The following is a 72089-nucleotide window of genomic DNA, read 5'->3' on the forward strand; positions in this document are numbered from 1 at the left end:
CAACGTCAGACTTTCTCCATGTTGCTCGGAATGATGGATGGCATAGGGCCTACTCCATCGTGCGGCGGAGGCCACTGCTTCTTTGGGAGAAGTGGCATGGCTGGCTGCCTGGATGTGCTCTAATTTGAGGTAACAACTGAATCTTGTCAGATACTAGTTAAATCCGAGCTATGGGTGTGAAGCACTGATGTGCCAGTACATTTGATTGTGACCTGTTCTAATTTTGTACCTGAACTTTTTTTAGAAAGGGTTGTACGTCAACTTAATGTGCTAGCAGAACTTATTGTGTTGTGTGTCTGTTTTCTTTGCACAACATTCAAGATATTTCCCTGTCATTGATAAAGACGATGAACCGTTATGTACGAGTTCATTGGTTTCAACATAGCCCTACCCATAGCGATCCACTGCTTCCATCCTGATTATGCCGCCTGCGTGAAATTTTTGTATGCAAGTTCAGTGTGCTATGATGTTCTATATGATTGTGTCAACTATATAAGTTTTTACTGAGCATCAGCAATGCATATGGCTGAAAGATGTATTTACGAGCATCGCCCGATGGGTATCTCTCTCTCTCTCTCTCACACACATAGGCACAAGTGGGACCCGTTGAATTATTTCTTTCCTCGTGACAGCTTTTAATTAGGTTCCACTGTAATCTAAATTTTTTCTTAAGTTCTTAATTGAGCTCAGTGACTTCAAAAAGTTGTACAGAAGCCTTGTTTGGGCCTTTCCAGCGTCGCTGAATATGGGTTGAGTAGCCATGTTAGGTTCTACTGTACTACACAGTCCTTTTTTCAACATCAACAATGCAACTAGGCCGACAATTGTACACAATATCCGGGTCAACCTGTTATTCTCCGCCCCGCTGGGATGCAAACTTTCCTAGGAGGTATGCATTAGGCTTAACAAGAAAATGGACTTTAAGAAATAATAAATGGGATGTAATTATAATAACTGGGCAGGAACTATAAAAAATGCACCAAATGTGTAATTAGTTTAAAAAATATATTATTTTCAGAATTTGAAAATTTTAATTTCATTACTTATTGCGCGCGCAATATTTCGTTGGATTTTAACGTAATACAAATTTATTTTGATATTATATTTAATCTGGCTAGAAATTTCGGATAAAAATATTTCGGATCCCATAAAAATGTGGGATTTTTTTTTCAATTCTGTTTTGAGCGGTTGGTTGAAATTATTAATCATTGTCCTAGCTAGAAAATGGGCTGTACTTTTAACAAACTGTAAATGGGCTGTAGTAAATTTCATTAGAATAAAAAATGGGTTGTACATTCTTACAAATCGCAAATGGGCTATATGTTCTCTTCCACACACTTGTGGGCCTTCTAAGTTGACGTGTCCCCTAAAAAACTAAGTTGACGCGTATGCAAGGCTTTGTCAACAACACACGGTTCTGGGAGCTGTGGCCGTTGGATGTCCATCCAATGGATGTCGTGGTTCTTCTTCAATCTCGGATATTCTTGCTTCAGCCGCCCAAAAAATGATTCCTCCCCCTAACATCTGGGGCGCACCGTTTCGGAGGCTGACCTATGGGCCTACTAAGTTGACGCGTACCAAGGGCTTTGTCAACTTAGTCAATATAAATGATTCTAGCTACAGTGACCGTACGATGTCTATCCAACGGTCGTAGTGCTTCTTCAACCTCTCGTCTTCTTACTCCAGCCGCCCAAAGCAGCGCTGGTCGTGTCGCGTGCTCCTGACTCCCGTGGCCGGCTGTGATGCCGTGGAGGCCTCACCGGCCCCTACTACTCCCACCGTCGGCCAGGCCATCCCTCTAGTCATCCACACCCCCTGTTATTCCGCGGCGACGGCAGCCTCACACCGCAGCCGAACCAGGGAACCCTCGTACTCCTCTCCGCACGGGCTTCCACTGCCGCGTCTTTCCTGGCTCCGCGTCGTCTCCTTCCTAGGCCTCCCTGTCGTGCACCGCCCTTGTGCTCTCAGTGCGGCGAGGTCAACATGGTCAAGGAATGGCTTCCATCGGACATGGACTGTACGTGGAGAGGCGGACAGCTGGGTCCACGACGACAGCAAGGAAGTGCCTCCTTATTATGCGGAAAATAATGATTCCTCCACCTGACAGCAGGGACCCACCGGACGGGCCACCGTATTTCACGAAAAAAAATTCCCCCTAACTGCTGGGACCCACCGGACGGGCCACCGTATTGCACGAAAAAACATTCCCCCCGCTGTCAGCTCGGACCCACCGGAAGTGCCTCCTTATTACGCACAAAAAAATGAATACTCCCCCTACTGGTTGGGACCCACCTTGGTGAGAGGCTGACTTGTGGGCCTACTAAGTTGACGGGGACGGAGTGCTTTGTCAACTTAGTCAATATGAACGATTCTAGCTCCAGTGATCGTACAATGTCCATCCAACGGCCGTAGTGCTCCTTCAACCTCTGGTCTTGTTGTTCCAGCCGCCCAAAGCAGCGCCAGTCATGTCGCATGCTCCTGCCTCCCGTGGCCAGTTGTGCTGCCGCGGAGGCCTCAACGCCCCCTACTATTCCCACCGCTGGCCAGGCCATCCCTCTACTCACCCACACCCCCTGTTATTCTGCAGCGATGGCAGCCTCACACCACAGCGAACCAGTGAGCCCTCGTACTCCTCTACGGGTGGGCATCCACTGCCGCGTCTTCCCCAGCTCCGCGTCGTCCCCTTCCTAGGCCTCGCCGTCGTCCACCGCCCTGGTGCTCTCGGCGCGGCATGGTCAACATGGTCAAGGAACGGCTTCCATCGGACGTGGAATGTACGTGGAGAGGCTGACAGCTGGGTCCACGGCCGCAGCAAGGAAGTGCCTCCTTATTATGCTTAAAATAATTATTCCTCCACCTGACAGCGGGGACCCACTGGACGGGCCATCGTATTTCGCAAAAAAAAATGTTTCCCCCTGACTGGTGGGACCCGCCAGCTACACCTTCGCACGCAAGGAAGTGCGTCTGGGCAAAAAAAAGATTCGCCCCCCTGACTGCTGGGACCCACCAGCTACATCTTCGCACGCAAGGAAGTGCCTGACAGTCGGGACCCACCTGGTCGAAGCGTACGTAGCATTGTCATTCTGGTCGCAAACATGTACGTACATACTGGTCGATGTAGAGGCGCACACGTGTCGTAGAGGAGGCACGCACGTAGCATGTACACGTGCGTACAGCGGCCAGGGTGCAAGAAAGTAAATATGGCCACTTACGTACATATAGGTGGGGTCTCGAACGCCTACTCGCGTGTACGTACGGCCAGGGCTCGTGTACATGGATGGGTCGGAACTGAGAAACACCGTCATCGTCGTGTTCATGGGGAGCCAACCGGCTGGGTCGGAACGGAATGCGTCGTCGTGTTCATCGGGAGGGCTTGGACGGAACAACCGATGTAAACGAGGTCTGGCGTACCGCAGAACGGAGGAAACAGCCTTTTGTTCGACCGACCACGTTCAAAACGGGATCCTGTTCATTGGGAGGGGTCGGGCGTACCGCAAAATGGAGGAAAAGGACCTCCTATGGTCAAAACGGGGGTCCTGTTGATCGGGAGGGGTGTGGCGTACTGCAAAACGGAGGAAACGGACTTGGTTGGAGCGCTACGGTCGAAACGTGGGTCCTGTTCATATCCACTGTCGACCCTGTCCAGCCTCCACGGGCTACTGTTCATCCACTATCGACCTCCTCCAGTCTCCACCTGCAACTGTCCATCCACGGGCTCATGTTCATCCAGCCTCCACCGCGCGCTACTCCACCGGCTACTGTTCAACTAGCCCTCTCCACGGGCTCCTGTTCAACCACCCCTCCATGGGCTACTGTTCATCCTGCCCTCCACGGGGTGGTGCTGTTCATCCTGCCCTCCATGGGGTCCTGTTCATCCAGCCCCAACCGGCTCAATCGATCGAGGTCCTGTTCATCCAGAGGCAACACCACGGGGTCCTGTTCATCCAGCCCCACCGGGAACTGTTCATTAAAACCCCCCAGCAACGCTCATTGTTCATCCAGAGGCAGCATCGATCAGCTTTAGTTAGCAGCAGTAGTGAAGGAATCGCTCGATCGGGTTCAGTTAACAGCCATCGATCGATCGCTCGGGTTCAGTTAACAGCCATCGATCGATCGGTCGAGTTCAGTAATGCGTAGCCTGCAGTGCAATCGCTCAGGTTCAGTTAGAGCACAATGCCTCGCTCGGGTTTAGTTACAGCCCAACGCCTCGCATCCACGCGCGTGCATGTATGAGAGAAACGCGCATCGCTCGGCCCCGACCACCCACCATAACCGGGAACACCCCGATATTTTCCTCGCCCTCGCTTCTACCACAGTTTTCTCCGTCATGGACGGCTCAAAGAATGTCATGCAGCTGCGTCTTTGGGCCGCCCAGGATGAAAAGCCCATTTTCTGTCATGATTTTTTGTCATAGAAGTCGGACCCCACCACATCTATGATGATACCGGGTTTTGTCACAATTATCGTCACAGAAGTGTCATAGGTATGACAGAAAATTTTTTCGTTCGGCACAAAATCTCACGGATTTGTCTTTTTTTATAGTGGATAACCAGCAAGAGAGGCCCGCTCGGGGCCGCGACAAGAAGCAGGAAGACGACGGTCATGACTGACGACGAGTCCGGCGAGCATGAGTTCCGGAAAGCTACGAAAGCCATGTGCATCGACGGTGGTGCCTCGCTGCACACCTCTCACCGCCAGCTCAAGCAGTGGGCGCATGAGATCACAGCAGCAAAACCAACATTCGATGCTCAAAAGCCACTAAAGTGGTCCAGCACGCCTATCATTTTTGACACTGAGTGCCACCCTGATCGCACAACTGCGGTCGGGTGTTTGCCGTTGTTGGTTTCGCCAACAATACACAACCTCAAGGTGACAAAAATGCTAGTTGACGGCGGGGCCGGTCTGAACTTGATCTTGCCTATTGTGATCAAAGGGCTGCAGATTCCTGATGGAGACCTCGAAGAGATGGGCACATTTCAAGGGGTCAACCCGGGAAGGAGTCAGCCGAAGGGTAAGGTCACACTACCCGTGACATTTGGAGGCGAGTTGAACTATAGGACAGAGAGGATTGTTTTCGATGTAGCCGAGATCCCCTTGCCCTACAACGGGATCCTCAGCCGCCCGGCACTAGCCAAGTTCATGGCGGCGTCACATTACGCCTACAACACGCTGAAGATGCCTAGGCCAATGACCATCATCACCGTCCCCTCTGACAAGAAGAATGCGCTGATCTGCGCTAACCAACTCTACCGAGAGGCACTTGCAGCGACCGCCACCAAGGCACTTGTTCCTGCCGCCGAAGCCCCGGGAGGTAAGAAGACCGACAAGACCTCTCGCACCCACTCTGGCAAGCGCACCTCTCCGGAGTATTGTGCTCCCGTCGAGGACGTGCCAGAGAGCTCCACCGGCAAGAGCAAGAAAGCGAGAGCTGCACCGCCAGAGACCAAGAAGGTGTCCGTCAAGGAGGATGGCACGGGAGGGGCTTTCACCATAAGCTCCTCCCTTGACAGAAAATAGGAAGGCGTGCTCGTCACCTTCCTGCGGGCGAATGTCGATGTGTTTGCATGGCAAGCATCCGACATCCCCGGCGTTCCCAGGGAGGTGATTGAGCACCATCTTGCTGTCTGTCCTCATGCATGACCCGTCAAGCAGAAGGTCAGGAAGCAAGCTTTGGAACAGCAGGAGTTCATCACGGAGGAGATCAGGAAGTTAGAAGCGGGAGGCTTGGTGAGGGGAGTGCTTCATCCGATGTGGTTGGCCAATCCGGTGGTGGTGCGCAAGGCAAATGGGAAGTGGAAGCTGTGTATTGATTACACAGATATCAATGAGGCTTGTCCAAAGGACCCTTTCCCATTGCCACGCACTAACCAAATTGTTGACTCCACGGCCGGGTGCGACTTGTTATCATTCCTTGACGCCTACTCAGGATACCACCAGATCTTCATGACGAGGGAAGATGAAGAGAAGACAACATTCATCACCCCATGTGGTACATATTGTTTTTTAACCCGAATTCCTTTCGGGTTGAAGAGTGCTGGCTCAACGTTTACAAGAGCAGTCCAAATTGGTTTTGAGCCCCAGCTACATAGAAATATGGAAGCTTATATGGATGACATAGTGGTCAAAACCAAGGACAAGGGGACACTCGTACAATATTTAGAAGAGACATTTGCAAATTTGCGCAAGATCAACCTCAAGCTGAACCCTGAGAAGTGTGTCTTCGGTGTTTCATCCGGGAAACTTCTCGGGTTCTTTGTGTCACAACGCGGGATCGAGGCGAATCCAGAAAAGATCAAGGCCATTGAGCAAATTGAGTCGCCTAGGCGGATCAAGGATGTGCGCCGGCTCACTGGATGTGTTGCCGCCATGAGAAGGTTCATCTCCAAGTCTGCCGAGTGTGCCCTTCCCTTTTTCAAAATCTTGAACAAGGCGGGCCCAATGGAATGGACCCCAGAGGCCGAAACAGCACTGCAGGATTTGAAGAAATACCTCTCCTCTACACCGATACTAGTTGCGCCTAGGCCACACAAGTCGTTCCTGCTGTATCTAGCGGCAACGGACCAAGTGGCCAGCGCCGCGCTAGTGGCGCAGAGGGAGGTCGACGAAGAGGCAGTGGCAACGGCAGGAATGGCGGATGACTAGCCAGATCTCCCCACGGCAGGGCCTGGTGCCGGAAAGGCAAGGCCCCCGGCAGAGTCTGATGCCGGCGGGACAGGGCCTGTGCAACCAAATGAAGTGGTACAGAAGAATAAGATGACGTAGCACTCGGTTTACTTTGTTAGCTCCCTCTTGCAGGGGGCTAGATCAAGGTACTCCGGCGTGCAGAAATTGATCTTCGGCCTCCTTATGGCCTCAAGGAAGCTGCGTCATTACTTCCAGGCACACGCAATCAATATCGTCACCTGCCTCCCGTTGCAACGGATATTGCATAACCCAGATGCAACCGGGAGGATTGTGGAATGGGCCTTGGAACTGCCGAGCTTTGGTTTGAAGTTTGAAAGTACTTCGATAATCCAGAGTAGAGTCTTGGCAGAGTTCATTGCAGAATGGACCTCAACGCCCGACAAAGAGATCCAGGAGACCACTCTTCCCGGCAAGGAAACAAGTCGCAACTGGATTATGTACTTTGACGGGGCTTTCTCGCTGCAAGGTGCCGGTGCTGGTGTGCTGCTCGTTGCACCCACCGGAGAGCACCTCAAGTATGTAGTCTAGATGCACTTTCCCAGGGAGATGTCAACGAACAACACTACTGAATACGAGGGGTTGCTTGCCGGTCTCAGGATCGCGGCAGACCACGGAATCAAGAAACTCATCGTCAGGGGTGATTCACAGCTTGTTGTCAAGCAAGTTAACAAAGACTACCAAAGCCCGTTGATGGAGGCCTACGTAGATGAGGTGAGGAAGCTGGAGGAGCGTTTTGAAGGTATACAAGCGGAGCATGTTCCCGAGTGGAGAACGGCATCGCCGACTACCTGTCGAAACATGCTTCCCTCTAACTACCTATGGAACCAGGTACTTTTGTGCTTCAGTTAACTCAACCATCCATTGAACCATCGACAGAGAAGAACAAGCGGAGGAAATCAGGTCCCGGCAAATTCTTTCCCACCAAGCTCCCAGGAGCCGCCGGCAAGGGTGTTGCCGTGGACACTGAGCCTGCCATGGGGCAACAGACTCCGACAGGGCGTCAAGCCCTGGCCGTAGAGACAACCGCTCCCATGGCAGAGGAAAAGCCTTTGGTCCTTGCCGTCGAGCCCCAGGCTCCGGCATGGGCACAACATACCATCCGATTCCTCCAAATAGGGGAACTCCCTGAGGAGCAGGAAGAAGCGGAGAAAGTAGCTCGTCGGTCCTCTATGTATCAGTTCGTCGATGATGTTCTGTATAAAAAAAGCCCAAACGGTGTGAAATTGAGGTGCATTCCTCGGGAGGAAGGACTGGAGCTGTTGTCAGAGATACATGGAGGCACATGTGGCTCCCACATAGGGTCGAGGGCCCTTGCCGGCAAGGCATTCCGGCAAGGTTTCTTCTGGCCCACAACCCTCCAGGATGCAACAACACTAGTAACCAAGTGAGAAGCGTGCCAGTTCCATTTAAAGAAGCTTCATCAACCAGCTCAAGCTCTCCAAACAATCCCTCTTTCCTGGCCATTCTTGGTCTAGGGGCTCGACATAGTAGGCCCCTTCCCCCGTGCTGTCGAGGGCTTTGAGTACTTGTACGTTGCAATCGACAAGTTCACAAAGTGGCCGGAGGTGGAGGCAGTGAGAAAGGTGACAGCACAATCAGCCGTCAAGTTTTTCAAGGGGCTAGTATGCCGTTTTGGTGTGCCAAATAGAGTCATCACTGACAAGGGCACGCAGTTCACGAGCCACGTCTTCATGCAGTACATCTAGGACCTCGGCAGCAAGGTCTGTTTTGCTCCTGTTGCACATCCACGAAGCAAAGGCCAGGCTGAGAGGGCAAGTGCTGAAGTATTGCGAGGCCTCCATTCAAGGACTTTTGATAGGCTACACAGGTGCAGACAACGCTGGATTGATGAATTGCCAGTGGTTCTTTGGTCAATCAGAACGACACCAAATCAAGCCACCGGCCAGGCACCTTTCTCCCTCATTTACGGGGCAGAAGCAGTTCTCCCCACAGAACTCACATACGGGTCACCTCGATTGCTCGCTTATGATGATCTTGAGAAAGAGCAATTGCGGCAAGATGACGCAACACTCCTTGAGGAAGATCGTCTTCGGGCAGCTGTGAGAGCAGCGCGCTACCAGCAAGCCTTGCACGCTATCATAGCCGCAAGGTTCATTCCCGAAGCTTTGAGGAAGGCGAACTTGTTCTTTGGTGCGTTCAATCGTCCAAGAATTCCAACCAGTTGACGCCAAAGTGGAAAGGCCCTTATCGGGTAATACGAGTCACCAGGCCCGGTGCAGTCCGCCTGGAGACCAAAGATGCTATTCCAGTGAGCAACTCCTGGAACATCAAACATCTTCGCAAGTTTTACCCATAAGGTGCGGTTGTCGGGCTCCCCGGCAGACCACCTTTTGTACAAGCCTTGATGGCGAGGCATGTAATCCTTTGTACAAAGCCAGGCGCAGACCCTGAGCATAAATAAATGAAGCGCTCGCGCCCTAAGTTTTAGCATGCATGCTAGGTTGAGTCTCTGGCTCGGTTAGGGTTGATAGTGCTTAGCGGTGACTAACCCCTAGCATAGAGGTCGAGTGTGCATCCATCTGTTCCTTCCCGTCCTTTTTAGGTTCGCAGGGTGCATGGACATTTCTGCTGAGCTATTTGGAGGAAAGACAACAGGCCGGCTGCCCGACCCCAGCAAGCCAAGGTTGCCGGGGGCTGCTGATCCAAAGGTCCGACCGCGGCAAGCCAAGACTGCCGGGGGGATACAACATCAGATAAGTTTTTCATTCCCCACTCCCTACTCCCGTATGAAACTTGAACATACAAGACTTCACTCACTCTTATACCATCATGCTCCCTCTTTCCCATGTCCAAAAAATCTTACTTTGTGCCGGGACTTGGTCATAGCGCAGTGGGAAGAGAGCGGGCGAAGGGCCCAATCCTGCTTTACCCCTACCTCCGCCATGGCCGTGAGTGTAATCGAGCAATAGAGCAGGAGGACGGCAAGGACTGTTGCTGAGTTACAATGTTTATCTTAAGATAACAAGGACGCGTTCCTCGGTGTGGCCCCCGCCCACGCACAAAAGAAACTCGGCAAACACCCTTCTTTTCATTCATACATTGTTAACAAGTACAATTCATACTGAATGAGTACACGAGCGAGGGGATTACAAGGTCTACATTCTACTAAGGCCCATAGGCTTACAAACTAAAAAAGATAAGTGCCATGTGATCCCCGTTCTTTCCCTTTTCCTCCTAGGTGCGGCAGGTGAAGGCAAAAAGGGAGCGACAGGGAACGCGCCAATGGAGAGCTTGACGAGGAAGGCCCTCGGCAGGGTGCATGGCCAAGGGAGGGGCGAGGAGGTCAGTTGGAAGCGGAGTCGGCATCCCCCTGCTCGACGCCCTCGTTGTCGTTGTCGCTGTCCTCCTCGGCACTCCCGCTTGAGGAGGAGTCTTCGTCATCGGAGGAGCTCTCCAGGCAGCACTTTAGACGAGTTCCAAAGTCTCACTACAAGATATATGTCAACTTGTGACCACCACTATTGGTCACTGAAAGGTCATGGTTTTTCATTTGCGACCTTTTTGTGACCAAAAACAGAAGGTCAAAAGCTGGCGGTCGTAAACTGACTATAGTGACCTTTCTTCTGGAATGGTCGTAGACGTTTATGACCAAAATATGTCCACTGTGGCGTTTTGGTCACTAGCAACCTCCGTACGCCACGTAGGCATCCAGTGTGGCAAGCTAATGTGGCACAAGATTCAGCCTGGTCCATTTCGGTTTTCTACATGGGCCTAGCCCAACAATTCGGCCTTTTTACTATATATTTTCTCTCTTAATTTTCTCTAGCTACATGGGGCTGGCCGAACAATTTGGCCTTTTTATTTTCTAGGCATGGCCTTTTGCGGTCCATTTCATTTTTATTTTCGAGGGTTTTTTGTGGTCCAGTTTTTAGATGGGTCCCAATTGTCAGATTTTTCCTGGCAGTGGAGCCACATCGCTTTTTATCAAAGAACTCATCAGCTTACCATTTCTCACATTTCTCACAGTACACAAATGACAAATATTTCAAATGAAACAGAACTAGGTACAAAGTATATTTCTCACATTTCTTACAGTTTTACAACTTCACTGGGTTCTACTCTAGAATGTGCTGACTACTACAGAATACAATATAACTAGGTACAAAGTACAACCAAAACACAAGGCAGATTATCCAGATAACCACCATGCTTCATCGTCTTCTCTTCCAAACAAGTGGAATGAGCCCTCTCTTCTCCTAGGCGTGCTCCTCCTACAACAGCAACAATAGCAGGTCAAGAACAACAATAGAGTCATATGAGCTGCTGCTGCTCCTGTTAAACAGAATAACAACAAATCGAGTTAATAACAAGCTTGAAGCACTGTGGGAAACAAAAGCATAAAAACAAACTAATGTCTCAGGTATAATCATAGGATAAATCTGTGTTGAAGCACTATGTTTAGATGTATTATAATTAATTTCAAATGTGTAATGTAAGGTGTTGTGGATCAGTGTATAAGAACAGCAGTTTGTAAATAACAAGAACAACTTGGTATTACACACAGAGCACTATACAGATTTTAGCTTTTCTATCCAAGTACAAATAGCAAAACATACTAAATTAATTGAGACACTCATAAATACTTGCCAAGAGACTAAGATGAAACGTGCATATATATATACTACTATAAATTAATTGAGACGCTCATGCCAACATGTTCGGATCGAAATGCACTAACAAGTAGAAACGTCAAGAGATCTATGCTTGGAATCACAACCAACCAATACTTCATTAACAGGTCACACTGAGGATGAAAAGAAAAAGAAACAAAAACACAACAGATATATCTTCACATCCTCAAGCAGCACCAACAATGCCTGATTCCGGGACAAAACTATTAACTAGGGAACAACTCCAACAATAAAAAACATGGAAGCAAAACTAGAGGAGTGAAATCTCTGTATATGAGGTCGGGCAAAGTAAAACTCAACATACAGACATAGAGTACATGCAGACCATAGCAAAAACTTAAGCAAGCAAAAACCCATCTTTCCACATTTGTGTATCTCAGCAGAAAAAATGTGTAACTCACTTCTGAATGGGCTGCACCAGCTACGGTTTCTCTAGTTCAACACAACATACCACGCTCATGCTAACATATATTCAGGTGGAAATTCAGTGTGACAGGAAATAACATGCTTGCAGTAACAAGTACTACTAATGTCTAGAACTACAACATGCTTGGAATCACAACCAACAAAATGCAAGTCAATACTTCATTAACCAAGCAAGATTATTTCAGTTGATTATATTTGACAGAGCTAGCACATAGATGTTTGATACAGAAATTAGTAATATGGGAATCAGTAAGGTCCTCTCTTAGTGCTATGGGGATTAAGAGCATGCACACGGAAAGCTAATTGGCAAAAAAACTTGCTGGTCTTATGCATCTCAGTTATATATGCACGACTCACAGCTCATGACATGATACTAAGAGAGAACATCATAGAGACTCAAGCAGATCCTAATATAAAGCTATTCAGACCATAACTTTCACATCATAGGGACACAATAGTGTATTACAACACTGTCCAGATATAAAAACTGAGTAACCAGCAAGCAATTAGATTGAGAACAAATCAGTTGGGGTTCTCCTACACAAGTGCATACATTACTCAACATCTACTACACAAGTGCATACAGTACTCAACATTCACTCAAAGTATTTTGTGCAGGATCGCACCATTCCATTTTCACTCAAAGTACAATAGTACATCACATTTTTGGATGATCACCAAAGGCAAAACTACTCCTGACTATGATCATCAACATCTACTACTCCTAACTACTACCTGTGCAATCCTACTCTGTCGCAAAACTTCCTCACCCTCCATTCACCCTGTTCAAGCAGTACTGTAGTAAAACTACTCCTAATGCTACAGCAGTTAACAGCAAGTGAAATTACTGTGATGTGCAAAATTTACAGTAAATACTCCACTAAATATTACTGAAACTTAACAGAAGTTAACTAAGATTTTTCAATTTCAGAATATACAAGTCAGAAAATAAGCTTGCAAGCAAGTTTATGTAAGTAATGCACACTGGAGTACAATACTTCTATGGATTTCTGCAAATAATTCATGATTTTCTAACTAATCCAAGATGTCAATTTAATTAACTGGAAAAGTAAGTTAAATCTTGTTGAATCTTGTGCATTTGGATGCAAAGTATTTTACTGCATCCCAGTTCCAATCCAGTTCTAGAATTAGGAAAACCTGCCAACTGAACCGCACAAAGCCTCCTATTGCACAAATCAAGAGCAGTCATCGAACGGGACTCATCACATCGACGAGTACAAAAGAACAAGAACCGGGCGAGGGATGGGGGAACAGGGAACGGACGGCACCTACCTCAATGGAACGAAACCTCTCCTCCTGCCCCTCCTCCTTGAGTAGAGCAGGGCCGAAGCTAGGTGCAGCCCTCATCCATCTCGAGCAGGGAAAGGTCGGCGCCCTCCTACCATCATTGCCATCTCCAAGACATGATGACCTGCATCAAAGGGGCGGATAGGAGGAGAAGGTGAGGAGGAGCGGGTGGATCTGGGCGAGGAAGGAGCGAAAGGGCCTACTTGGACAACAACGGCGACGGTGGCTGGGGGCCCGCGGCCGCGGGCACGTCGGGGGGCGCGGCCGGGCCAGAGATCACGGCGGTGCGGAGGGCCGGGTAGGCGAGGACGCGGCGGAGCAGGGGGCTTGATGAGCGACCAGACCCCCGGTACGAACAACACGAAGACCCTAGCGAGCTGTAGAAGCTCGCCTGCGAGTACCCCGTCCCTGTCGGCGCGGGGGTGGCCATGGATGGGCGCGAGATCCCTCTTCTCTTTTGATGGGAGGAGGAGAGGGAGGGGGCGATGGGTGGCGGCGGCGAGGTCAGACGGGACGGTGGGTGGCGGCGGCGATGTGTGGGTGGGAGGGCGCGGTCGATGTGTGGGACGTGCGCGCCGGATCTTGTCCAAGGGGAGGATGGAGCGGAGGGGAGGGCATCGGAGGAGGACGGATCTAGATCAGGGAGAGGGGCGGCACGTGAGGGGTTTGGATCGGGGAGAGGGAGACGGCAGCGCTTGACCTATGGTTTCTCGGGAAGGAGGGGGTCGAGGGAGGAAGGGAGAGACGTTGGATCAGTAGGAGGCGGACGGCTCAGATCGAATACAGTGGGGTGATCCGTCTGCTGCGTCCTGATTGGTTCGAAAATGAGCTATTAAAAATTACTCTACTTAGTGTTAAAAACAAGGGAGGTTTGTGAGGCAGCTACCAAAAATATTTTGCAAAATGGCATCACTAAAATTTTCACTTAAGTTAGACCACCTTTCATCGATGATCATCAATTTGATTGCATTTCCGATCTTTCTAGGTATTTTGAGAAACAGCCAATTCGACAAGAAACGAGTCAAATTTGAACTACAGGTATCTTATAGTTTGCTATTTATTTTCTAAAAAAATCATTTTTAGATACAAAAGTAGCTATTTCATCATATAAAAACCAATAGTTTTGCATTATTAACCACCTAACTAAGAAGGGTCATGCGGGCAAATTTGATCATATTTTGAAATCGGCATAGGAAATTCACAAAAAAATGAAAAACCTTCGCATTGTGTGATTATACATCTACAAGGATGCATCTTGGAATGGCAAACAATGTTGCCTAAGGAAGTTTTCATTTTCTTTGGATGAAAAAACCATTTTCCATTTTTCGAGTGCCCCAAAGGAGGTTTTTTGTGAAGGACCTCCTAAATAATTGTTGCAAAATTGGACCAAATCATTTTTCTAAAATACTAGGCCATATTTAATGGACAATTAACCAAATGGTTGGGTATAAAAAGTTTTTGATCCACCTCTTGTGAAAAAGACAAATTCCCACCGATTCAGCTGGAAGTGGGTCAAATTTGAACTGTAGCTACCTCGTAGTTTGCTCTTTATTATTTCCAAAAATCATTTCTAGGTACATAATTATCTATTTAATCAGAGAAATACTAAAAAATTCCAATATTCAACCACTAGCTAGGAACAGTCATTCCCGCCATTTTGACCGCATTTTGAAATGGGCATAAAAAATTCCCAAAAAATCAAAAAATTGGGAAACCTTCGCATTGTGTCATTATATGTGGCCAAGTTCCCAGGAAAAATAACAAACTTGTAATACGGCAATTATTTTTAAAAGGTGTTCTCAGAAACGAGCCATCACGTGTGGAGATCAATGGCTTTCAAGCCAAATGATCAAACTTATGGCCACATTCATGGCATAGTTTGTTCAAATTATCTCGTATTGTGCACAAGGGTGCATATTGGAATGGCAAACAATGTTGCCTAAGGAAGTTTTCATTTTCTTTGGACGAAAAAACTATTTTCCATTTTTCGAGTGCCCAAAAGGAGGTTTTTTGTGAAGGACCTCCCAAATAATTGTTGCAAAATTGGACCAAATCATTTTTCTAAAATACTAGGCCATATTTAATGCACAATTGACCAAATGGTTGGGTGTCAAAAGTTTTGATCCACCTCTCGTGAAAAAGACAAATTCCCGCTGATTCAGCAGGAAGCGGGTCAAATTTGAACTGTAGCTGCCTCGTAGTTTGCTCTTTATTTTTTTTTTCAGAAAATCATTTATAGGTACATAAGTATATATTTAACCAGAGAAACTCCAAAAAAATTCCAAGATTCAACCAATAGCTAGGAACGGTCAAACCCGCCGTTTTGACCACATTTCGAAATGGGCATAAAAAATTCAAAAGAAATCAAAAATTTGGGAAACCTTCGCATTGTGTCATTATATGTGACCAAGTTTCCAGAAAAAATAACAAACTTGTAATACGACAATTATTTTAAAAAAGTGTTATCAGAAATGACCTATCATGCGTGAAGATTCAAGGCTTTCAAGCCAAATGATCAAACTTATGGCCACATTCATGGCTTAGTTTGTACAAATGATCTCATATTGTGCACAAGGGTGCATATTGGAATGGCAAAAATGTTGCCTATGGAAGTTTTCATTTTCTTTGGACGAAAAAACCATTTTCCATTTTTTGAGTGCCCAAAAGGAGGTTTTTTTGTGAAGGACCTCCCAAATAATTGTTGCAAAATTGGACCAAATCATTTTTCTAAAATACTAGGCCATATTTAATGCACAATTGACCAAATGGTTGGGTGTCAAAAGTTTTGATCCACCTCTCGTGAAAAAGACAAATTCCTGCCGATTCAGCAGGAAGCGGGTCAAATTTGAACTGTAGCTGCCTCGTAGTTTGCTCTTTATTTTTTTTCCAAAAATAATTTATAAGTACATAAGTATCTATTTAATTATAAATACATGGTTTGGTGGCGATACGTCGAGGTTTGGATGTGGCCCAGGGCCCCAACTCCAAAGCGCGTAAACTCGCATGCCCGTCGCGTGGTCACCGCATGACCTTGACGTTGACATGCGTTCTGGTAGGCTTAGGCATGTCTAGTGGGTTGGGCACTCCCCAGGTAGGTACTTGGAAGAAAATTACAACAGAGGAATCTCACGAGGAGACTGACCTATGCTCAAAGATGAATTAGCAGCCAAGTGTTTGATTAGCGGTACGGGAAATGCACATGGCCAATGGGCATGGGTTTTTGCTGAGGATGACCATCTACTAAGCAGAATGTCTTCACAAATTTTTAGCTCAAAAGGACGATCCTAGGTGGTACTTGCTTTGCAAAGTACCACGCTAGACAAAAATATGAATGTTGAAGCTGGACTCAAAATAATGAATGGATTGAGCTGAAATTTGGTGGAGGATGGTTATTTGGGCATAGGAAAGCATTGTAGAAAATTGATACCATTTGCACATGCCAAAGTAGTGCTTCCTTCACAATGCTCTTCTATGGACAGAAACTTCGGAAAACTAGTGAGAGAGATTGGATGAATGAAATGAGCTCAAAATTGGTGTAGGTAAGTTAAATAGGTATGGTCATGCGTTGGTAAATTTTTAGATCATTTGGGTAAGCTTAGCTAGTACTTACTCCCTCCGTTCCAAATTACTTGTCTTAGATTTGTCTAGATACGGAGGTATCTAGCACTAAAATGAGTCTAGATACATCTGTATCTAGACAAATCCAAGACAAGTAATTCAGAACGGAGGGAGTACTTCACAAAGCTTCTCTCGAGGTAGAAACTTTGGAAATTTCCTGAGAATGATTTACTAGGAAAACTGAGCTAAATATTATCATGTGGCAATGATTCGGGTATGGAATAGTGCCCAAAAAGTTTGAGGGTAATAGGAGGGGTCTAGATAACACTTGCTTTGCAATGTGCCAATTTGGCCATAAAATATAAATTGAACCTGGGCTCACATAGATGATTTGACTGAGCTGCAATTTGGAGGAGTGTGATAATTTGGGCATATGAAGGAACTGTATAAATTTCATGTCATTTCAATATATAAAAAAGGTACTTCCTTCACAATGCTTCTAGGTGGACAAAAACTTTGGAAATTTGCCGAGGAAGATTTGCTAGGTAAATGGAGCTGAATTTTTTTCATGCGGTAATGATTTGGATAGGAAAGAGTGCCCAAAAATTTCGAGGGCAATCAAGAATATATAAATAGCACTTCCTTCATAAAGTGTTGTTGTGAACAAAATAGGAAAATGAATATTGTTGAATTAATTTTGAACTAGGCAAGGAAGGATTTTTACATATTTGATGAAGGTATGACCCAAAGAATTTATGAGATTTTTTTTGGGAATTTTGGGAATGACAGAAATATAGGTTGCTTCACAACCTAGGGTAAAAATTGACACATGGCATGACACATAGGCAAAACTAATGAGGTGGCGCCAAGTCATACCAATCCACCACAATTTACAAGGTTATGACCATCTATATTGGTCATGATCAGCTAGAAATAGGGCAGCGGACTAGTGTTGTGTGCTTTATGGCCATTTTGTGTAAGGAAATCACGACCTTTCTGACCAAAATGGTCGCAATGGTTTAGGGTTTGGAGCCCCCCGAACAGCTTTTGACCAATTGGTCTCAAATGGTCATAGATCTATGACCAATTCTTCCAGGGTCACTGATAGAAGGTCACTAGTTGACATATTTCTTGTAGTGTCTCCAAAGACATTGACGGAGAGCAGGTCATTCTCCATTAATTTAAAATAGAGAATGAGCCCCTCTGTCATGCTGTGAACGCAAGCGAAGGTCTTCCATCCGCGACGAAGATACATGATGTGAGGGGCGAGAAAGTCGACATCAACCCGCCTGCCGCCATTACTGCAGCCCCTCATATGCAACCTCAGAGTCTGTGGTGGGTCGAGCTCCATATTCTGAGAAAATGGAGCAGGGAGACGACGGTGCACTGGCCGGTGCAGCCTGATGAAGAACTCCATTGGGGGAGGGACCGCCGGGGGAGGCGAGGCCGGTGCGCCGCCCCGTCCCCCTCTTCCCCGAGCGCCACGGCGACCTCGGCCTCGCCCCTCCCCCTTCCTCTCGTGGCCGGCTCCGCCGCCACGAGCTCTTGGGAAGGAGGGGTGCGCTGTCGAGCGGAGACCCTCATCACCACCGTCGAAGCACCGGCGCGCCCTCTCGCCATAACAGAAGAAAGAAAGGAGCCAAGGTGGATGGAGGCGGGTGATGAAAGATTGAGGGGTGCCATCCCCCTCCCCTTCTTATAAAGGGGCAGGTCAGGGCTCAGCCGCCCCACTCAACCAATCCGGCCATCAGGAGCGCAGGGAATCAAGACCGACCCGCTGCTCCAATCAGCGGCGGCTCAGTTTCCCGCCTCATCATTTAAGGCCCGCACCCGCCGCCTACCATCTTCAAGGCATGGGGGGCACGTGGAGAACAAATAGAAATCAAGGGGACAAGTGAGGCGACCGTTTTACACCCCGTGATCGTAGGGCACGGGCACTTCGAAGGCCACGACCCGAGTCCACTCAGTAAATGAGCCGTGCCCCTGCGTTTTCCTCTTTTATGGGGAAGGCGCAAGCCGCCTCTTTACCACGATGTGACACATGAGGGCATGAACCACACCACGCGTGACCCCATGTCACACACGACCCTCCACGTCACACATTCAACGCAGGTCGTGGGGAAGCGCAGCGGGCGAAGGAGTTAATATGGTAAAATTTCGCCCCGCCTGCCCGCGCACCGTTCTGAGCCTAGCCCAACAAAGCGTTGCGCTTATGTGTGACCTAGGCCCGGGGGCCCCTGTTGGTGTACAAAAGTAGGGGCCCTTTTTGTACCCCTCTACTTGTGCATGGGCAGTCAGAGCCACGCCCGCGGCCACACTAAGTAGGGCAGAGGAAGGCACGAGACGGGCAAAGCAACGCCAAGACCAGAGACACAAAGAGCAAGAGGGCGAGGTGGACTCCCCCGGCATGAGCCTTGCCGGGGCGGCCTCCGTAGCCCCGGCAAGGGCCTTGCCGGGGCAACTTGCCCAACGCCAGTAGGGCGCGCCACCCTTGAGCGCAAGGGTTCCAACACTGTCAACCACATTGGAACCAAGGCTCGGGAGGCACCTCCATGGTGGCATGCAGATCTTTGTCAAGATCATAAACACACAAGATCAGATGAGGACCAGAAGACGACAATCCTCGGCAAGATCATTGCTGAGGAAATCTACGAGACCCCTGGCAAGATCCTTGCTGAGGATGACCACGATGCCATGACAAGACCCTTGCCGGGGCCCCGGCTAGACCCTTGCTGAGGACACCTGCGGGGCTGCAGTCAGGCCCGCGTCTGCTAAGACTCCACCGCCGTTCCCATATAGCTGCCAGCCCAATCGGCTGGGCTGGCACCTGCACGGCGACATGCGGCCTCCAGGCTAACTCAGCAAACACCTATGTGGTGGCATGCAGATCTTCGTGAAGACCCTACCACCACGCCATCTCACTAGTCTACTAGCCTACGTGGCGCTGCATGCCTCGTTGGTCTGGACGCGTGTCGGAGCGAGATGGAGCGATGACGGACGGGGTGGGCCTCGTTGCCGTCCCCAATAAGGCAACGAGACACCTAAGAAGCGCATTTAATGCGCCTTGTCCCGTAATGACAGGCGATAAGCTTGTACACTGTATACCTTTCCACCTCCTGTGTGCCACTATGGCGGCCCCTTTTGACTATAAAAGGAGGCCCGAGGCGTACTGGAGAAGGATTCGGATCTTTTGGACTACGCACACACGGTAGCTAGTTCGATAGCTCAAGAACACTCAAATATACACCAAAGCAGGACTAGGGTATTAGGCATCCTCGCGGCCTGAACCTGGGTAAACGACCTTTGTGCTGCCTCCTAGACCCGCTCTTTGCACAACCCCACGCCCGCGAACCGTAGAAGGGATCCCAGTGATTCCATAGGTGTCGTTTCCACCGACAGTGAGTCTTCTCTTCTTTTGTAGGGAGCCGTACACTCATCGGAGTAGTGTTCGGGTCTTCCACAATTGTAGCAATTACGCTCACGACTAGAAGACCTTTTGTCATTGTAGGACCTGGACTTGGAACTTGTTTCTTTGCTTCTACTCTTGTAGAACTTATTGACGTTCTTCACCATTAGGCTCACTTCCTCAATGAAGGCTTATTTCTCACTTGATGATGTAGGAGCATCACATGAGGCTTTGTAAGCGCCACTAGACTTGTTGTGAAGCTCTTCTTTATCCTTGAGTGACATCTCATGAGCAACAATTCTACCAATGACTTCCGTTGGCTTGAGATTTTTTTAATTGGGCATCATTTGGATCAATTTGCACACGGTATCATATTTTCCATCCAAGGCTCTTAGGATCTTCCTGATGATGAATCTATCGGTCATCACTTCACTTACTAAGCCGACAATCTCATTTGTGACGAGAGCAAGCCTAGAGTACATTTCAGTGACACCTTCACCATCCGTCAATGTGAACTTGTCAAGTTGACTTTGAAGCACATCCAATTTGGATTCCTTGACGGAGTCTGTACCTTCGTGCATATCAATCAAAGTATCCCAAATTTCCTTTGCATTCTCAAGACGACTGATTTTGTTGAATTCTTCAGGGCACAATCCATTGAATAGGATATCGCAAGCTTGAGCATTGTATTGCAACATCTTCAATTCTTCCGTGGTAGCTTCACGATTTGGTTCTCTCCCATCGAGGAATTCACCTTGCAAGCCAATACACACAATAGCCCAAACGGCGGGGTTATGTCCAAGAATATGCATTTTCATCTTATGCTTCCAACTATCAAAATTAGTACCATCAAAGTAAGGACCTCTACGGTGGTAATTTCCCTCGCTAAACGCCATACTCTCCTAGCTTATGAAACCAAGGTTATGATCACCAAAGCTATGGAAATCAAGGAAAATGGAGACCAAAGCTTTGATACCACTTGCAGGATCGAAAGTATGTCTAGAGGGGGGGGGGTGATTAGACTACTTGACCAAATAAAAATCTAACCTTTTCCCAATTTTAAGTCTTGGCAGATTTTAGCAACTTAGCACTACTCAAGCAATCAACCTACACATGAAATTTTAAGAGTATAGAAGCAGAATGTAAATCATTGCATATGAAGGTAAAGGGGAGGAGTTTGGAGGGAGCAAACACAATGTATAAATGGATATTTTTGGCATGGTTCCGATAGGTGGTGCTATCGTACATCCATGTTGGAGACTTCAACCCACGAAGGGTAATGGTTGCGCGAGTCCATGAAGGGCTCCATCCATGAAGGGTCCATGAAGAAGCAACCTTGTCTATCCCACCATGCCCATCGCCAACGAAGGACTTGCCTAACTTGGGTAGATCTTCATGAATTAGGTGATCTCCTTGCCCTTACAAACTCCTTGGTTCAACTCCACAATCTTGATGGAGGCTCCTAAGTGACAACTAACCAATCTAGGAGACACCACTCTCCAAAAGGTACTATATGGTGTGTTGATGATGAACTCCTTGCTCTTGTGCTTCAAATGATAGTCTCCCCAACACTCAACTCTCTCACACAGATTTGGATATGTTGAAAAGATCATTTGAGTGGAAATCAACTTGGGGAAGGCTAGAGATCAAGATTATTGTGGTTGGATTGGAATGTCTTGGTCTCAACACATGAGTAGGTGGTTCTCTCTCAAAAAATGAGTAGTTGAAGTGTAGGCACGTCCTGATAGCTCTCTCCACGAGTGCAGGATGGGTGGAGGGGTATATATAGCTTCCACACAAAATCTAACCGTTACACACAATTTACCAAACTCGATGGGCCCAAATAGTGAAACTCGGTCAGACCGATTCAGTTCAAAATGTGAACGTTAGGCTTTTCGATGGGACCGACATGATCAACTCGGTGGGACCGATATGCTAGGGTTAGGGCATAACTTGATCTCGGTGAGACTGATCACATGAACTCGGTGGGACCGATTTCAGTAATAGGCAAACAGAGAGTTGGTCAGGCAAACTCGGTGGGACCGATCGCTCATTTTGGTGAGACCAAAATTTTACGAAAAGGAAATAGAGAGTTTGCATTGCGAACTCGGTGGGACCTATCGCTCATTTCGGTTAGACCGAAATGTTATGAAGGGAAACAAAGAGTTTGCGATCCCATGATCGAGATCCCTATCAGTGAGACCGAACTGATTAGGGTTTCTGGTTATGGCTATGTCTAATGAACTCGGTGGCGCCGGATTGATCAAATCAGTGGGGCCGAGTTTGACTTTAGGTTTAGGACATATGTGGAAATCAGGAAGTGTTTGAGGGCTTTTGGAGCATATCACTAAGCATTTTGAGCAAGCAAGACATTAAGCAACACCTCATCCCCTTTTAATAGTATTGGCTTTTCCTATGGACTCAATGTGATCTTGGATTATTAAAATGAAAATGTGGAGTCTTGAGCTTTTGCGAATATGTGTCCTTAGCATTTGAGGGTCCACATCTCTAGTCCATGCCATGCCAATCATTGAACTTTCTTAAATGATCATCTTGAAAGAGTATTAGTTCAATGAGCTATATGTTGTTAAGAATTACCAAAACCACCCAGGGATTAGTTGCACTTTCAGGGAGGAGTGGCGGGATTTGGCGTGCCGCTGGCGGACGACAACCCGCTTGAGGAGCTGTTGGGGTGCACCTTCAGTGTAGTGCGTAAAGATGCTTGGGTGAGATTGCTCCTGCTAAAGGGACTTGGTGCAACACAAACATAGAAATGATAACGTACCCTCTAGGTGCTGGTTTCTTCCTCCTCATAGGAAGGGGATCATCCTCTGACTCGTCGGAGAGCAAGATTTTCTCTGATGACTTGTCGGCGGCCCCGCTGTCGGTGTCAAAACTGGCGGATCTCGGGTAGGGGGTCCCGGACTGTGCTTCTAGGCCGGATGGTAACAGGAGGCAAGGAACATGATGTTTTACCCAGGTTCGGGCCCTCTTAATGGAGGTAAAACCCTACGTCCTACTTGATTAATATTGATGATATGGGTAGTACAAGAGTAGATCTACCACGAGATCAAGGAGGCTAAACCCTAAAAGCTAGCCTATGGTATGATTGTTGTATGATGAAGTTGTCCTACGGACTAAAACCCTCTGGTTTATATAGACACCAGAGAGGGTTAGGGTTACACAAAGTCGGTTACAATGGTAGGAGATCTTGAATATCCGCATCGCCAAGTTTGCCTTCCACGCCAAGGAAAGTCCCATCCGGACACGGGACGAAGTCTTCAATCTTGTATCTTCATAGTCCTGGAGTCCGGCTGAAGGTATAGTCTGGCTACCCGAACACCCCCTAATCCAGGACTCCCTCAGTAGCCCCTGAACCAGGCTTCAATGACGACGAGTCCGGCACGTAGATTGTCTTCGGCATTGCAAGGCGGGTTCCTCCTCCAAATTCTTCACAAAAGTTTGTAAACACAAAGAGTAGTGTCCGGCTCTGCAAAATAAGTTTCCACATATTGCCACAGAGAGAATAATATTAACACAAATCTAATCTGCTGACGTATTCCGCAGCGTGACATCACACTACGGCCAAGCCTTTATTCGAATCGTTTTCACTTTTCCACCTCAGCGTGTTTTGCGAGGCGGTTTCCTTGGCACGTCTTGTCAAAGCAGAGATCGTGTCCTCCATTTACGGGATTCTCATCAATACGGACGTGGGTAACCCAACCATGGCATTTATCATGGCGCTTGGGAGGCAAGCATGTTTTACTAGGCTGGTGGGGACGCATAGTCGCATCCGCTCATATAAGGGGATAAGGATCCACCTTTTTACCTACGCCTTCTTCCTCCTTTGCCTATCCATCTTCTGCGCACCCGAGCTCCAGTGCCCAAGCCCGCACTTCCTATCTCAACCTTCTCCAACAATGTCCGGAGCGGGAGGCAAGTGGATGGTCTCCTCCATCACGGAGGGCCATGTCAAAAGGCTAAGGAAGGCCGGATACCTGTCCAAAGACATCGCGCACCGGCTTCCTAAGGAGGGGCAGCTTCTTCCCACCCCAAGGCCCCATGAGAGGGTAGTATTTCTTCCCCACTTCCTCCGCGGACTGGGTTTTCCTCTCCACCCATTTGTCCGCGGGCTCATGTTCTACTATGGCCTAGTTTTCCATGATCTGGCCCCGAACTTCATCCTCAATATCTTGGCGTTTACCGTCGTGTGCGAGGCTTTCCTCTGCATCCGCCCCCATTTCGGCCTCTGGCTCAAGACCTTCAACGTCAAGCCAAAGGTGGTGCGCGGCAACCAGGCGGAGTGCGGAGGTGCCATGGCGGGCAAAATAGCCAACGTCCTATGGCTCGAGGGCTCCTTTGTGGAGACCTTGAAGGGGTGGCAGTCAGGGTGGTTTTACGTCACCGAGCCACGCGATCCGAAGTGAATCGCAGCCCCTGAATTCCGATCCGGACCCCCAACGCGGCTCACATCCTGGAAGGAGACGGGCTTGTTGTGGGGCAACGAAGAAGTGGTGACCGAACTGCAAAAATGCATCCAGTCCCTGGTGAACAAGCAGCTCAAGCTTGTCAACATAGTCCAGGTCATGCTCGTCCGCCGGATCCTTCCGTGTCAAGAACGGGACTTCAATTTGTGGGAGTTCAACCCGGCGCAGCACCGAACTCTGAGCAGGCTCTTTGACACGACGTATGAAGATGTCTGGAAGGGGCTAACCAAAGGCGCCCAGGCTCCCACATCCGCCTCCGAAGACCGCGGATTCAGCTCGCAGCGTCCTGCTGGCGAGGTAAAATATTTTCATCTTTTACAGGATGTTAAGTTTTCTCCATAGTTTGACTCTATGTGGGATCTAAAGTCCCTCACCTTTGACAAGATTGGCAGGCGAAGTCCAGACTGATTAACTGTCCGGCTCCCTTGCCCGAAGACCCAGCCCCTGCTCTCCTAGCGAAGCTGCTGGTTCCAGCACCTTATGTGGTGCCGGAGAAGAAGGCCAAGAAGAAGAAGGCCACGGGGACTCGAAAGAGTTCCCGGCATATGGTGGTGTTGGACTCGTCGTCCGACGAGTCCGAGACGCACTCCTCCCGTGAAAACGAGGAGGAGGAAGAAGAAACCTCTCCCCCTCTAGCGGGGGGAGGAAAGAAGAGGAAGGCCACCCCAGTAGGGGAGGTCGAGGGGTCCAAGAAGAGGAAAACCCCTCTGCCGGACTATGCCCCCGACACCGACGAGGACGAAGAGGAGTGACCGGACAGGGCCAAGCGTTCGGCGAAATCTTAAGTGTTCGGATACTAGAGTAACTCATGATATTCCTTTCGTTGCACAGCTTTCCCTAATGTCGAATATAATCATGCAGCACGCCCAAGGACGGGCTCGACGAGTCATCGAGCGGCTCCCTGGATTCATCGAACGTGAATTCAGTTCCGCCCGCTGCCTCCCCCTGTGCTGCGGATGACGCCGAAGTGGTGTCGCGACAAGCTCCGGGACAAGAGGAGGTGGTCCAGGAGGAGCCGCGAGGCGACCTCCCGGACTCCAGGAGTAAACGGGACAAGACCCCCCAGGGCTCCAAGTCCGGCTTTAAGCCAGACACCCCGCCGGAATCATCAACGGCTCCGGACCGCGGCAGGCAAACTCCTGCCAAGAGGAGCAAGCCTATTGAGCCGGCGTCCTCCGTCCAACCGGAGGCGCCGGACAATCTGCTGGAGGCGCTTAAGGGCGCCTCCATCGACGAGGAGCACCATACCATCATGAGTACGGTGGTCCAGAAGGTTCGGTCCGCCAAAAGCGGACTTACTGAAGCTTGTGCTAGCCTTCTAACAGGCTTTGAGGTAAGTAGAAATATGTAAAAATATTACCGCATAGACAGTAGCCCCTGATGCTCTGTTTGGCGTTCGGAAAGAAAATCCGAATAGAGGATCTATTAAATATCGCATGAGTCTAACTAATAAGGAGTCAATATACGTATGCTGGCTTCGCTGCTGGCCACCGCCGCACTAACTGCGGAGGTGGATGCCTTGAATCAGGGCCTCGAGCGGACTGAGCAAGAGCTCGGCCTTGCCAAACGGCAGCTCGAGGAGAAAGAAGGTAAGAGATACCTTATAGAAAAAATGCCTATAAGAAGACGCAATTGCAAAAAATGACAGGAGTATACTGCTTATTGTAGGGGCCACAACTGAGGTGGCGACCCTCAAGCAGGCGTTGTCCGAGGCCAAGAAGAGAGCGGCCACGGAGCGCACCGAGCAGGAGAAATTTGAGGTGCAGGTCGGCGAGGTGCAGCAAGAGCTTCAGGCTCTCATGAAAAAACATGAGAGTTTGGAGCTCGACTCGAAGACGCGAGTGTCCGAGCTTGCTGCGGCCCTAAAAACTGCCAAATCTGCCAAGGCCGAAGCCCAGAAGGCCCTCCAGGAATTGGATGCGGTGAAAAAGATAGAGGCGGGTAAGGCATTCTCTATGCAAAGCAGACATATAAAAGTAAACTACTTGTTACTTACCCGAATCCGGAGCTCTCCAGGGGCATTCGCAGATCTTCCCCGCAGCGTATCCGATGCCGCCACATTCTACCGAGCCGAGGAAGGCAGCTCGACGGAGAAGGTGTTCTGGTCTCAGTACGCTGAGGCCGGTCACCCTGTGCCCTTGAGCGACCAGCTGAAGCAGCTGGTCGAGCTCCACAAGGCGGACGAACAGGCCCTAAAGGGCTTCATAGTTCGGCTGTGGCCTGGAGAGGCCCTGCCTGGGAGCTACTTCGGACTGGTGCGGCGGCTGGTGGAGGCTTGTCCAAGGCTCGAGGTCATCAAGCGCTCCGTCTGCATCGAAGGTGCCCATAGGGCCCTTGCCCGTGCAAAGGTGCACTGGGGTAAGCTGGACGGTGAGAAGCTTGTGAGGGACGGGCCGCCGCCGGGGAAGGAGCATTGCAAGCCCGAGAACTATTACAAGGATGTTCTGGCCGGTGCCCGCCTTATGGCGGATGAATGCACCAAGGATGTAATTTTTTAATGAACTCGCTCATGTTATCCTGTGCGCTGAAAACTTGTTCATATGCGCTAAGCAATGCTTGAATTTAAAATATTACTTTTTGTGCGGCCGTTTATCAAAAAATTGAGAGATGGCCAGTCGTCGGCTTCTGCCCCCATGCCACTAGTGCTGGGGTGTTCGGGATAAACCTGAGCGCTCTTTTTCCCATGATTGGGTCCATCGAGGGAGGCGCTCAGCACAACGAACAAGGCAATCGGACTATAATGCTTGAACACTCTCACTTAGCCATAGAACTCTATAACTTTAAATTTCGGCGAAGCCCCTAGTATTCGGAAGACCGAGTTCGGGGCGCTATCCACGCCTTGGCCGGACAAAGCCGGTTCCTCGCTCAAAGCGGCATAAGTCTTTAAGGACTCGAAAAACCTCTCGAACAGCGACCGGTCTCTCGCCTCATCATGACAGTCAGTTTTAGCTTTCTCTACTGAGGTGCTCAGCCCAGCTCAACTGGGGCACAATCTTAGTAGTTCTCCTAGTGCTACCTTAGCCGATATAGCGGAACGTAAGGCACCAAAACATAGGAGCCGGGCAAACCCAACTATTGACCCAAATCATGATTCGGAGCCGATGCATATAGTGCTATAAGTTCGGGGTGCCGCACTTGTGAAAGTGTACGGACTTCTCACGCCATATTGATGGGTACTGAAGCCCCTGGCGTATTTTTGCCGTACCACAGTGTACGGATGCAACATGTTATTGATAAACATATATATAAAAAGAGGATAATGCAAAAAATAGACAAAAAGCTATGCATTGTTTATAGAAAGGCTGCTATGAAAGCGGAACGATACAAATAGTGCGATAAGCAAAAGAAATTGGACTATTTAACATGTCCTGGCCAGGGGCAGGCTGCAGAATTGTATTAAAAACAGGTATACTGCTCGCAATAGAGACCACCTGGGAGTTCCATAATGTGGCGTGGCTTGTCTGCTTTCCTGGATCTTGCATCGTTTGTGCGGCAGTTGAATTGCCAAACGGGTCATCCGAAGTATGGAGTCCTGAGAGTAAGAGAAAAAAAGAGAAAAAAAAGGAATCCGGCAGCCCCTGGTGCGGTTTAAGCCGTATTTCGGGCGTGCTGTGATAGTGCCCCTTCCCATGTGCCCATGGTATTTCAAGAGCGTAGTTATGTACGCGAAGCACTGGTTTCGCTATGTCGCGAGGGCTAGGGTTGGGGCCGCATTGCTACGCTAGCTCAGAACGTGCCAGGCGGTCTTGTTGTAGGGTACTCCGGGCGTGCTTGACAGTGTCCGGCTTTTTGAAGGCCGAACTAGAGAACTGCCTACAGAGGCTGCCGTGTACTTCTGCTGCGAGTGCTGCCATGTGCTCCTCTGTTCGGAGGGAGCATTCAGTGTTCCCATTGACCGTGATTACTCCTCTAGGGCCTGGCATCTTGAGCTTGAGGTGTGCATAGTGCGGTACCGCGTTGAATTTTGCGAATGCGGTTCGCCCGAGCAGTGCGTGATAGCCACTGCGGAACGGGACTATGTCGAAGATTAACTCCTCGCTTCGGAAGTTATCCGGAGATCCGAAGACCACTTCCAGTGTGACTGAGCCTGTACAGTTGGCTTCTACACCTGGTATGACGCCTTTAAAGGTCGTTTTGGTGGGCTTGATCCTCGAGGGATATATGCCCATTTTTCGCACTATATCCTGGTAAAGCAGGTTCAGGCTGCTGCCGCCGTCCATGAGGACTCTTGTGAGATGAAATCCGTCAATGATTGGGTCTAGAACCAATGCGGCGAAGCCGCCGTGGCGGATGCTAGTGGGGTGGTCCCTTCGATCAAAGGTGATCAGGCAGGAGGACCATGGGTTGAACTTTGGGGCGACTGGCTCTATCGGATATACGTCCCGTAATGCACGCTTCCGCTCCCTCTTGGGGATGTGGGTTGCGTATATCATGTTCACCGTCCGCAATTGCGGGGGAAATCCCTTCTGTACACTGTTGTTCGGCGGCCTGGGCTCCTCCTCGTCGTCGGTATGCAGCCCCTTGTCTTTGTTTTTGGCTCTTAACTTGCCTGCTTGCTTAAACACCCAACAGTCCCTGTTGGTGTGATTGGCTGGCTTTTCGGGGGTGCCATGTATCTGGCACAAGCGGTCGAGTATTTGGTCCAAACTAGACGGGCCCTGAGTATTTCTTTTGAATGGCTTTTTCCGTTGACCGGATTTGTAGCCTCGGAATCCGGCATTAACTGCCGTATCCTCGTTGCTGTCGCTGTTAACGCGGCGCTTTTGTTTGTTCCGACGCGACCTATCGCTTTTGTCCTTGGTATTCAAATTACTAGGGTTCTTGGTTAAATTGTTGCTGCGAGCTAGCCAGCTGTCTTCTCCCGCGCAAAAGCGGGTCATGAGTGTCGTGAGGGCTGCCATAGATTTTGGCTTTTCCTGTCCCAGGTGCCGGGCAAGCCACTCGTCACAGATATTATGCTTGAAGGCCGCTAAGGCCTCTGCATCCGAACAGTCGACTATCTGGTTTTTCTTTGTTAGGAACCGTGTCCAGAATTGCCTGGACGATTCCTCTGGTTGCTGAATTATGTGGCTTAGGTCATCGGCGTCCGGTGGTCGCACATAAGTGCCTTGGAAGTTGTCAAGGAATGCGGCTTCCAGGTCCTCCCAAGAACAGATTGAGTCTGCTGGCAAGCTGTTAAGCCAATGCCGGGCTGGTCCCTTAAGTTTGAGTGGGAGGTATTTGATGGCGTGTAGATCATCACCGCGGGCCATGTGGATATGAAGGAGATAATCCTCGATCCATACCGCAGGATCTGTTGTGCTATCGTACGATTCGATGTTTACGGGTTTGAAGCCCTCAGGGATTTTATGATCCATTACTTCATCTGTAAAGCATAGTGGGTGTGTGGCGCCTCTGTATTGGGCTATATCACGACGCAGCTCGAAGGAGCTTTGTCTGTTGAGTTCGGCCCAGCCGAATTTATTGCATCCGGAGTGACGATCACCGTCACGTGTCATGGGGCGCCTGCGCAATCCGTAGATCGATCTTGTTTGCCTTGCCTTTTCCTCCAGTATGTCGTGCAGGTCGGGTGCATTTTCCCGTGCCTTAGTATGCTTGACGCGGCGTCGGGGCATGGCTTGAGCGGAGGGCCAAGAGGCCTCTCTGTCGCGGCCACGAGGTGGCCGGTCGGCCATGTCATGCGCTGTTGATGTAGGTGCTTCGTCCTCTAGTCGGGGTAGCAGCCTGCGCTTTGGGTAACTCTTGGAGGGGCGTTCGAGTTCATACTCTTCGGCCGCAAGGACTTCAGTCCATCTGTCAGCTAGCAAATCCTGATCAACTCTAAGCTGTTGCTACTTTTTCTTGAGGCTGCTTGCCGTGGCCATAAGCCTGCGTTTAAAACGCTCTTGTTCGGCGAGATCCTCTGGCACGACGAACTCGTCGTCGTCGAGGCTTGCCTCATCTTCGGAGGGAGGCGTATAATTATCGTCCCAACCTCTTGGTCCGCCGCCCTCTCGTGAGGGCTGGCTTCTCTGTCCTCCTGTGCTGAATCTTGCTGGAGGGGGTGTTCTTCGGCGCTATCCGGAGTAGTATTATCTCCCGTACCGGAATCACCGTTCTTGCTTTGGCGGGATTTAGAGCGGCGTCGCTGACGCCGGCGCTTGGGCTGTTTCTTAGAGGTATCGTCCCCCGCTGTTCCATCGCCATCTCCATCCTTTGGAGTATCCACTATATATATGTCATATGACGAGGTGGCCTTCCAGCGCCCTACAGGTGCTGGTTCTTGTTCATCTCCTGCGTCATCGTCCATGCCGTCGATGTCTTCGGAGTCGAAGTCAAGCATGTCAGTTAAGTCGTCGACAGTGGCTACCAAGTGGGTGGTGGGTGGGTTTTGAATTTCTTCATCATCCGTATCCCAACCTTGCTGACCGTAGTCCGGCCAGGGCTCTCCTGATAAAGTGAGAGACTTTAGAGAATTCAGGATGTCACCGAAGGGCGAGTGCTGAAAGATGTTCGCCGCGGTGAACTCCATTATCGGCGCCCAATCGGATTCGATCGGCAGGGGAGCGGGGGGCTCGGAGTTCGGAGAGGAATCCGGCTCCTCGGAGTCACGGGCCATGCGGAGTGCGGGGCTGGAGTTCGGCTCGATCGCCTTTGAGATTGCAGCCCCTGAGGCAGCGTCCAACCGCTGATCCTCGATCGGCGCAGTAGGCTCTGAATCAATGGTCAGAAACGATGCGTGTGCGGCCTCCAAGGCGCTGTTCGGCGGCAGAGCTATATCATGCCCATCGAGACAGTGTGGCGCGCTTGGCTGTGGCTCGAATCCGTCAAAGATCAAGTCCCCGCGGATGTCAGCCATGTAGTTTAGGCTTCCAAACCTGACCTGATGGCCAGGGGCATAGCTTTCGATCTGCTCAAGGTGGCCAAGCGAATTGGCCCGCAGTGCGAAGCCGCCGAAGACGAAGATCTGTCCGGGAATAAAAGTCTCACCCTAGACTGCATTGCTATTGATGATCGAAGGAGCCATCGGGCCTGAAAGCGACGACACAGAGGAACTCTCAATGAAAGCACCAATGTCGGTGTCAAAACCGGCGGATCTCAGGTAGGGGGTCCCGGACTGTGCGTCTAGGCCGAATGGTAACAGGAGGCAAGGAACACGATGTTTTACCCAGGTTCAGGCCCTCTTGATGGAGGTAAAACCCTACGTCCTGCTTGATTAATATTGATGATATGGGTAGTACAAGAGTTTTTCTACCACGAGATCAAGGAGGCTAAACCCTAAAAGCTAGCCTATGGTATGATTGTTGTATGATGAAGTTGTCTTACGGACTAAAACCCTCTGGTTTATATAGACACCGGAGAGGGTTAGGGTTACACAAAGTCGGTTACAATGGTAGGAGATCTTGAATATCCACATCGCCAAGCTTGCCTTCCACGCCAAGGAAAGTTCCATCCGGACACGGGACGAAGTCTTCAATCTTGTATCTTCATAGTCCTGGAGTCCGGCTACCCGAACACCCGCTAATCCAGGACTCCCTCACCCGCACTACAAAAAAAACACTTCAGTGATGATATGTGTTTGTCACAGTAGGTCACGTTTTCTGTCATGCATGTACGTCCATGACGATTTTATGACAAAATCAAGATAGTCATACCTGTGCTGTCGTAGAAGTGTTCCATGACATTACCGAAATTATCATCATGGAAGTGTCCACTTCCATGACGATACATCGTGCGTCATGGAAGTGCTTTCGTCAAGGGTGACCGACACGTGGCATCCACCGTAATGGGTCGTCGTTAAGCTATTGGGTCCGGTTTTGAATCCGATAACCCGTTAACAGCCCGGACCAATGAGGATTTTCCACGTGTAAAATTGTCATTGGCCGGAGGAAACACGTGTTGGCTCATCGTTGGGACAGATGTCATTCATTCATTGGACAGGAGGCGCCTATGATAGGTCGACATGTGGCACAGCCCAACAGAGGTCCATTCCGGTGAAAAGGCCATCCCGTTTGACTTGGTCAAAAGGTAACGGGCCGGCCCACGGAAAGCCAGTTCCTATATAGCCCATTTACGGCCCGCTAACTCACGGCCCGTTACGGCCTATTGGAATTAAGCCCAATAGCTTCATCTAGGCCATCCAGTATGATTCCAGCTCATTGTAACTTCCGGCCCATGTATGGCCCATGATGTCTTTCGGCCCATACGAGGCCATTTGTAACTCTTGGCCCATTAACGACCCATAGTGAATCTGGACCGCAATGAACAGTGTATTGCTTCATACCCACTAATGGCTCATTATTCCATTGCGCCATTTCCAACCCGTGTTATCTTTCGGCCTTCTTAGGGCCCATTTATGCTCGGGCTTATTTCCTGCATTCGGTTACTTACAGCCCATTACTGGCCTTTCCTGCTTGTGGGCCAAATTCAGCCCGTGGTTAAAATCGGCCCATTTGCGTCTCGTTAATCCATTGGCTATTTTCATAGTGTCATTAAATACGGCCGATTAATGATGGCCCGTTGTTGTCGGCCGATGAACGGACGATTCCAAATCTAGCCCGTTTACGGCCCATAATGCGGTATGTTATTGGCCCATGTTTGGCCGATCGATCATACGAATCGTAGAATGCCCATTGATGCTACAGCCCGTAGAAGGCCCATTGTTTCTAAGGCCCTTACAAGTCCCATTATTTCTACGGCCCGTAGGAACCCCATGGTAACTATAGTAAATATGTAGCCCATGGTTATTGTGGCCTAGTTTGAAAAAATGTTATTGCGGCCTGATACGTCTCCAACGTATCTATAATTTTTGATTGTTCCATGCTATTATATTATCTGTTTTGGATGTTTAATGGGCTTTAATATACTTTTTTATATTATTTTGGGATTAACCTATTAACCGAAGGCCCACTATAAATTGCTGTTTTTTTGCCTATTTCAGTGCTTCGCAGAAAAGGAATATCAAACGGAATGAAACCTTCACGAGGATCTTTCTTGGAACAAATGCAATCCAGGAGACTTGGAGTGGAAGTCAGAGACGCAACGAGGTGGCCACGAGGTAGGAGGGCGCACCCAGGGGGTAGGTGCGCCCCCACCCTCATGGGCCCCTTGTAGCTCCACCGACCTACTTCTTTCGCCTATACATACACTCTTATACCCTGAAAACATCTAGGGGAGCCACGAAACCACTTTTCCACCACCGCAACCTTCTGTACACGTGAGATCCCATCTTGGGGCCTTTTCTGGTGATCTGCCGGAGGGGGATTCGATCACTGAGGGCTTCTACATCAACACCATAGCCTCTCCGATGATGTGTGAGTAGTTTGCCACAGACCTTCGGGTCCATAGTTATTAGCTAGATGGCTGCTTCTCTCTCTTTGGTTCTCAATACAAAGTTCTCCTCGATGTTCTTGGAGATCTATTCGATGTAATACGGTGTGTTTGTCGAGATCCGATGAATTGGGTTTATGATCAAGATTATATATGAACAATATTTGATTCTTCTCTGAATTCTTATATGCATGATTTAATTTCTTTGCAAGTCTCTTTGAATTATCGGTTCAGTTTGGCTACTAGATTGATCTTTCTTGCAATGGGAGAAGTGCTTAGCTTTCGGTTCAATCTTGTGGTGCTCTATCCTAGTGACAGGAAGGGAAAGGACACATATTGTATTGTTGCCATCAAGGATAAAAAGATGGGGTTTATATCATATTGCTTGAGTTTATCCCTCTACATCATGTCATCTTGCCTAATGCGTTACTCTGTTCTTATGAACTTAATACTATAGATGCATGCTGGATAGCGGTCGATGTGTGGAGTAATAGTAGTAGATGCATAATCGTTTCGGTCTACTTGACACGGACATGATTCCTATGTTCACGATCATGCCTAGATATTCTCATAACTATGCGCTTTTCTATCAATTGCTCGGTAATAATTTGTTCACCCACCGTAATATATGCTATCTTGAGAGAAGCCACTAGTGAAACCTATGGCTCCCGGGTCTACTTTACATCATATAATTTTCCGATCTATAATTCTAGTTTACTATTTATTTTGCAATCTTTACTTTTCAATCTATACAACAAAAATATCAAAAATATTTATCTTATTATCTTTATCAGTTCTCACTTTTGCAAGTGGCTGTGAAGCGATTGACGACCCCTTTATCGCGTTGCTTGCAAGGCTCTTGATCGTTTTTTCAGGTACTAGGCGATTTGCGTGTAGTTTCCTACTGGATTGATACCTTGGTTCTCAAAAATTGAGGGAAATACTTATGCTACTTTGTTGCATCACCCTTTCCTCTTCAAGGGAAAACCAACTCATGATCAAGAGGTAGCAAGAAGGATTTCTGGCGCCGTTGCCGGGGAGATCTACGCTCAAGTCAAGAAATAGCAAGTACCCATCACAAACTCTTATCCCTCGCATTACATTCTTTGCCATTTGCCTCTCGTTTTCCTCTCCCCCACTTCACCCTTGCCGTTTTATTCGCCCTTTTTCATTCGCTTCTTTTTGCTTGCCTTTTGTGTGTTCGCTCTTTGTGCGATTTGTTGCCATCATGTCTGAAACTGGGGAGGTTATCATTAATAAGGATGATAGTAATAACGGGGGGAAATTTGATGCTTTTGATGATCCTCATGAAGAACCTACTATTCTACTAACTAAAAAGTTTCGGATTGGTAGTGGTAATATTATTGGAAAAGGAGTTATTCAGGATTTCTTTACTTGTGCCGGTGCCCTGCCCACTATGGGTGGGTCTATTCTTCATAAAACTAGTAGTCTTGCGGATACTATATCTTTGCTCGTAGTTGAACTTGAAAGACAGTTTATTCATATGCATCCTTGCATACAAAGGATTTTTCTAGAATTTTCCAATATTGAGCATTCCTCTGTTCAGTGAGCAGCTACTATCTTTTAGCACATGAGTTCAGATTTATAATGAAAGAGGCCAATGAAATTTTTGTGCATTATAGGGTGGACGCTGGCCGTCCTCCCATAGAACCTATCCTTTTTAATCAAGAAGACATAATGCGTTTACGATCTTTAGATCATGTTGCTTATAATGAAAACCTTAGAAAGAAGGTTACTACTGATGTTCTAGTTGATAGAATCTCTGAACCTAATGATAATTTTGCTATTCAGAATAATGCGTTAGGATTTCCTCTTGAACATAGTATCATGAATTTTTGCCAAAAGAATGCTTATAATGATGAATTGCTTGTGCAATATGAGGGGCCAAAGGAGGAACCAATACCTCCTGAGCTTGATCTTGGGGACTTTTGTCCCATTAAATGTAGCCCTTTTGATTACTTTTGCCTGCCGGAAAGAAAGCTTGCTGCTGAACATACAGAGTATGAGATGAGTTTTCGTGATTTGCCTTATCATTACGGTAATACCTAGATCTATTCTTGTTTTTATGCCTAGATAGGGGCGTTAATCGATAGCGCTTGTTGAGAGGCAACCCAATTTTATTTTTGTTCCTTGATTTTTTTCATGTTTAGTAATAAATAATTCATCTAGCCTATCTTTAGATGTGGTTTTATGTTTTAATTAGTGTTTGTTCCAAGTAGAACCTTTGGGAAGACTTGGGTGAAGTATTTATGATCTTGCTGTAAAAAACAGAAACTTTTGCACTCACGAGATTAGCTGCCATTGTTTTACTGGAGAGTTCTTTTAGGTTGATTCTTTTTGCATATGATTAATAGACAAATTCTTCACGTCCAAAAATTTATTTTAGAATTTGTGGAGTTCCAGAAGTATATGTTTGATACAGATTACTACAGACTGTTCTGTTCTTGACAGATTCTGTTTTTCGTGTGTTGTTTGCTTATTTTGATGAATCTATGACTAGTATCGGGGGGTATGAACCATAGATAAGTTGGAATACAGTAGGTTTAACACCAATACAAATAAATAATGAGTTCATTACAGTACCTTAAAGTAGTGGTTTGCTTTCTTACACTAACGGAGCTCATGAGATTTTCTGTTTTAGTTTTGTGTTGTGAAGTTTTCACGTTTTGGGTAAAGATTTGATGGATTTTGGAATAAGGAGTGGCAAGAGCCTAAGCTTGGGGATGCGCAAGGCACCCCAAGATAAAATTCAAGGACAACCAAAATCCTAAGCTTGGGGATTCTCCGGAAGGCATCCGCTCTTTCGTCTTCGTATATCGGTAACTTTACTTGAGGCTATATTTTTATTCACCACATGGTATGTGTTTTTCTGGGAGCGTCTTGTATGATTTGAGTCTTTGCTTTTTAGTTACCACAATCATCCTTGCTATGCACACCTTTTGGAGAGACACACATGAATAGGAATTTATTAGAATACTCTATGTGCTTCACTTATATCTTTTGAGCTAGATAATTTTGCCCTAGTGCTTCAGTTATATCTTTTTAGAGCACGGTGGTGGTTTTATTTTATAGAAATTATTAATCTCTCATGCTTCACTTATATTATTTTGAGAGTCTTTTAGAACAGCATGGTAATTTGATTTGGCTATAAAATTAGTCCTAATATGATAGGCATCCAAGATGGGTATAATAAAAACATCCATACACTAGTAGAAAACGGACCATTAGTACCGGTTTGTAAGGGCCTTTAGTGCCGGTTATGGAACCGGCACTAAGGTTTCGGCACTAAAGGCCCCCCCCTTTAGTACCGGTTCGGCACGAACCGGCGCTAAAGTGCCACCACGTGGCGTGAGCTCGCGCCCTGGTACGGGGGACCTTTAGTACCGGTTGGTGTTACCAACCGGTACTAAAGGTTTTTTTTGAATTTTTTGGAAACTTTTTATTTTTTTTATTTTTTCTGAATTATTTGATGATTTAGTCTCTAATCACCTCTCTTAACTGCTCAAGTGTGGATCACTCATTCGAAATCATCTAACTTCCCGACCGGTCACCCATCCCTCTCACTACTCCAGCCCGAGCACGCTTAACTTTCAGGTTCTATTCTCCTTCGTTTCCGAGTCTGCACTTGTTGTTTTCCTGACAATAGTAAGATGTCAATCCTATTAACCTTCAGGAATTTTGCTTGAGCATGAAGTGACACATTTCACTGTTTGAGTTTGAAACTATTGTTTTAAAAACAATAATTATTTAGTAACACTAATATTTCTTGAATAATTAGTTTGACCATCGTTTGACCATAGTTTGACCACAGTTTGACCAGATTTGACCAAAATTGAAATAAATAAAATAATTATTTAGTAACACTAATATTCTAGAATAATTAGTTTGACCATTGTTTGACCATAGTTTGCCCACTGTTTGAATATTTTTCAATTTTTTCCACTCTAGATCTTAAAAGCCCCGTAACTTTTTTCTATTAGGTTTTTGAGGATTTTGCAAATGTTTAACGGGGTTCCTCCAGTTAAATTTGGATGTAACTTTTTGAGTAGATGATTTTTCATATAAAAAACTTTTTCATCCGAGTTAGTATGCAAAAGTTATGCCCATTTTTACAAATTTGAGAGAGATTTTGCAAATAAAGTCAAAATTCACATTTGCAAATTTTCCCAACAACTAGACCACATATCACATGAGAAACTTATTTTCTTTTATTTTTTTGACATTTCCATTATTTTCTTTTATTTTTTTAAAAACTGAAAAGGCGATCCACGGGGGGGGGGGGGGGTAGAGTTTGAAAATGGGACCTTTAGTACCGGTTCGTGGCACGAACCGGTACTCTAGGTTAGACCCCTTTAGTACCGGTTCGTGGCACGAACCGGTACTAAAGGTTAGACCTTTAGTACCGGTTCGTGCCATGAACCGGTACTAAAGGTGATCGTGGGGCCCCGGCCTGACGCCAGCCTGCCACCACCCCTTTAGTGCCGGTTCGTGCCATGAACCGGTACTAAAGGTTCAACACGAACTGGCATTAATGCAAATCCGTTCGAACCGGCACTAATGGTACCATTAGTACCGGCTCAAATACAAACCGGCACTAATGTGCTTCATGTTTGACCCTTTTTCTACTAGTGATATATAGTGCATTGAATACTATGAGAAGTTTGATACTTGATGATTGTTTTGAGATACGAAGATGGTAATATTAGAGTCGTGCTAGTTGAGTAATTTTGGAATTGAGAAATACTTGTGTTGAGGTTTGCAAGTCCCATAGCATGCATGTATGGTAAACTTTGTGTGACAAATTTGAAGCATGAGGTGTTCTTTGATTGCTTTCCTTATGAGTGGTGGTCGGGGACGAGCAATTGTCTTTTCCTACCAATCTATCCCCCTAGGAGCATGTGCGTAGTGCTTGGTTTCGATGACTTATAGATTTTTGCAATAAGTATGTGAGTTCTTTATGACTAATGTTGAGTCCATGGATTATACGCACTCTCACCCTTCCATCATTGCTAGCCTCTTCGGTACCGTGCATTGCCCTATCTCACCTCGAGAGTTGGTGCAAACTTCGCCGGTGCATCCAAACCACGTGATATGATATGCTCTATCACACATAAGCCTCCTTATATCTTCCTCAAAACAGCCACCATACCTACCTATTATGGCATTTCCATAGCCATTCCGAGATATATTGCCATGCAACTTTCCATCGTTCCATTTATTATGACACGCTTCATCATTGTCATCTTTCCTTGCATGATCATGTAGTTGACATCGTATTTGTGGCAAGGCCACCATGCATAATTGTTCATACATGTCACTCTTGATTCATTGCCCATCCCGGTACACCGCCGAAGGCACGCATATAGAGTCATATTTTGTTCCAGTATCGAGTTGTAATCCTTGAGTTGTAAATAAATAGAAGTGTGATGATCATCATTATTAGAGCGTTGTCCCGTGTGAGGAAATAAAAATAAAAAAGGGGAGAAAGGACAAATAAAAAAGAGAGGCCAAAAAAGGCAAAAAAAAGAGAAGGCCCAAAAAAGAGAAAAGTGAGAAGGGACAATGCTACTATCCTTTTTCGACACTTGTGCTTCAAAGTAGCACCATGATCTTCATGATAGATAGTCACTTATTTTATCACTTTCATATACTAGTGGTAATTTTTCGTTATAGAACTTGGCTTGTATATTCCAACAATGGGCTTCCTCAAATGCCCTAGGTCTTCATGAGCAAGCAAGTTGGATGCACACTCACTTAGTTTCTTTTGTTGAGCTTTCATACATTTATAGCTCTAGTGCATCCGTTGCATGGCAATCCCTACTCCTCGCATTGACATCAATTGATGGGCATCTCCATAGCCCGTTGATTAGCCGCGTCGATGTGAAACTTTCTCCTTTTTTGTCTTCTCCACACAACCTCCATCATCATATTCTATTCCACCCATAGTGCTATGTCCATAGCTCGCGCTCATGTATTGCGTGAAAGTTGAAAACGTTTGAGATTACTAAAGTATGAAACAATTGTTTGGCTTATCATCGGGGTTGTGCATGATGAGAGCATTTTGTGTGACGAAAGTGAACATGGCCAAACTATATGATTTTGTAGGGATAAGCTTTCTTTGGCTGTGTTATTTTGGTAAGACATAATTGATTGGCTAGTATGCTTGAAGTATTATTATTTTTATGTCAATATTAAACTTTTGTCTTGAATCTTTCGGATCTGAACATTCATGCCACAATAAAGAGAATTACATTGAAAATTATGTTAGGTAGCATTTCACATCAAAATTTTTGTTTTTATCATTTACCTACTCGAGGACGAGCAGGAATTAAGCTTGGGGACGCTTGATACGTCTCCAACGTATCTATAATTTTTTATTGTTCCATGCTATTATATTATCTGTTTTGGATGTTTAATGGGCTTTAATATACTCTTTTATATTATTTTTAGGACTAACCTATTAACCAAAGGCCCAGTGCAAATTGCTGCTTTTTTGCCTATTTCAGTGTTTCGCAGAAAAGGAATATCAAACGGAATCAAAACCGAATGAAACCTTCGCGAGGATATTTCTGGAACAGACACAATCCAGGAGACTTGGAGTGGAAGTCAGAGACGCAACGAGGCGGCTACGAGGCAGGAGGGGGCGCCCCCACCCTTGTGGGCCCCTTGTAGCTCCACCGACCTACTTCTTTCTCCTATATATACTCTTATACCCTGAAAACATCCAGGGAGCCACGAAACCACTTTTCCACCGTCGCAACCTTCTGTACCCATGAGATCCATCTTAGGGCCTTTTCTGGCGATCTGCCGGAGGGGGATTCGGTCACGGAGGGCTTCTACATCAACACCATAGCCTCTCCGATGATGTGTGAGTAGTTTACCACAGACCTTCGGGTCCATAGTTATTAGCTAGATGGCTTCTTCTCTCTCTTTGGTTCTCAATACAAAGTTCTCCACGATGTTCTTGGAGATCTATTCGATGTAATACTTTTGGCGGTGTGTTTGCCGAGATCCAATGAATTGTGGGTTTATGATCAAGATTATCTATGAAGAATATTTGATTCTTCTCTGAATTCTTATATGCATGATTTAATATCTTTGCAAGTCTCTTCGAATTATAGGTTTAGTTTGGCCTACTAGATTGATCTTTCTTGCAATGGGAGAAGTGCTTAGCTTTGGGTTCAATCTTGCGGTGCTCGGTCCCAGTGACAGAAAGGGAAATGACACGTATTGTATTGTTGCCATCGAGGATAAAAAGATGGGGTTTATATCATATTTCTTGAGTTTATCCCTCTACATCATGTCATCCTGCCTAATGTGTTACTCTGTTCTTATGAACTTAATACTCTAGATGCATGCTGGATAGCAGTCGATGTGTGGAGTAATAGTAGTAGATGCAGAATCATTTCAGTCTACTTGACACGGACGTGATGCCTATGTTCATGATCATGCCTAGATATTCTCATAACTATGCGCTTTTCTATCGATTGCTCGGCAGTAATTTGTTCACCCACCGTAATATATGCTATATTGAGAGAAGCCACTAGTGAAACCTATGACCCGCGGGTCTACTTTACATCATATAAGTTTCTGATCTATAATTCTAGTTTACTATTTATTTTGCATTCTTTACTTTTCAATCTATACAACAAAAATATCAAAAAGTATTTATCTTATTATCTTTATCATATCTCACTTTTGCAAGTGGCCGTGAAGGGATCGACAACCCCTTTATCGCATTGGTTGCAAGGTTCTTGATTGTTTGTGCAGGTACTAGGCGATTTGCGTGTAGTCTCCTACTGGATTGATACCTTGGTTCTCAAAAACTAAGGGAAATTCTTATGCTACTTTGCTGTATCACCCTTTACTCTTCAAGGGAAAAGCAACGCATGCTTAATTAAGAGGTAGCACGGCCAAACCGCGGAAAAAGAACTGCACTGACTACAAGCAAAAAAATAAACAAGACAATAAGGAAATAAATAAGGAAGCAACTTACGCTAGGCTATCACGGCTAATACACATATTACATCAACTGGGCATCAAAGTTCGCCACCAGTGCAATTATAGGAAACAAAGCAGCATATCATATACACTCGTTGTCAAAGTTGGCGACCTGTGCAAATAAACGTCGCAGTAAAACAAGTCAAAAACTGAAACCACTTCAGAAGAGCTCAAGAAACAATATCATGGGTACCCATAATGCTGGCAAGATGCTTAGCAAGCTTATTAACTTTCTCTTGATTAGCGCTTAAATCCTCCAGCACTTTCTGTTGCACAAGTAAGTATGCATTTGAATTCTGCAAGGACTTCCTCAGTCCTTTGGCTTCTTGCCTCAGCACAGATGACTAATGCCTTTCAACTTGTAGCTGAGACTGAAGAAGCCGAAGTGATTCAGATAGCGAGGTCGAAGTGCTTGTGCCAGCAGTACTGGCCAGTAACTCGAACACTACATCAACGCAGGACTGTGGGGTTTTCTCACTGTCTATAAGATCATTTTTATCACCTTTCTTGGAGACCAATGGGGTTGTCTCACTATCTTGAACCTTATCTGCATTACTTTCTCTACCATTGCATAGTGGGGTGCTGTTCTCCAATATTCTATTTGCATGCTACAAGAGAAACAAGCAGACACATCATAGGTTTAGAATGTAGTATACCAAACTCATTTTGGTAAACCGGTTCAGTAGTAAGGTGGACATGATAACGACATGAAACAAACATATATCTATGTACTATGGTCACTATATTGTCCATATCATTCTAGTTTATGTTGCCAAATCAAGATAGAGACACAGTTCAACTCATATATTTTTAAGAAACAGCAGCATAGACAGAATATAAGTGTGAGAATCTACACAACATTGGCAACATTGGCAACATTTTTAAGAAACAGCAGCATAGACAGAATACAACTATTTATACAACTGAAACTGAAATCAACATAGAACAATAAGTTAGAACAACAATCCAGTTAAAGAAATAGGTTTAAAACATACCTGTTGCGCCATTGGAGTTTTAGTTGGATCCTTCAAATTTGAAAGTAGTTGGTATGAGTAAATACAGTGATGCAACAACAAAGGAGTATGGACCATAGCTATGGAATCTGACCTGAAAACATTTACTCTTGTTCTTTAAACATGGAGTTTTGGTTTGCTAGGGTGGTCTTCGTGCTTTGGGCACTACAGTTGCTTTACAAACTGCTCGTGTGGGGGTACTTTGTGGTGGACATGGTGCTTTGTCAACTAGAAGTGGGTTACTATCCGATGGGGTTGGGGTTAGATGGGTTGTAGCTGGTTCTCTGCCCAACGGTGTAAGTGTGCAATTTGGAAGAGTCTCGATTATGTGTGGCAGGGCTAGTTTGTGGGCTAGTACAACCATGGTTCTATCTGCACCCACGGGTAGCACTGTCTTTTGTGAAGAACGGGTTTTTGCTCCCTTAGATACTGCCATCACCCCCTCCAATTCAAATGGCTGATAAACAAGAAAAGAAATTGAATGTACAGACATTGTATGATAGACATATGTGGTAATTCACATATATGTTGTCTAACCAAACAAGACAGCATGACACAATTTCACATATGATGCCTAACTAAATAGGATAGCATGACACAGTTTCAGATATATAATGGATAACTTAACAGGATATAATGGCATAATTCAACACTAGCAAAAGAGCCCGTGCGTTGCAATGGGAGAAAAAACACAACACACACTCTTAACCGAACAACCATCACTCAAGACCACAATTGGTCTATCTCCTTTATTTTCGCGATGCATCATATTTGTGTTGCCGCTTATCCTTATTCTCACCCTCGCCAGCGGCGGACTTAGTGTTCACACAAACCAAAACGTGTTAGAATGTGGTTAATCCTAAGATGTCTCTCTCTCCCTCTATAGCGACCAGACCTCAAACGGTCCAATCTCTGTGCTCCGGTGTCATCCCTGGATCAGTAATGCTGACACCACACAATACTTGAAGGATTTATAACAGAGTAGCAATCACACACTTATTACATCGAGTGTCTCAAAAGAGAACTTATTACAATAAATATGGCTTAAGGCCATCTAATAATGATAACATCGGAAGCCTTGGAAGATAAGTGAGTCCATCAACTCCAACGGCATCACTGAGTATAGAACCACGACCTAAAGGCACCTTAATAATCGTCTAAAAAGTCTGCAACATTAACGTTGCAGCCCGAAACGGGTCAGCACATGGAATATGCTGGCAATGTAACACATAGAGAGTAATGGAATGAAATAAGCTATTCTATATGCATATATGGCTGGTAGAAAGCTCTATGGTTACAGTTTTGCGTAAAGCCAATTTTTCCCTACTGCAAAGGAATAAATTTTATTTAACTATCATGGTAGTTGTTAAACATTGAGAATGGTTGACAGCATTCTCAATCCCAATTAAGCATCATCATTTAAAAACCCAACAATTAACTTTAGAGTAACATGATGAGATTCACGTGATAATCCAGGTACTAGATACTCAAGATGTCCATAACCGGGGACACGGCTAATCATGATTAGTTTATACACTCTGCAGAGGTTTGCGCACTTTTCCCCACAAGACTCGATCTCCTCCGTTTGATTTCTCGCACTACACGGTGTTTGAGAAACGGATGACCGAGACATAGTCTTTCAGAAGCGCTAGAACCTTACGAACGGGTAGACCGTACCACCTACATCCCCTACATCTGCTAGTCTACCACTGTAAGAGTTCACGCGACTTAGTCAACTATGCTAGAGCCCATAGTAGCTTATGGCTGCACACGGAAGTTTGTAGCATGAATAATCTCATGATCCCTTTGAGCCTGGGTGGCAGTCCAAAAGAAAACAGGCAATCGCTGGAATACCCAGGTGCCTCAATCCACCCAGATGTGTATTTAAGTTGCCACCTTAGATAAACCATTAATTTAACAATCTCACATCTGTCATGGATACACTCACCCAATCCACGTCTACTAGCAGAGCATAGCATAATAAGCAAATGTAAGAGTAACTCCCAAAGGTTTGATAATAAATAGGTAATAGGTTCTACCTCAACTACTTCCCAAACCCACAATTTAATTAGATCCTAATTATGCAATGTGTGAGGATTGGAACTAATGCAATAAAACTGGGTAGTAGGAGGTATGATCAAAGTGTTACTTGCCTTGCTGATGATCCGGGAAACCTAGCGATTCGAAGTAGCAAGCGGCGCACTCCGGGTACTCTATCGCAAACAAACAAGAATACAATAAGTACTCAACTAATGCACAGGTAAAACTCGAATAAGAGATCTAACCAGAAAGTTCAACTTAAGAACTTCGGTTGGCAAAAAGAATCAAATCGAACGAAGCAACGAAAGAGAAACGGCAAAAGAAACAAGCTTCGTTTACTATTCTGGATCTAGGGCAATTTTTACAATGGCAAAACTTGTTTGAGTTGGTTAAACAGAAAGAGGGTTTCGAGACAAAACTCCAGGCGCTTGAATTGCCTGATTCCGATAAACGAGCAAAAAGTTAAACTAGAACGAATATTGGATCACACATCGCGATTAGAAAAATCGTGGATTTAATCCGAGAAAAAGAAAAACGACGAACAGTTAATGAACGAACCTTTGCTAACAGAAACTAAACGAAAAACGCGTTCGTTAAAACAAACGGTCGAACGGGTGCTCGCTAAATAAATAAACAGGAAAAAAAACCGATCTATTTATTTAAAAAAACGAAAACTAGGGTTTTCAAAAAAAAAACCGAATCGGCTTTTTCTCAAAAACCGGCCAGCGGCTACCTCGGCGGCGGGGCGGCGGCTCCGGGCGGCGCGGGGCGGTGGCAAGCGGCGCGGCGGCAGCGGCGGCGGCGTAGGCGGCGGCAACGGTGCAGGCGGCGTGCGGCAGCGGCGGCGGCGCACGCGGCGGCGGTGTGGGGTTTGCAAGGGGTGTGGCGGTTATGAAGGGGGCGGGGGAGGTCGACTTGGGGGAGGGGTCGCCCTCGGGAGGCGTGTCCTCCCTGGACACGGCGGCGGCGGCGATCGGGACTCCGGTCCCGATCCGGCTAGAGGCGGCGACGGCTGGCTGGGCCCTTGGCCCAGTCGGGCGCGGGGTTTTTTTTAAAACAATTTCACTACGCCTAAAAAAATTCTAGAAAAATAAATAAAAATCTAAAAATGCCAAAACAAATTTTCTCCGTCTAAATAAAATATTTAGAACATGATGAACATTTTTTTGGCTCTAAATGCAATTTTTGAAAACGTGCAATTTTTCCTAAATTCAAAAAAATAGCAAATAAAACCAAAATAAAATCTTATTTGATTTTTTTATTAAATCCTCAATATTTCTTTATTTTGGGAAAGTCATTTTATTCCCTCTCTCATATTTAGAAAACAGAAATAAATGAAGATAAAATAAATAAAATAAATAAAATCAAATGATCCCTATTTCAAAATTTGAGAAAACTCAAATATGAAAATAACGAAATCCCCAACTTTCTCCGAGGGTCCTTGAGTTGCGTAGAATTTCTAGGATCCACCAAAAGCAATAAAATATGATATGCAATGATGATCTAATGTATAACATTCCAAATTGAAAATTTGGGATGTTACAAACCTACCCCCCTTAAGATGAATCTCGCCTTTGAGATTCGGGTTGGCTAGAAAATATGTGAGGGTGGTCCTTCAGCAATTCTTCGTCTCGCTCCCAGGTGGCTTCATTCTCCGTGTGGTGGCTCCACTGAACTTTGCAAAACTTGATAACCTTGCTGCAGGTGACTCGGCTGGCATACTCAAGAATCTTGACTAGTTTCTCCTCATAGGTCAAATCACTGTCCAACTGAATTTCTTCCAGCGGCACTGTATTTCTCAGCGGTATATCAGCCATCTCTGCATGGCACTTCTTCAACTGGGAAATGTGGAACATGTCATGAACTCCTAATAATCCTTCAGGTAATTCCAACTTGTAGGCTACTTCTCCCATACGCTCCAAAACCTTGTATGGTCCTACAAAGCATGGCGCTAACTTTCCCTTAACTCCAAAGCGCTTAACTCCTCGAAGTGGAGATACTCGAAGATAAACCCGGTCTCCGACTTCATAAACTGTCTCCTTGCGTTTAGAATCTGCGTAGCTCTTCTGCCTGGACTGGGCTACCTTGAGCCTATCGTGAATCAATTTCACTTTCTGTTCAGACTCCTTAATCAAATCCGGTCCAAACAACTGGAGGTCTCCAACTTCATCCCATGACAATGGGGTCCTGTACCTCCTTCCGTACAAGGCTTTGAAAGGGGCCATCTTGAAACTGGATTGATAATTGTTGTTGTAAGAGAACTCTGCATACGGCAAATTCTCGTCCCAACTAGATCTGTAATCTAGCGCGCAAGATCTCAGCATATCCTCCAAAAGCTGATTGACCCTCTCAGTCTGTCCATCTGTTTGTGGATGAAAAGTTGTGCTGAACTCTAGTCTGGTACCCAAAGTTTCATGCAACTGATTCCAGAACTTTGAGGTAAATTGGGTTCCTCTATCTGATACAATGCTCTTTGGAACTCCATGCAGACATACGATTCTGGTCATGTATATCTTTGCCAACTTTGCACTGGTATAGGTAGTCTTCACTGGAATGAAATGGGCTACCTTTGTCAAACGATCGACTACAACCCATATTGAGTCATAGCCTGAACGAGTTCTGGGTAAACCCGTAATAAAATCCATGCCTAACTTATCCCACTTCCATTCGGGTATCGGCAATGGCTGTAGCAATCCTGTTGGCTTTTGATGCTCTGCCTTTACTCTCTGGCATACATCACAAACTGCTACATACTCCGCAATATCCTTCTTCATTCCGGTCCACCAGAAAGTATCCTTCAAATCCAAATACATCTTGGTATTTCCTGGTTGAATCGAATATGGCGAATCATGTGCCTCTTGCAGAATTAACTTCCTGATCTCCGAATCATTTGGTACATAAACACGGTCTTCAAACCATAAGGTATCGTGCTCATCCTCCCGAAATCCCTTAGCTTTTCCTTTGCTCATTTTCTCCTTTATAGAGGCAATCTCCTTGTCAGTCCTTTGAGCTTCTCTAAGTAGACTAAATCTCCAATGCTGCTACATAGCCACTCGGAACTATCTCCAAATATAGCTCACGAAGATTTTCATCTAACTCCCTTGGTAAATCTCCCGTCATTAAGGTGTTCACATGGCTTTTACGGCTCAACACGTCAGCTACTATGTTAGCCTTTCCGGGGTGATAATGTAATCTCGTATCATAAGCCTTGATGAGCTCCAACCATCTTCTTTTCCTGAGATTCAACACTTTCTGTGTGAAAATATACTTCAAACTCTTGTGATCTGTGTACACCTCACAATGATTTCCAATGAGAAAGTGTCTCCAGGTTTTCAATGCATGCACTACGGCTGCAAACTCCAAATCATGCGTAGCGTAATTCAACTCATGAGGCTTAAGCTGTCGTGAGGCATAGGAAACAACTCTTCCTTCCTGCATAAGCACTGCTCCAAGTCCTCGATGTGAAGCGTCGCAATACACCTCATAATCCTTGGTCTGATCTGGCAAAATCAACACAGGTGATGTAACCAAACGTTTCTTCAATTCCTGGAAACTGGCCTCGCATTCTTCAGTCCATATGAACTTGGTATCCTTTTTCAACAACTCCGTCATAGGCTTCGCAATCTTTGAGAAATTCTCAATGAATCTCCGGTAGTATCCTGCGAGTCCAAGAAAACTCCGGATATCTCCAACTGTTGTTGGCGCTTCCCAATTGGTCACGATATCAACTTTAGTGGGATCTACCGCTATACCTTCTCCGGATATAACGTGTCCGAGAAATCCAACTTCCTTCAACCAAAACTCACATTTGCTAAACTTGGCATATAATTGATGTTCTCTGAGTTTACCAAGCACCAAACGCAAATGCTCCTTATGCTCCTCTTGATTCTTTGAGTAAACCAGGATATCATCAATGAACACTACCACGAACTTATCCAGAAACTCCATAAACACCTTGTTCATCATGTTCATGAAATATGCTGGTGCGTTAGTCAGACCAAATGACATAACGGTATACTCGTACAGCCCATACCTGGTGGTAAAAGCCGTCTTAGGTATATCTTGTTCTTGAATCTTCAACTGGTGGTATCCTGATCGCAGATCGATCTTGGAAAATACCTTAGCTCCTTGCAATCGATCAAACAGATCATTGATCATTGGTAGTGGGTACTTGTTCTTGATGGTTACTTCATTCAATCCTCAATAGTCAACAACCATCCTTAACGATCCATCCTTCTTCTCCACTAGAAGTACTGGCGATCCCCAAGGTGATGAACTTGGGCGAATATATCCTTTATCCAGTAACTCCTTAATCTGCTTCTTAATCTCCACCAAATCCTTTGCGGGCATCCTATATGGTCACTTTGATATTGGCCCTGTGCCTGGCAAAAGCTCAATCAAAAACTCAATATCTCTATCCGGTGGCATGCCTGGCAATTCCTCTGGAAATACATCAGGGAAATCCTTCACTATTGGTACTTCCTCCTGCACAACTCCTGTTAGGCAATTTACTTGAGTCGTTTTTGGCACATGCCGTGATACATACTTGATCCTTCTTCCTTCTGGGGTGGTAAGCAAAATTGACTTACTGGCACATTCAATATTCCCTTCATACTTTGACAACCAATCCATGCCTAATATCACATCCAATCCTTGAGATTCCAACACTATCAGGTTTGAGGGAAATACGTAGTTACCAATCCTTAATGGTAACCGATCACACCATAGGTTAGCCATATACTCTGCTCCAGGCGAGGTTACTAACATGGGTGACCTAAGGGCTTGGGTTGGTAGTTTATACTTATCCACAAATCCCCTTGATATGTATGAATGCGATGCACCAGTATCAAAAAGAACAAGTGTAGTAAATGACTTAACCAAAAACTTACCGATTACTGCATCCGGCTGCTCTTCATCCTCCTCCACGTTAACGTGGTTCACCTGTCCCCTATTGAAAGGGTTCGGCTTCTTCCCAAAGCTTCCATTGCCATTACCATTCTGTGATTCAGGACATTCATTGGCATAATGTCCGGTCTTCTGGGCCTTAAAAAAAGTGACTTGGCTCAGGTCTTTCTTGGCTGGGGTTGATGGGTTGGTGCGGTTCTGGCCGTTGCTTCCTCCATTCCCATTACCAGTCTTGGGGCCATTGTGATTGTGCGAGCTACCTCCTCCATGGGTATGCTGGAAATGTCCTCCTGGTCTAGGGGTAAAACGTGGCTTCTGCTGAGCTCCAGAATTGTACTTCCCTTGTCCATACTTCCTCTTGCGGTTCTCAATCTGCTGCTGCTTCCGTTCAATCATGAGAGCACGATCTACCAGCTCTTGGTAGTTGTTGAAGGTTGCTACCATCAACTGCATGCTCAACTCATCATTCAGTCCCTCCAGAAACTTGTCCTGCTTAGCTGCATTCGTAGCAATGTCATCTGGGGCATAACGCGCTAGCTTACTAAAGTCCTCCACATACTGGCCAACTGTCCGTCCTCCTTGGCGCAAGTTGCAAAACTCTCACTTCTTCATGGCCATAGCTCCTGCTGAAACATGGGTAGTACGAAAAGCCTGCTGAAACTGGTCCCACATGATAGTGTCGACAGGGAAAGTGGCTGTGAAATTCTCCCACCATGATCATGCGGGTCCTTCAAGCTGATGTGCGGCAAACTTCACCTTTTCCGCATCCGCGCAACCTGCTGTGGTCAACTCCCTTACTGTCTTGCGGAGCCAATCATTTGCTACTATCGGCTCAGTGCTACTGGAAAACACTGGCGGATTCAGCCTAAGAAAACGGGCTAAGTGATCAACAGGTGGTGGTGGTGGCTTGTTGTTGTTGTTGTTGTTGTTGTTGTTCCCCTGATTCTGATTCTGGACTAGCAACTGCATCAATGTGTTCTGCTACTGGATCAACTGAGTGAGCTCCGGTGGGAAGGTAAATCCGGGGTCACATCTCGGAGGCATCTGAGGTTTTAGAAAAGATGAGATTTAAGAATAGAGAGGGGTCTAAAGAGAAAACACTACCCATGTGCACATGAGGCAAAAGCAAACAATTCACTTCATTCGATCAAACAAGGGCTTACAATCGATCTAACAATCGCAAAAGTGCTCGGACTACTATATTTACATGGTGGACTACTACTACTGATGGGGTGGTCTACTAGAAATACTCTTCGGTTGCAGACTCCATGATATCTGCTCCAGCTTCATCAACATAGTCATCATCGCTATCATCTGGATCCGAGTCGGTGTCATCGATGATGATGTAGTCTTCCGGGCGAATCTCCTTGGGTTCTTCGTCTACTTCTACCGGTGCAAGGTCTCCCATGAATATTCCAATCTTCTTGATCAGATCGTCATTTTTCTCCACTAATACTTCGATTTCCTCTTCATAATCTTCACGTGTAGCCTTGAGTTCTTCCTCCAAATCCTTGATTCTTGTCCTCGCCTTCTTCAAATCTATCATGTCTGCGCACATCTGGTTCTCCTGACGTCAAATGTGCTGGTTTAACTCCTAGATAAAAGCTGCAATTGATCTATCCTTCCTGGTGCTGATCATCTCCCAGTGCTCATCTCGGCGCCCACAAATCTGGTAGATAGTATCCTTGAGATCATTGCGGTAAACTTCTCCAATACGTCCCATGGCGATGTGAGCTGCCATGCTCTTTCCTAGACTCCAAGTTGGTGCATCAAAAGAAAACTCTATGGGGTCAGTGACTGGCATGAACGTCCTTCCTGGAACTTGAACTTGAATCATCCAGCGCTCTTCTTCAGGTAATGTGGCATTGTAGGTTCCAGTGAAGCTTGGTACTCCTATTTTCAGGTATCTAGTGACTTCCTTCAAGTGACGTCCGAAGGGTGTTTCTTCATCCGGTTGCATGAACTTGTTCCTTGCATCCGCCATCCTAAAAGAGTAGAAAATATGAGAGGTTAGAAGGAGAAAAGTAAGTAGTGATCTAGGGCTTTAGCATTAGTGGTCGTGTCCTACAGTCAGTGTGTGCTCTGATACCATCTTGTAGCGACCAGACCTCAAACGATCCAATCTCTATGCTCCGGTGTCATCCCTGGATCAGTAATGCTGACACCATACAGTATTTGAAGGATTTACAACAGAGTAGCAATCACACACTTATTACATCGAGTGTCTCAAAAGAGAACTTATTACAATAAATATGGCTTAAGGCCATCTTATAACGATAACAGCGGAAGGCTTGGAAGATAATAAGTGAGTCCATCAACTCCAACGGCATCACTGAGTATAGAACCACGACCTAAAGGCACCTTAATCGTCGTCGGAAAAGTCTGCAACACTAACGTTGTAGCCCGAAACGGGTGAGCACATGGTATATGTTGGCAATGTAACACATAGAGAGAAATGGAATGAAATAAGCTATTCTATATGCATATATGGCTGGTGGAAAGCTCTATGGTTACAGTTTTGCGTAAAGCTAATTTTTCCCTACTGCAAAGGAATAATTTTTTTAACTATCATGGTAGTTGTTAAACATTGAGAATGGTTGACATCACTCTCAATCCCAATTAAGCATCATCATTTAAAAACCCAACAATTAACTTTAGAGTAACATGATGAGATTCACATGATAATCCAGGTACTAGATACTCAAGATGTCCATAACCGGGGACACGACTAATCATGATTAGTTTATACACTCTGCGGAGGTTTGCGCACTTTTCCCCACAAGACTCGATCTCCTCCGTTTGATTTCTCACACTACATGGTGTTTGAGAAACGGATGACCAAGACATAGTCTTTCAGAAGCGCTAGCACCTTACGAACGGGTAGACCGTACCAACCTACATCCCCTACATCTGCTAGTCTACCACTTTAAGAGTTCGCACAACTTAGTCAACTATGCTAGAGCCCATAGTAGCTTGTGGCTGCACACAGAAGTTTCTAGCATGAAAAATCTCATGATCCCTTTGAGCCTAGGTGGCGGTCCAAAAGAAAACAGGCAATCGCTGGAATACCCAGGTGCCTCAATCCACCCAGATGTGTATTTAAGTTGCCATCTTAGATAAACCATTAATTTAACAATCTCACATCTGTCATGGATACACTCACCCAATCCACGTCTACTAGCATAGCATGGCATAATAAGCAAACGTAAGAGTAACTCCCAAAGGTTTGATAATAAATAGGTAATAGGTTCTACCTCAACTACTTCCCAAACCCACAATTTAATTAGATCCTAATCATGCAATGTGTGAGGATTGTAACTAATGCAATAAAACTGGGTAGTAGGAGGTATGATCAAAGTGTTACTTGCCTTGCTGATGATCCGGAATACCTAGCGATTCCAAGTAGCAAGCGGCGCACTCCGGGTACTCTATCGCAAACAAACAAGCATACAATAAGTACTCAACTAATGCACAGGTAAAACTCGAATAAGAGATCTAACCAGAAAGTGCAACTTAAGAACTCCGGTTGGCAAAAAGAATCAAATCGAACGAAGCAACGAAAGACAAACGGTAAAAGAAACAAGCTTCATTTACTATTCTGGATCTAGGGCAATTTTTACAGTGGCAAAACTTGTTTGAGTTTGTTCAACGGAAAGAGGGTTTTGAGACGAAACTCCAGGCGCTTGAATCGCCTGATTCCGATAAACGGGCGAAAAGTTAAACTAGAACGAACATCGGATCAGAGATCGTGATTAGAAAAACCGCGGATTTAATCCAAGAAAAGAAAAACGATGAACAGTTAACGAACGAACGTTCGCTAACAGAAACTAAACAAAAAACACGTTCGTTAAAACGAACGGATGAACGGGAGCTCGCTAAATAAATAAACCGGAAAAAAACCCGATCTATTTATTTAAAAAAATGAAAACTAGGGTTTTAAAAAAAACCGAATCGGCTTTTTCTCAAAAACCGGCTGGCGGCTACCTCGGCGGCGGTGGCGGCTCTCCGGCGGGGCTCCGACAGGGAGGCGGGTGGCACGAAGCGGCGGGGCGGCGGCGCGGGGCGGCGGCGGCAGGCGGCGTGCGGCAGCGGCGGCGGCGGTGCAGGCGGCGGCGGCGGCGATGCAGGCGGCGTGCGGCGGCGATGCAGGCGGCGTGCGGCAGCGGCGGTGGCGGTGTGGGGTTTGCAGGGGGTGTGGCGGTTATAAAGGGGTGGGGGAGGTCGACTTAGGGGAGGGGTCGGCCTCGGGAGGCGTGTCCTCCCCGGACACGGCGGCGGCGATCGGGATTCCGGTCCCGATCCGGCTGGAGGCGGCGGCGGCTGGCTGGGCCGGCCTGCTCGGCGGGGCCCTTGGCCCAGTCGGGCGCGGGACTTTATAAAACAATTTTGCTGCGCCTAAAAGAATTCTAGAAAAATAAATAAAAATCTAAAAATGCCAAAACAAATTTTCTCCGTCTAAATAAAATATTTAGAACAGGATGAACATTTTTTTGGCTCTAAATGCAATTTTTGAAAACGTGCAATTTTTCATAAATTCAAATAAAATAGCAAATAAAACCAAAATAATAACTAATTTGATTTTTTTATTAAATCCTCAATATTTCTTTATTTTGGGAAAGTTATTTTATTCCCTCTCTCATATTTAGATAACAGAAATAAATGAAGATAAAATAAATAAAATCAAATGATCCCTATTTCAAAATTTGAGAAAACTCAAATATGAAAATAATGAAATCCCCAACTCTCTCCAAGGGTTCTTGAGTTGCGTAGAATTTCTAGGATCCACCAAAAGCAATAAAATATGATATGCAATGATGATCTAATGTATAACATTCCAAATTGAAAATTTGGGAGTTACACCCTCTCTCCTCCCTCTCCCTCTTCCTCGCTTTCTCTCACACTCGTGATGAGAAATCTGTTGTTTTCCCTGTGACGTATTCAGAGGTATGCATGTGTAGTTCTCGATGTTTTCTTTTCCCTATATGATTATAGTGGGTGTTTATTTGCAATCCGGATCGCCGCATGTATGAAAGAAAAATTGATTGTGCGCTATAGTTATAAGTTTGCTTCCAAAACAATATTTAAGAAATATTTAACAGGTAAAATTAACATCATATACGGATTTCACACATTTTTCTAATCAAATTTCATATATAACATATTAAAATTAGAGTTATGGTTTAAAAGATACGTATAATTTAGAAAACCATTTGTTTGAATTAAATATCTTCCAAAATAATATTTATGAATACCTAACAGGTTAAAATAATCTTATATTCATATTTTACATATTTTTCTAATCAAATTTCATATATAACATGTTTAGATCGGAGTTACGGTTTAAAAGATATGGATGGTTTAGAAAAGCATTTGTTTGACTTAAATGTGATCCGCGGATGGAATATCTAAAAAGTTAGTTTTTTAAAAAAAAACTATACAATATCAGTTCAGTGTGACTTAAATCTGGACTGTGGGTTAATTTCATGAAAACAAGGGGGATTTTTTGCAAATTGGCGCGACGGACGGGCAGAAACCCTACGTGCTTTATTATTAGGTAGAGATATGATGAGTATCTAAACATGATGGCATGACAAAACTGCATGATGTCTTTCTAAAATAGGTTGGGATGAAATAATTCACATAAATGTTGTCTAAGTATACAGGATGGCATGATAGTTGACATAATTGATTCATATACTAAGCAGCTGGCACTCGCATGTATGATCTCTAAACTAAGCAGATGCAATTCAATATTGTGCATATGATGTCTAAACTAAGAAATGCAAGACACCATATGCATGATATGAGAAATATAAACATTGCAACTTAGAGCATACACCTCAGGTGGGATATAGGATTGGTCATCTGTCTCTGAATCCTCCTCTGAGGAGCTTCCTATAACCATCAAGATATATGCTTCGACAGGTACTAGTGCCTACTCTGAAGACCTTGTTTTCACTCCTGATTTTTCCATAACCGGCTCAAATGGCTGATACACATGAAGAGTAGTTCAATATACACATATTGTCAATAAATGGAATACGTAATAAAAAAAGATGGCATGAGATAATTCACATATATGATGTTTGGCTACATCGCTGCGCATAATTCACATATATGATAACTGGCTGAAAAACATGATATTGCATAATTCACATATCTGATATAAAAAGAAAACAGGAGGCATTCACACAGAGCATGTCTAATCTAAGCAGATGGCATGGCAATGCAAGACACCATATGCATGATATGAGCAATATAACCTTTCCAAGTTAGAGCATGCACCTCGGGGGGGGGGATACGACTGGTCATCTGTCTCTGAATCCTCCTCTGAGGAGCTATCTGTAACTAGCAAGAAATCTGCAACGACAGGTAGCACTGACTGCTCAGAAGACCTTGTTTTCACTCTAGATTTTCCCATGACCGACTCAAATGGCTGATGCATAGGAAGAGTAGATGAATGTATAAACACTGTTGACAAATGGAATACATTATGGAAAAAAATATGGCACGATACAATTCACATATACGATGACTGGCTAAACAGGATGGCATTACATGATTCACGTATATGATGCCTGGCTAAAGAATATGGCATTGCATAATTCCCATATGCTCCCTCCATTCCTAAATATTTGTATTTTTAGAGATTTCAAATGGACTACCACATATGGATGTATATAGACATATTTTACAGTTAGATTCACTCATTTTGCTCCGTATGTAGTCACTTGTTGAAATATCTAAAAAGAAAAATATTTAGGAACGGTGGGAGTATGATATGGAAACCAAACAGGTGGCATTCACACAAAGCAAATCTAAACTAAGCTGATGACATATAAGATGTATAATGTAAGCAATGTGAGGCGCCATATGCATGATATGACCAATATCAACATGCCATGTTAGAGCAAACACCTCAGGTGGTAATAGGAGTGGTCGGCTCCCTCTGAGTCCCCATATGAACAGTTATCTTCATCTGGAATACAATCTGGAACGAAGGGAGGGGGGCCCACTTCGCCCACCATGGAGCAGCGTCTGCATGACATTATATTCTCACGCAATGGTCTTCTCTTTTTCTCTACATGTTCAGTACGATTGTGTACTATAACTGACATGCATAATAAAAAATTAGTTAGATTTTCTAAGGCCTAAGGGGTGCATGCAAAAATCAAGACTGATAGTAGCAAACGAGTGGATAGATCCAAAACTAATGATAGCAGGTAGACTATAGCTTCAGTTTAAAAAGATAGACAATGGATCATCTACTATTTGTTGCCCACCCAACATGAACCACATAGAAGACCCCAGATGAACCAGATAGTAGACATATACTATTCGTTGCTGGCTCAATATGAGATACACGGGCATTTTGAAACTCATGTTTGAACGATAAAGTAGCAGGTAATAATAACCGATGTATAACGTAAGCAAACACGAAAGACTGCGACCTTTCTTCCGGAACTGTGTAGTCCTCTGGTTCATCTGCTCAATCGATGGTAATGCAGTTGGCATGGCCGCCGGCAATGGGGAAGATGATCTGAGGTGGCAAAAGAAAGTTTGCAGGGGGAATCTCTGCTCTAGTGGACTCTTATGTCGATGGTGCACCTCAGGTGGGCTGGATGACGGCACGGCAGGAGCGGGACATAACACACAGAGTTTTCTTTAACGCCTATCTGAAAATGAAGTAAATCTGTAAGGGCTCCTTAGAATTGGAGTATTCTATAAACGCAGGGATAGGGAAAACACAGGAATAGGATAGGAATGCACGTGCAATACAGAGCATTTGGAAACATAGGAATTCTGTGAACCTAGGTGTTTGGTTCACATGAATTGGAAGAACATAGGAATGGAGAAACATGGTCAAATTAAAGTCAAACAATGTGAAAATGAAAAAAAAATAAGAATCTTATTATGCCAGTAATGGAATTAGTCCTGTTCTTCATGCATATTAATTTGAAAAGGATGTCCAACTGGATATTCAAATTCCTACCATTTTTCTTTGAAAGAGACACCAAAGGAAACAAATCCTATAGTTTTGCTTTGCTCCACTCCTAACACTACTGCAGGATGCTCCTAACGCGACACTACGATCAGAGACCCTTTCACGAAACTGTGTGCAATGCGTCAATCACAAATGGGGATGTAAAAAATCGTCAAAAAAGGTGCAAAACGTTTGCAATGGAGGATGCATCAAACACGGTTCATATTTTAGTTATGTGTGCGGTCCAGGGCATACGGTTCAGTCCAACGAACTGTTTGCGATGAAGCGGAACAAAAGAAACAGACAGCCTAACGAAGGCATGTTCGATATAAAGCATACGGTTCACTCGGATGAAATATTTGTGATTAGGCAAAACAAAAGAAACGACTAGCCAGATGAAAGTGTGTGCGATATACATCATATGATTCCCTCGGATGAACTATTTGTGATTAGGCAACACAAAAGAAACGGTCAGCCAGATCATGGTGTGTGTGATTGAGGGCATACGCTTCATAAGGATTAACTGTTTGCGATTAGGCAACAGAACAGAAATGGGTAAGCCAGATCAAAGTGTCTCCGATTGATGGCATACACTTCACATGGATGAACTATTTGAGATTAGCCACAACAAACTGAAGCAGTTAGATAGATCAACATGTGTGCACTAGACAGGCACACCCATTCTAATTAAAAGAAGCATGCGTGATGGTAATAACGAGCGTGCATGGTTGTTGGAACAAGATGTGTGCTGACATTGCCTATTGCGGTGCACCCTATGGTGCAAACGCCACGTACGCGGCTGAGAAGGCGTACGTGCGCACGTTATACCTTTCGGGAATAGTGCCGCACTTATAACCGTCGGTAAAGTTTGAGCATGCATCCCGTCACAATTTTTTTAGAAGAACAGGGAGGCTGCGTCCCGTCACATTCCAAATTGCAAACCTATTCACACCGATCAAAACCTAAATGGTTTCCCACTTAGGAGCGTATTACTACGCGGTTATAAATACTACTACTCCAAGATGACTCCACATTCCTCCTCAACTCCTCATCCACAAAAAGTCAAATACAAACAAGTAATTCATCATTGTTCCCTTGCATCCGCCATGGCCAGCGTGAGTTCTGGGTTGAGGGATTGCCACCAGGGAGAGGTGAGCCTGGAAGCGGGAGCATGAGAGATGTCCCGCCTCGGAGCGAAAGCAGCCAACATGTCCCGCCGCATGGCCGTATCAGCAGAGAGGTCACGCCGCGCCGTCGAAGCAGCACGAAGGACCCACTGCGTCATCAATGCAGCAGACTGGTCCGGCCGCACCGTGGAAGCAGAAAAGATGTCTCGTCACGCTGCGAATGCAGCAGAGATGTCCTCCCTTGCTGCAGTGGCCTGGGAAAATGCCTCGCGGGTAGGCGAGGACTCTTACAGGCGCATGCATGCCCTCGTCCTTAGGCAGATGGATCAGATCTCCAGGTGGGAGAGGTTGCAAGATGACCTGAAAGCCTCATTTGAATAGTCTATCAATGTCATACGACAACTAAATGAGAGAAATGCGAAGCTCCATGCCGAGTGCGACCTGCTGAGGGCTAAGATTGTTGGAAGTGCGGAGCAACAGGAGCAGACCACTGCCTTGTTGAAGAGAACCGGCGTCATCCTCGAGAAACTTATCGACGAGAATGCCATGCTGCGCATCGAGCACAGAAGGCTAGTGGAGGAATCCGTGGATACTCTGAAGTAGCATCTTGAGGACAAGAAAGAGCTCGCCGCCCCTCGCCGTAGAGACTAGTTCACGCGGCCTGCAACAATGCATCAGGAAAGTAGAGATCAGCGAGCCAGATCGTTGTCTTCCTTCTTCTTTTGCCCTTGTGTATTTCGGGTGTTGCCGCATGTGGCTTTTTTAATTATGTTTCTTAATATGTAAGACAATTATTATCCACTATCATCGTCCTTATATTTATTATGCTTGCTATAAGTCGCAATCGATGCTATATAGGTCCGTCGAATCTGACATCAAGATCCATGCAAAACTTTCTTTTCAGATTTTATTTTTCTCTCTTAAATCTCAGTCCAGTGAGACATATAGCCACGCCGTAGAACAGGTGCTTGGGTGCCATTAATGGAGACGTTGGGAGGGAGGTGCACGACGGGTAGTGGTCAAAGGGCTCTCCTCCCGATGAGCACGCGCGGGGGTCTGATCGCACACCTCCCATAGTCAAATAGCTACCCCCACGGCACCTCCTAGCCAATAAAAAAGGGGATGCGTGGCCGCACGTAATTGGTAAGTCAAACACCCAAGGTTTCAATAATACTCGTGTTTCTGATTTGTAACGTGATAGCACTTGTTCCAAAATGACTTTGTTGATTGTTAATGTGTGGGCCTTTGCAAATCGGACAAAAAAAATTACCACGGCATGTTGGTGCCATGTCATGTGACCATGCCAAGTTTCATGATTTTTAGGCGTGTTTTGGAATTACAGGAAATAAAAATCCAAGTTTCTCAATCTTTCCAGCCGAGCCACGACGCCCAAATGTTTGAATTTCACTCCCATCTATTGCATGGGACTTAGAAATTCACCCAAGGACACACATGTGATTTTTCAAACAACTTTGGTGCACTTGAGCATGTTCTTGTAATTCAAATTTCAATTATGAACATTAAATGCCCAAAAACTCAATTAATGTATAAAAAAGACCAAACAAACCCGGAATAATTCCAAAATTTAGCACGGTACTTATATTTGGTCTAATCTGGCTGTGTAAAAAAATTAAGGCGGGAGAAGGTAGTGTAGGTATGTCGTTTCGCACACAGAGGTGACACGTTCCCTCTCAGAACCACGAGCCTTCTTGAGGGAAGCTCCGGTTTGCAAGAAGCTTACACCAACGTTTGTCCCAATTCGGCCAAAAAATTACAGCAACATGTTGGTGCCATGTCATGACACCATGCCAAGTTTCATGATTTTCAGGCATGTTTTGGAATTACAGGAATTAAAAAACCAAGTTTCTCAATCTTTCTGGCTGAGCCACGATGCCCAGAGTTTGAATTTCACTCCCATCTCTTGCATGGGACCTAGAAATTTACCCAAGGACACACATGTGATTTTTCAAACAACTTTGGTGCACTAGAGCATGTGCTTGTAGTTCAAATTTGAATTGTGCACATTAAATGCCCAGAAACTCAATTAATGTATAAAAAAGGAGAAATGAGCCCGGAATAATTCCAAAATTTAGCATGGTACTTCTATTTGGTCTAATCTGGTTGTGTAAAAAAATTAAGGCGGGAGAAGGCAGTGTACGTATGTCGTTTCGCACACAGAGGTGACACGTTCCCTCTCGGAACCACAAGCCTTCTCGAGGGAAGCTCCGGTTTGCAAGAAGCTTACACCAAAGCTTGTCCCAATTCGGCCAAAAAAATTACCGCAGCATGTTTGTGCCATGTCATGACACCATGCCAAGTTTCATGATTTTCAGGCGTGTTCTGGAATTACACGAATTAAAAACCCAAGTTTCTCAATCTTGCCAGCCGAGCCACGACGCCCAAATGTTTGAATTTCACTCCAATCTCTTGCATGGGACCTAGAAATTCACCCAAGGACACACATGTGATTTTCCAAACAACTTTGGTGCATTGGAGCCTGTGCTTGTAGTTCAAATTTGAATTATGCACATTAAATGCCAAGAAACTCAATTAATGTATTAAAAGGCCAAATGAACATGAAATAATTCCAAAATTTAGCACGATACTTCTATTTGGCCTAATCCGTCTGTGTGAAAAAATTAAGGCGGGAGAAGGCAGTGTACGTATGTCGTTTCGCACACGGAGGTGACACGTTCCCTCTCGGAACCAGGAGCCTTCTTGAGGGAAGCTCCGGTTTGCAAGAAGCCTACACCAAAGCTTGTCCCAATTCGGCCAAAAAATTACCGCAGCATGTTGGTGCCATGTAATGAGACCATGCCAAGTTTCATGATTTTCAGGCGTGTTTTGGAATTACAGGAATTAAAAAACCAAGTTTCTCAATCTTTCCGGCCGAGCCACGACACTGAGATGTTTGAATTTACTACCATCTCTTGCGTGAGACCTAGAAATTCACCAAAGGACACACATGCTATTTTTCAAACAACTTTGGTGCACTGGAGCACGTGCTTGTAGTTCAAATTTGAATTATGCACATTAAATGCCCAAAAACTCAATTAATGTATAAAAAAGGCCAAATGAACACGGAATAATTCCAAAATTTAGCACGATACTTCTATTTGGTCTAATCTGCCTGTGTAAAAATATTAAGATGGCAGAAGGAAGTGTATGTATGTCGTTTCGCACACGGAGGTGACACGTTCCCTCTCGGAACCAGGAGCCTTCTTGAGGGAAGCTCCAGTTTGCAAGAAGCTTACACCAAAGCTTGTCCCAATTTGGACAAAAAATTTACTACAACATGTTGGTGCCATGTCATGACACCATGCCAAGTTTCATGATTTTCAGCCGTGTTGTGGGTACAATTTTGTATTGTTATGCATGTGACACCAATCAAATTTGGCTATACTCAATACATATTCTACTCATAGTATGGCAACTCTCAGTTAACCTGATCAAGATCTTCCTCATGTGTGTTGCATGGAAACAATGGGACACACTGCGGTTTACCATCGAGGTTTGTTCAAGCAGGGTCCTTTGGCTAATAGCACATTATTGTGCACATGCCGGAATCATTCTAATATTTAGGTTTCTTACAATTTGGTCTTGCACATGTAGGTCCTGCTGTCAGAGGCTTAGACCCACTGTTCGACCCATTTTGCATATGGGGAAATGAGATGTCCATGAATATCAGTCAAGTCAAGAAACTTAGAAAGATTGTTAGGATGAAGAAACTTGCGACGAATAATAGCAAGATCTTTGTTTGCACAATGAAGAAGGCATCATTCAACTATAGGATGGTACCAGCTCTTTTACCTTCTTTTTACCCCTTGCACCATTTCAAAATTTACAACAAGAATTTATGCATAGCTTTGTTTTTAGTACTTTTCAAAGCAGTTCACCGATGATTACCTCTCAAACCACCTGCGTGGTCAAGAGGCGAGGTAGGTATTCATTCAACACCCATGGTACAATGTTGAAGTCTTGCTAAAGAGGATGAAGGTTGGGCTGGCAATTATCCATAGCCACTGGCCTAAAGTTGCAAGGACATTCAACATCACTGAAGGCTCAATATTTTCCTTCCGCTTCTTCAGTTTCCCAGATGAGATTCATCTATCTATTTACCATGTATGATGCTACTTTACAAAGGTTTTTGATGCTGTGTGTGAAACTTGGTGCTGTTGTGTAATGGCGTAACTGAGTGCCGAAGCTATCTGATGTAATTCGATTATGAAATCCTGGTTGCTTTTATACGGATATGAAATATCTAGCGTGTTTTATAAGAAATATCAGTTTGATTAGTACATGGATTATCAATAATAGGCTAATTACCCTACTTATTGGGGTTTTCAATTGCAAATGGCTACTCAGACAGCACCGTGGGCGATGAACTCAAACAACCCACACGATTTCTAGAAAGTAGGCGTGTTCGATCAACTAACAATCACACACGGCTTCCGACAGCGTACTATTTGCGTTAGGCCACCTTCCACAAACATTTCCACACAAAGAACTGTGTGGGATGTACGTACCTACGGAAATGATTTTCTGGGATTCATCATGTGGGATGTACATACGTACAAAAATGATTGGGTTTCCATGCCTCGCCCGATCGCACACGGCCCCAGCCTGGATCCCACGAGGGCCTATCCCCGACGATTTCTGGATCGTGTGGGAAGGACCCCCCTATCACCCACACTCACTTGGCGACGGTTCCAAATGTCGTCGCGGAAAGGAGTTTTAAACCGTTTGTTTAGGATGTCGCTGTAACAGTGTAACCAAATGCACAATAGTAGTACTATAGTAGTTCCATAACAAAGGATCCCTGAGGGGTCGACATGAATGCAGAGTAACAAAGTGATGCAATGAGTGTACAACCTCTTTGCATAGCCTTGCCGACCTCAGCATCATTGGGTTGGACATGGAGGATGGTGATGCTGGTGTGACTTTCGGAGGCGGGGAAGAAGATCTGAGGCCTCTGGAAATGGCGTCGAGGATACTGCTCCACTGTGATGGACGGTTCCGTCGTTGGAGCAGCTCCGGTGAGGTGTACGGCGGCGAGGCTGAAGCAAGACAAGGCAGACAACGTTAATCTGAAGTGGGACTCTAATATCATCTGCAATAGATGATGCAAAATACATCACCAAAAATTGGTAGATGTAAAACATGTCAGCCGCGCCACGGCCGCTTCGACAGATGCTGTAAATACCGTTTACTCTGAACATAACTGAAGAAACCGAACTTTACAGTCGAAACTGAATTTTACTGTCGAAACTAATTGAACTAGTAGAAGAGCATTGCAATAGATGTTTAGGGCGTTCAAGCACTAGTAGCAGAGAAGTAGTGATCTAAATTAGCAGACACTCGAGTAGGGAACGCACTAGCAGAGAGCAAATCGTGCAGCAGAACCGCGAGATCTAAAGCAGCAACTCCTGTAGCTGCCAGAGGTCGTGCAGCAGCAGCAGCACGAGCGAGAGCAAGAGTAGAGCACCAGCATGAACAAGAGCAAGAGCGGAGCAACAGCGCGATCGATAGCAATAGCAGAACAGAGCAGTAGCATGAGCGAAAGCAAGAGCAGTGCAGCAGCGCGACTGACAGCAAGAACAGAGCCGCAGCACGAGCGAGAGCGGGAGCGGCAACAGCAGCAGCGCGAGCGAGAGTCGAAGCAGCTACAGCTAGTGCTGGTGTTGAAGTCGCCACCGAGGAAGCAAAAACATGGGGGAGAGACGCCATGGATGAAGTGGCCGACAATGGCGCCGTCGATGGAGACCCGCCATGGCTCCTCAGTATCGAGCACCGGCAGCCTCGTGAGATCGAATAAAAGATATAATGCAGTGGTGAGTGTAGAACCTCCTTGGTGGCACTGAGTTGGCCTTTGCTTCATCGAAGGAATTGGTGAGGGTGATGCGGTTCCGGTGGGGCAGGTCAAGACGACGCTGTGGGGATGGAGGTGGCGTGATAGACGAGGCGAACGTCAGGGTAGCTCCTTGGAGGTGGAGGATGTGACGGCTGATCCGGCGGGATGACGAGATCGACGACAGATCCTTATCCGGTGCGGTGGATGAGGGACGGCGAGCTGTTGTGGTGGACAGCGTCGTCGGGGAAGAGTCTCCGGCTGGGCGGCGGTTGGGAGGCTGACCGAGGAGCGTGAGTTTTGGCGGCCTCGGTGTATGAATGGGGGGCGAAGGGGAAGGTAGGGGGAGCCATGGCTTAGGGACGTGGTTTTCTGAAATGTAGGGTAAGTTACCAGCATACCCCCGCCGGTTTTGACACCGCGATGTTGAGCCGGCATTTCTGGCTGAGGGGTAGAAGGGGGATTTCGCGTGTCTGGGCTGCGGGACCAATTTCGGATGAGGAGGGAGTTTTCGCACGCGTCGAAATTTCGAGATAACAAGGTGCGGCGCGGGTTGAAGAGGCAGGAGTTTCAAAGAAGATGAGACAAAAGATACTCGAGCTTGAAAATTTTGGGATAACAAGGCGCGGATTCCTTGTTCGGCAGAACAAACTTAACGTGTACAAAAAAACAATTCAGACAAGACACAAGAGAGTCATGTCCCCTTTTACTATATTGCTATAAATGTCATTGAAGAAACTACAAGAAAAATGTAAAAAAAATTGGGAGAACAAGATTACCCTGTACAGTACCAAATTGATTCACACTTCCCTCAACAATAACAAAAAACAAATCAATTCCCACCAAAAGAAAGAGTCATGTCCCTTTTTATATGATTACAAAAGTCAGGATCTCGAATTTCAATTTTTGAATCCATGTTATGTTGAATTCGAATATATCGTTAGCTGACCTTGCGGTTTATAATGGATGTAGTCCTACATTTTGATCTTCCATCATATATGAACATTTTACTCCACCCTGTGAACACATATATTGTCGTCTACCATATGGACTAAATTTGAATCAATTTTCCTTATTTGAATACGAGTGTTGTCAAGTTATACAATCATTTAAATATTATCTCGATAACAAAAAAAGGTATATAGCAGTAATCATATTTCACTATGAACTACATGTAACATACGATCACCAATTCAAATATTTTTATCCATTTTATGTTGAATTCAAATCAGAGTACATTGGTCTAGGTGGTGAGATGTTCGGGATAATCTAAACCCTGTTTTCATATGTATATAATTTTTGGCTGAATTGGGACAAGTTTTGGTATAAGCTTCTTGCAAAACCGGAGATTCTCTCAACAAGCCTCGTCGTTCCGGGAGGGAACGTGTCACCTTTGTGTGTGGAATGATATACGCTGCCTCCCCCAGATTTTCTTTACAGAGGCAACATAGAATTATATGAGTGCCCTGTTAAATTTGGGAATTATTCCGGGTTCGTTTGGCCTTTTTTATACATTAATTGAGTTTCTGGACATTTAATGTGCATAATCCAAATTTGAACTGCAAGCACATGCTCCAGTGCACCAAAGTTGGTTGAAAAATCACATGTGTGTCCTTGGGTGAATTTCTAGGTCCCATGCAGGAAATGGGAATGAAATTTAAACATCTAGGTGCTGTGACTCGGCCGAGAACATCGAGAAACTTGTTTTTTAAATTCATGTAAATCCAAAACTCGCCTGGAAATCATGAAACTTGGCATGGTGTCATGTCATGGCACTAACATGCTGTGGTAAAAATTTGGGCCGATTTGGAACAAGTTTTGGTATAAGCTTCTTGCAAACCAGAGCTTCTCTCAAGAAGGCTCGTGGTTCTGAGAGGGAACGTGTCACCTTTGAGTGTGAAACGATATACGCTTCCCCCCTTGAGTTTCTCTATAGAGGCAACATAGAACTACATGAGTGCCCTGTTAAATTTTGGAATTATTCAGGGTTCGTTTGGCCTTTTTATACATTAATTGAGTTTTCGGTCATTTAATGTGCATAATTCAAATTTGAACTACAAGCACATGCTCCCGTGCACCAAAGTTGGTTGAAAAATCATAGGTGTGTCCTCGGGTGAATTTCTAGGTCCCATGCAAGAAATGGTAATGAAATTCAAACATCTAAGCATCGTGGCTCGGCCGAGAACATTGAGAAACTTGGTTTTAAAATCCTTGTAAATCCAAAACACACCTGAAAATCATGAAACTTGGCATGGCGTCATGTCATGGTACTACCGTGCCGTGGTAAAAACATTGGCCGAATAGGAACAAATTTTGGTATAAGCTTCTTGCAAACCGGAGCTTCTCTCAAGAAGGCTCGTGGTTCTGAGAGGGAACGTGTCACCTTTGAGTGTGAAACAATATATGCTGCCCCCTTGAGTTTCTTTACAGAGGCAACATAGAACTACATGAGTGCCCTGCTAAATTTTGGAATTATTCCAGGTTCGTTTGGCCTTTTTATACATTAATTGAGTTTCTGGTCATTTAATGTAGGATCGAAAGTATGTCTAGAGGGGGTGATTAGACTACTTGACCAAATAAAAACTTATCCTTTTCCCAATTTTAGTTCTTGGAAGATTTTAGCAACTTTGGACAAGTCAAGCAATCTTAACATAATTCAAGCAAGCATGCAAAGAGTATATGAGCAGTGGAAAGTAAAGCATGCAGCTTGCAAGAATGTAAAGGGAAGGGTTTGGAGGATTCAAACGCAATAGGAGACACAGATGTTTTGTCGTGGTTCCGATAGGTGGTGCTATCGTACATCCACGTTGATGGACAGTTCAACCCACGAAGGGTAACGGTTGCGCGAGTCCACGGAGGGCTCCACCCACGAAGGGTCCACGAAGAAGCAACCTTGTCTATCCCACCATGGCCGTCGCCCACTAAGGACTTGCCTCACTAGCGGTAGATCTACACGAAGTAGGTGATCTCCTTGCCCTTAGAAACTCCTTGGTTCAACTCCACAATCTTGTCAGAGGCTCCCAAGTGACACCTAGCCAATCTAGGAGACACCACTCTCCAAGAAGTAACAAATGGTGTGTTGATGATGAACTCCTTGCTCTTGTGCTTCAAATGATAGTATCCCCAACACTCAAATCTCTCTCAAAGGATATGGATTTGGTGGAAAGAAGATTTGAGTGGAAAGCAACTTGGGGAAGGCTAGAGATCAAGATTCATATGGTAAGAATGGAATATCTTGGCCCCAACACAAGTGTAGGTAGTTCTCTCTCAGAAAAGCAAGTTGGAAGTGTAGGTTTGTTCTGATGGCTCTCTCCACGAATGAAGAGGTGGTGGAGGGGTATATATAGCCTCCACACAAAATCTAACCATTACACACAACTTGCCAATCTCGGTGGGACCGAATTGTTAAACTCGGTTGGACCGATTCAGCAAAGCTAGTGACCGTTAGGAGTTTCGGTGGGACCGACTTGAAAATCGGTAGGACCAATATGGTTAGGGTTAGGGCATAACGTAATATCGGTGAGACCGATTACACAAACTCGGTGAGACTGATTTTGGTAATAAGCTAACCAGAGAGTTGGTCAGCTAAACTCGGTGGGACCGATCGGTCATTTCGGTGAGACCGAAACGTTACGAAGGGGAAACAGAGAGTTTAAATTGCAATCTCGGTGGGACCGATCGCTCATCTCGGTAAGACCAAAATGTTATGAAGGGAAATAGAGAGATTACAATCCCATCTCGGTGAGACCGTGATCCCTATCGGTGAGACCGATTTGCCTAGAGTTTGTGGCAGTGGCTATGACATTTGAAATCGGTGGCGCCGGATAGAAAGAATCAATGGGGCCGAGTTTGACTTTTGGTTTAGGTCATATGTGGATGTGAGAAAATAGTTGAGGGTTTTGGAGCATATCACTAAGCATTTTGAGCAAGAGCCTCATTAAGCAACACCTCATCCCTCCTTGATAGTTTTGGCTTTTCCTATAGACTCAATGTGATCTTGGATCACTAAAATAGAAAATGTAGAGTCTTGAGCTTTGAGCTTGAGCCAATCCTTTTTTCCTTAGCATTTTGAGGGGTCCACTTTTCTCATCCATGCCATGCCAATCATTGAGCTTTCCTGAGATATTAATCTTGAAATAGCATTAGCTCAATGAGCTATATGTTGTTAGGAATTACCAAAACCACCTAGGGATAGTTGCACTTTCAATCTCCCCCTTTTGGTAATTGATGACAACATATAGATCAAAGCTTCGACAAATGATAATAAGAGTGAAAAACATTGTCGCTTTGAGAAGTATGTGAAAAGCAAGAGCTGCCCCTAAATTTGTGCATAGTTTAAGATTTGCTTTGGACTGCAAATGCACAATGAGTTAGGAACATGGGTTACTCTTCCACGTCAGATACATCTTGGTGGAGCGCTCAAAATGATAATAATGAAATACATGCACTCATCACCAAGCAAAGTGAATGATCATATATGGGGATATAAAAGGATAATGTCATCCAACAAGCATTAAGGTAGCATATGATCAAACACACACTACGAGGGAAAAGCCTAGCAGCAGCGAGGGTTTTGGGCCTCTCAGTAGCGCGGGTGCCGGCGCTACTAATAAGGCACTACAACTAACGTATAGCAGTAGCGCCTGTTGTCCCACGCTACTGCTATACATGAATAGCTGTAGCACTCTTTGGGAAAGGGCGCTACTGATATTATCTGCAGCGCTGTTTGCTGGGACGCGCTATTGGTAAGGAGGCGCTACTGCTAAATTTCCCCCCTCGCTACTAGTAGTTTATTTATTAGTTTTTTTCCTGCATATTTGTTTTGTATTTGAATAGGCTTTATACAATAATCTTTAGCATATCATACACATACAAATTTAATCATAGCATATACATACAATTAGTCTCATCAAATCATGTCATCATCATAATCATCATCCAACACAAACTAGTCTCTCGTCATCATCTCGAAAATAGCGATACAAGTCTCTATTACTTGCAAATACATCGTCATCCATCTAAACAATGATATACACGAGAAGAGCTATCACTTTGAGAACATGAGTTCGTATCCCTCTCTCGCATTAGCGTGAACCTAAACTAACTACTGCCTGTCGCTCAGAAATCGGAAACCGGTACACCTGGGCGGCCTGACACTCCGGCCACTTGTCGTATATATACTCCTAGCGTAGCACTTCTTCGCCATCTACGATCTATGCACCTGCATCATCACATGAGTCGATGATATGCAACATATATAGTTGAGCAACAGAAAGAGACAGACTTGGCAAAAATAGAAACAACATATCATAAGCATAAATAACAAAGTTCATCGTACCCCAAAATGCCCTAACTAGAGTGATTTTCGCTAGTCGATGAGGAGGACGGTTTAATTACATCACAAATAAAGTTTCACCGTGCATAACTCAAAGTTTTGTCATACAGAAAGTATGGACTAAACGGGCACATTGTCATATATCGACAAGCACTCCAACATGTCGTTCCATCCATCCAAGTCAGGGAGATAGTCCCCGAGCCTAGTGAAAGGCTTCAGGTCGAGACGCTGAGAGGCTATCCATGTTCGGACGTCTTCCCGCGACATTTGTCCTTCTCCTTAGAACATCCCTGTTTTTCCGACGACCTCCTTCATGATGATTTGGGTAAGTTCGCGCTGGATGTTATAGAACTCAGCTCGAAGTCGATGATCCTCGATATCTCTTATGTCCTTTGCCCATTGAAGAATATGGGCATCGCCAGAAGAAGGTGCCATGCGAAGGTTCTGGTGATCCCGTCTGTACTCCAGCATGTGGTGTAGGACATAGAATCCATCATTAAGAGAATCGTTCGGTTGCTGGATGCAGCAGAAGTCGGTCTTATGGCCGAAGGCGACCCTGCCGCCCCTTATCTTCTTGTCCCTGACCTCTCCACCCATTTATTGGTAGTAATACATAGCACTGTCGAGAACATCCTTGATGTGGGTGTAATCCTTTTTGTGAATGTTCTTCGACGAGTCCAAGTAAAGAGCGTGGGAGAATCGGGGGTAATCCTTGATGTGGGTGTAATCCTTTTTGCGAATGTTCTTCTGTAGTTTCTCATCGTTGATGGTGGCGGTTGTCCGTACGATGCAGCCTATTTGATTGCCGTAGCATCGACGCGCTTCCTCGCGCGCTGTTGGCTCAAAATTGCCGTCGTCCACCTTCATGACCACCACTCTAGTAGTCATGAGTTTGTTAGGAACCCGTTGCCTCTTTGCTTTTGGTTCTACACCGGCTCCGCTCCCCGAGGTAGCGCCGGTCTCAGTCTCAGCGCCGGTCTCGATGCCGGTCTGAGTCTGAGCACCGGTCTCAGTCTCAGCACCGGTCTGCGTGTCGGTCTCAGTCCCCGATGCCACCGGTGGGCCCAGCAATAACATCGGTTGATCGTCGGTAAGGCTAAAAAATTCTTCTGCCGTCCGGTAGGCATCGTCGCAATCACTAGAACCCTGTCCTTCATCGTTGCTAGCCATGTTTCCTATGATTAAATCTAGTCAATTAATTCTAGACCTAATAAAATGAATAATGACATAAAAAAGGCCTATTGTTTTGCAGGAATGTTGACTCCTTCCTGGTGCGGCAAATCACGGGCACTCGATATGTCCTAGTTTGTAGCACAAGTCATGCCAAAATTCATGGAAAATTTTGGCATGACCTTTGCTAAAAAGTGGACAAATCGAGAACCTGAAATTTGCCGGAAAAGAAATGAATCAACATTCCGGCAAAATATAGGCCACTAAGCATCATTCCCTGGAAACAGTGTCCAAATATACACGAGCAACCACATGTCCAAATTTCGCAGGCTAATTCAAAACAAAGTGTAGAAGAAAATTCATTTAACTACTAATAGAACAAAATTCAGTTAACTTTAGTGCTCTATAATGATGAAAGGAAAAAAATCAGTTAACTACTAATTTCATTCATTTAGGTTATTCATTTAACATCACCTAATTAACCTACTGTACCACTACTACTAGCAGCACTACTAACCTAATTAACCTAGCAAAACTCTAGTGCCCTAACTGAAAACATCTAATTAACATCTACTAGTACCACTATAGCCCTAACCTAATTAACATCTACTAGTATCACTATATACTATACAAGCAGCATCTACACTAATTACACCCTACTGCCCTAACTAACTTTTGCTCTACTAATTTTGCTCTACTAATTTTTTCTCTAAAATGCAGAGAGAGATGAGTGGGGGGGAGGGGTGGGGGACTTACAGAGAGGGGATAGAGGGCAGGCTCGGGCACGGGCAACGGCGGTCCTGGGCGGGCTCGGG

At 45.5% G+C, this 72089-nt stretch overlaps 1 pseudogene; it reads right to left on the reverse strand.

The window, feature by feature from the left end:
• Positions 1-21128: 21128 nt before the first annotated feature.
• LOC147985724 (uncharacterized) lies at positions 21129-50854 on the reverse strand (annotated as a pseudogene).
• Between the last annotated feature and the right edge of the window lie 21235 nt (positions 50855-72089).

This window comes from Triticum urartu, chromosome 2A (genome assembly GCF_056163025.1).
Source record: "Triticum urartu cultivar PI428250 chromosome 2A, HENAU_Tu73, whole genome shotgun sequence".
NCBI classification, from domain to species: domain Eukaryota; kingdom Viridiplantae; phylum Streptophyta; class Magnoliopsida; order Poales; family Poaceae; genus Triticum; species Triticum urartu.